The sequence below is a fragment of the Puntigrus tetrazona genome, chromosome 5, assembly GCF_018831695.1.
Source record: "Puntigrus tetrazona isolate hp1 chromosome 5, ASM1883169v1, whole genome shotgun sequence".
Classification (NCBI taxonomy): domain Eukaryota; kingdom Metazoa; phylum Chordata; class Actinopteri; order Cypriniformes; family Cyprinidae; genus Puntigrus; species Puntigrus tetrazona.
In genome coordinates, this window is record NC_056703.1 from 29,750,675 (window position 1) to 29,822,763 (window position 72,089).

The 72,089-nt window shown below is 38.7% G+C and overlaps 3 protein-coding genes across 5 annotated transcripts in view; all 3 read left to right on the forward strand.

The window, feature by feature from the left end:
- The first annotated feature begins 10,502 nt into the window (after positions 1 to 10,502).
- Positions 10,503 to 13,259, forward strand: LOC122344798 (transmembrane protein 250). Its single transcript, XM_043238371.1, has 2 exons — positions 10,503 to 10,572; positions 11,737 to 13,259. The coding sequence occupies exon 2, from the start codon at positions 11,925 to 11,927 to the stop codon at positions 12,342 to 12,344; it is 420 nt and encodes a 139-aa protein (XP_043094306.1). The 5' UTR covers positions 10,503 to 10,572; positions 11,737 to 11,924; the 3' UTR covers positions 12,345 to 13,259.
- Positions 13,260 to 17,857: 4,598 nt separating this feature from the next.
- Positions 17,858 to 51,573, forward strand: LOC122345053 (nucleus accumbens-associated protein 2). 2 transcript variants are annotated; one of them, XM_043238809.1, is made up of 6 exons: positions 17,858 to 18,092; positions 43,807 to 44,608; positions 46,970 to 47,146; positions 48,052 to 48,157; positions 49,163 to 49,260; positions 50,517 to 51,572. In XM_043238809.1, the coding sequence occupies exons 2-6, from the start codon at positions 43,852 to 43,854 to the stop codon at positions 51,029 to 51,031; spliced, it is 1,653 nt and encodes a 550-aa protein (XP_043094744.1). In that variant the 5' UTR covers positions 17,858 to 18,092; positions 43,807 to 43,851; the 3' UTR covers positions 51,032 to 51,572. The 2 variants fall into 2 exon arrangements, with proteins under 2 accessions (XP_043094744.1, XP_043094746.1); XM_043238811.1 differs by lacking the exon at positions 17,858 to 18,092 and adding an exon at positions 42,555 to 42,703 and having other exon boundaries at positions 50,517 to 51,573.
- Positions 51,574 to 56,699: 5,126 nt separating this feature from the next.
- nup214 (nucleoporin 214) overlaps positions 56,700 to 72,089 on the forward strand; it is a 27,911-nt gene continuing 12,521 nt past the window's right edge. The window contains exons 1-24 of one of the 2 annotated variants that reach the window (XM_043239514.1): positions 56,700 to 56,900; positions 57,748 to 57,943; positions 58,027 to 58,178; positions 58,997 to 59,195; positions 59,288 to 59,358; positions 59,568 to 59,631; positions 59,847 to 59,950; positions 60,027 to 60,133; positions 60,218 to 60,284; positions 60,937 to 61,063; positions 61,473 to 61,631; positions 62,430 to 62,859; positions 62,939 to 63,072; positions 63,810 to 63,901; positions 63,993 to 64,076; positions 64,166 to 64,315; positions 65,253 to 65,411; positions 65,489 to 65,592; positions 65,670 to 65,852; positions 66,314 to 66,399; positions 66,565 to 66,648; positions 67,305 to 67,577; positions 67,649 to 67,810; positions 68,797 to 68,899. In XM_043239514.1, the coding sequence (XP_043095449.1) occupies positions 56,859 to 56,900; positions 57,748 to 57,943; positions 58,027 to 58,178; positions 58,997 to 59,195; positions 59,288 to 59,358; positions 59,568 to 59,631; positions 59,847 to 59,950; positions 60,027 to 60,133; positions 60,218 to 60,284; positions 60,937 to 61,063; positions 61,473 to 61,631; positions 62,430 to 62,859; positions 62,939 to 63,072; positions 63,810 to 63,901; positions 63,993 to 64,076; positions 64,166 to 64,315; positions 65,253 to 65,411; positions 65,489 to 65,592; positions 65,670 to 65,852; positions 66,314 to 66,399; positions 66,565 to 66,648; positions 67,305 to 67,577; positions 67,649 to 67,810; positions 68,797 to 68,899 (3,332 nt within the window). In that variant the 5' untranslated portion in view covers positions 56,700 to 56,858. The remainder of the gene's footprint in view (positions 56,901 to 57,747; positions 57,944 to 58,026; positions 58,179 to 58,996; positions 59,196 to 59,287; positions 59,359 to 59,567; positions 59,632 to 59,846; positions 59,951 to 60,026; positions 60,134 to 60,217; positions 60,285 to 60,936; positions 61,064 to 61,472; positions 61,632 to 62,429; positions 62,860 to 62,938; positions 63,073 to 63,809; positions 63,902 to 63,992; positions 64,077 to 64,165; positions 64,316 to 65,252; positions 65,412 to 65,488; positions 65,593 to 65,669; positions 65,853 to 66,313; positions 66,400 to 66,564; positions 66,649 to 67,304; positions 67,578 to 67,648; positions 67,811 to 68,796; positions 68,900 to 72,089) is intronic. The other variant, XM_043239515.1, reaches the window with a different exon arrangement.

A 72,089-nucleotide genomic window follows, 5' to 3' on the forward strand; every position in this document is an offset into this window, starting at 1 on the left:
TGGAAGCAATGCCATAAGCAGGAAAGTAACACATTGAATTGAGTGTTACATTTTGCTTTAATATGCTTTAATAAATAATGCTTCAAATAATCTTACATTTATAATAATGAATTTTTAATTATAATCCAGCAGGTAAGAATGGTGCATCTGATCACTTAGTAAAGTAACAACACATGATTTGAGCAATGATGAAAGATGATACTCGGAGGTCTGATGGCTTAACAAGCAACACTAAAAAGATTTCTTCAAAGCCAGATACTCTTTTTAGTAGATCGGGTAGTTCTGTGTCAAGGCTGGATTTCATTAGTTTGTTGTTTTTTAACAGGAACAAGAAATGAGGGATGACGTTGGGATGCCTCTACCTCCTCCCTGCTTGACCTTTTAATAGGAGGGCAGTTGTTAAGTGAATTTCGGGAATCCCATAAACACAAATTGCCGTCCGTAATCTCCTGCCAGGGAAGGGAGAAATATTTCAGCGGAAGGTAATCAATCAGATGCTTAGAGCCCCTCACAGCCGCAGTTCAGGAGAGAGAGAATCTGCTGTAATGCACTGCAGTCATCCAAACACAGCATGACGCCACCTATTTCTAACACGGCAGAAAATAGAAGAAAAGAAACAATGAAAGCAATTAAAAAATTGTAAAAGGAGGTGTACAGAAGTACAGTGTTAATATAATAGGAGTTGTTTTTTGTTTTGTGTTTTTACAAATGTCTGAATGCAGTCTAAAACTACAATTATTACTGTATATTACTTTCTGGACAGGAACAATTAACAAACATCATAAAAATGAGTTGAATGTTGGTTAGTGGGAGAACAAAATTGTATTTGCCATAAATCAAGAGATCAAGTTCTCCTCAGAGCTCATATTTTGGTTAATTATATATTTTTTCGTAATTATGGTGCATTGAGTCATTTGTTATGCCCCTTTTCTACACAAAATTTAAGAAGATGTTTGACAAAACATTGCCATTTTTATTGCGGCTACCGGTTGGGGGTTCGAAGCCTTGCTCAAGGGTCTCACTTTAGTCATGGTATTGATGGTGGAGAGAGCACTGGTCATTAACCCACCCCACCTACAATCCCTGGAGGTACAAAGACTTTAACCCATGACCATTGGGTTACCCCAGTTATCCCGATATTAGTAGCCTTCATTATCCCACTTTATAATAAAGGTTTTTTATTGGCTTTAACAGTTCTACCTAAGGTTATTTATGGAATGGGATTTTTCAGATTATTAAAAATGTTTACACTACTTGAGGTGCCATAGCACCGATACCTTGTAAAGAACCTGTAGGCCCAGAGTGGTTCTTCAGCAGTTCTTTGGGGCGATTATGATGCTATATAGCACCAATGTCAAAGAACCGTTAAGCCCCTATATATAGTTTTTTAAGGATTCTCTCTTAGTCTATTAGTTTATATGGAGGAATTCTTTAAAAACGACATTATACTGCAGTGTATTTCCTGAAGAAAATGTGGTTCTAAGCCTTTTTGCCGCCAAAAGACTCCCTATATATTCCAAGGCCCCCACACAAGACTTTTTTTTACCTCAAAAGTGATTCAGAAGTAAGCTTTTTCCAAGGTAAAAAAAATGAGAGTGGAGCAACATACATGTGTATATATATACTGTATATATAGCAGATTAATGCACTTGTAAGTTGTATTGGAGAAAAGCAACTGCTGAATGCCTAAAATAATAATAATAATGAAGCACATTCGCACCTTATTTATTTGTGTGTAACTTCACTCATGCAAATCTGTCTTGCGGTTGTTGGCCAAGCTGTGTTTGGAGATTTTGCTGTTGTAGGATCATAGGAGCTCACGCTAAACCTCTGGCGTCGGGTAACCAAAGCTCCGCTGTGTCTTAACCAATGGCAGACCAGAGCGCTTGATGTAATGGGGGAGGTCACCAGCTCGAACTCCTTAACCCTCTGACCTCCGAGCTCATGAGCCACGCGGGTATTTCTTTCAAGCGGACACCGGAGATGTGTTTTGGACAGGTTAAAGGAAGAGTGGTAAGCAAGCTGGGATCCGTTTGTACCCGCTGTAACTTTAATGGGCTCTGATAAAGATGGATCCCATGCCTCCGTGATGGATTAAGTCACTGAGCACCAGCGTGGAAACTGATGCTTTTATCTTACTTTATTTAGGCCAAGTTGTGGTTCACCACACATTTAGGTTCTGGACATTAACATTAATGAATGACCAGAGCACTTTCTATGAGCGCAATGCTGCTGATCATACGATACGTCGACGATGGTTTAGTTTTGCACCGAGTGCAATTATTCTTCGATGTTTATTCGAAGCATTTTGCACGCGTTAGTCTGAATGCAACTGAGCTAAAAGATCGTGAAGTGTTTCACAGTGGCCGCGTGAATGATGGCCGCAGCTTTCAGAAAGACGGTAAATAGGTGATGAATATATTCATTGTTCCGATAAAGGTATTGATATTCGCTATATCCAAATACTGTGAATTAATACGCACATAAATCTGCATGCATTTCAGATGTATCCAGTGTTCACTCAGAAGCCGCGGGGCTCGATGTCTGTAAATCAGCGTGAGGAAAGCGAATGATTTTCTGGCAGTAATGCGGCCACGCTGGCACGCACATAACTCAGCTGAAGGAGTCGCGGGAGTAGCCGATAGGTTGGGTCAACCAATCGACACGCCACTTGACCCCTGTTGACCTCTGCGGCCAATAAGGCTAATGGTGGCGTAAGGCTAGAGCCGTAGCCATGGCATGGGGGTCTAACTTGACTGAAGTGCCTCATGCGGGGCTGGTTAGCACTGACCCCTCAAACACTCTCTCTCTCTCTCTCTCGCTCTCTGAGCTGAGCTGAACTATTACTGTGAAATACAACAGAATCAGGCTAGCTGGTGCATTAATGAGTAGTCATGAAACCATATATGTTGACATATACTCTATCTAGCCCACTGTATGTTTATGAACATAAAATTAATTTTCTTTCGACATACTGTATGTATATCTTTGTTTAAATATACACGTCTTTGTGTAAATGCGTACAAGGCAAATTACAAATACATACAAATAGAAATGTGAAATGTCTTATTAATTGCTTATATATTTATGTATAAATATTGTTTTGATTGTACATGATTTCATATATAGGATGAGTCTTTTAAAAACTACATGACACACAGAGGTCAGGGCAACAGGCCCATGCAGTATATAGTTTATTGTATATAGTTTATTGCCTATGTAGATTACATATAGAAAGGTTTGTGCAAAACACATATGGGGCAACAACTATATCCCATTTCTGTATATTTGTGTGTGTGTGTGTAACACATGATCAAATCATATAGCACACACCTGTTGAACCACAGATGAAATCTCTAATATGTACTGTTTTATTTATTTTATATGTTTTTATTAACAAAATATTGAATGCCTATGTACTATATATTGTAATCATATGTTATCTATGTATATATATATATATACATTATAAAGAACATCATGTTGTTGCTATATGTAAATATAAAACAAAGTGGTGTCTTATTACATATACTACATGTATTTTCTATTGTAATAACAGTTAATTACTTATTATTACATGCAAGCAACAAGGACACCTTAAAATAAAGTGTAACCGTATCACTGAGTGTTATGTGTCTGTCATCCAGCAGTGTTCGTACCTCATGTGTGGATTAATAATTGTAAGCTCTTCAGTTTCTCCTGATCTCTTTTTCTGCGTTCACACTGGATTCTGGGATTCAGCTCTCTCCCGCTTGACATTATGCGTAATTATGCATATGTTTGGAGCGTGCAAACGCACACCAATGCTACGTCTCATTTTCATGCAGCTCTAGACAAAGTAGACACAGTGTCAGTGTGAATGAACCGCACATCTTCTCCAAACACTGTGTTCTGTGCCATCTGTTCACCAATGTAAATCACGTTGTGTTGATGTGAGCCTCTTCCGTGCTGGTGCCAAATGTGTGTCCTCCACCACTAAATCACGCAGGGAAATTCATGGCTTTATGTATATTAATGCAGAAATATGCTTATATGCAGAATCCAGTGAACCTACGGCCACTGACTCACAAAGAGTTCGTTCATTGACTAAAGTAAAAAAAAACAAAAAACTAAATAATAATTAAAAAAAAACATTACGGTTACGACAAAAATTTGGCCAGCACAACACTTTTCTACATTGATAATAATCAGAAATATTATTCACATAATAACTTATTTTTAAGTGTCCCTATTATGGGTTTTTGAAAATGATCTTTTATGCAGTGGAAAAATCATGTTTTAACTCTGAAAGTGCACAATGTATGCACTTATTATAAGTTATTTCTATAAGTTATCTCTCGGGAAGAAAGAGTTGACTCTGAATCATTTTTTAAACTAACCTGTTCCATATTGCCTGCCCACTTGTTGCCACTAGGTGCAGCTTTTGGAGTGTTAAAGGAATAGTTCACACACAAAAAAAATTTAACTACCCCATATTTTACTCACCCTGAAGCTATCCTATAGGTGTATATATCTTTCTCCTTTCAGAAGATTGCAGTCTGCTTTTAAAAATTCCTAAATTCCTGGCTCTTCCAGGCTTGTTAATGCTTGTGGATGCTATTGTTTTGAAGAACTAAAACGAACCTATATGCCATTGGGGGGTTATAACATGTCCCCTGGAGCAGATTGATGGAGTTTTGGTACAATAATATTTGTAGTTTTAGAATTATAATGTGAGAATGTACAGTTCCGGCTTCATGGCTGCCCTATGACGCAACGTACATCATCCATCATACATTGAGTCAGAAGTCAGCCAAGAAGCTGGAACTCGGCTATACTCAGACTGTGTGAAGAAAGTCATATACAATGCGTGCGATAGTGTGTCCTCGTGTCATGTTGTGGCTCAGCTGGTGCTCCAGCGACTCTCAGTGATTTCTTGTGAGATCTGGGGAACATGCAGCTCAGACTGACGGAGTGAGCTGATCTGCTGATCCCCGCTGCAGATGTTTAATCTGATCCAAACCCTTCAAAGCCTTACAGATTAACACTCTCCACAATCTCGCTGCGCCACAAACAGACGGTTTCCTTCGACTTCCTGAACTGGAATATGACAACAGGATTATATCGTAATTTCATTTGCATTTATGATAGTGATGTTTTTAATAACTGTGCGTGTATTGATATGCATCCTGCACCTTCATATTGTCCGTATTTGGTAAACAGTTTTATTTACATTTATGCAGTGGCGTTTTCTTTTGCGGTTGCTGTTTTCCACAGAGGAAATGCAACTCATACTCTGCACAAACTGTGTGTGTGTGTGTGTTCATGCTAATGTATTCAAATATATGCAGAGTTGATAACAAAGTAACCAAAATGACAGCAATAAATAATTGCTCTGGCAATAGGCTACTAGCAAGACACGATTAATGATAATAGCAGAACAGTGGGACTGTGTCAGTGCTATATTCTGTTTAATTAGAATTTTAACCCTATAAGGCCTATTGAATCATATCTGAACATGAATTTCTATGGCATCCGAATGATCAACATGATCGAAACTTTGCCGTTAAACCTGTCAGGCACACTACTAAGCACTAAGCAAGTTTCTTATAATCATACAAATGTCATTTTTTGCTGTTAAATCTACACTGAACCAGCTTGGCTTTACCTGATTACCCAGACATCGTTTTTTAGAATCATTATCTGATCAAATGCCTTTTGAGAAACATTTGTTCCGTAATGTTAATGTCAGGCTTTACTGGGTTAAAAGATCAAGAAATCACGTTAGAACTCAGCAGATGATTTAGAAGAAAAGAGGAGAAGAATCCCAAACCCACTTTTTTCCATTTTAGTTTGTTTTTGTAAGTTTGGGTTCTCGAAGTGAAACTCAGCAGCTCTGTGTGGACGTTTATCTTTGAGGTAAGAGTGGAGCATACTGCTCCCGTTTTTAATTTCCTGTGAATGTGTGGCTTTTCCTCCAGAATGTATAAAGCACTTCATATTACACCGGTAAGCATTTTAATTAAACTTCTTGTAATTAAAGTTCTCTTTGTTCTGATTAGCCTTTGGTAATTGATTCAATTTGTCTCTTGTCATGTATTGGACCTCTACTTAGTTAATGAATTAATTGATCAACCTTCAGCGTATTTTGGGTTGGTAAGAGGATTTTGACACAGACCGTTTTAATCTTCTCCTGGCTGGAAATAGAAGGATTTTACATCCAGTCAAACTCTGTATACGTGTCAAAATATTCTAAATTCGTGCACAAAAAATCACCACAAACTTCTAGGATTCATTATTGTTGAAACTAAAAATGCTTGGCTAAAAAAAAATACTTTGTTAAAGGCGTAGTCCAATTCTGTCATTAATTACTCACGCTTATATTGTTCTAAACCTCGTTCATCTTCGTTTTGGAGAGTATCCATTGAGCGTAAACAGCATGCTGCTGTTCTGTGTCATCTGTACGGATGTTGTTTTTGAACTTATGAACAGTTCATCTTTTTTGAACGAGTCTGTGTATTATTCTCCACATATAGCAAATCCGAAACCTAAACACGTTTTGTCACAAAAGCTGGTATTGTCCACTTTCAAGACAGCACAAGTTGCACTTGCACCTTGCTGTTTGTGAACGCAGGTCCATTTTAGTGATTCAGAGCACTGTACTCAGCGACAAGACTATTTCTTTGAAAAGTAGTGCTAGTTGACAGTAGTTTCGTGCTCGAGCATGGATAATTCGACGAACAGCTATTATTGACACTTAACGAGAATCGCAGTGCCAGACAGACGCCGAATGGCGCCGGCCGTGCACACAAAACATGCTACCTATCAGATTGTGCTACCTGAAACATAATTGCATTTTTCAAGAGTAGGTTTAGGGTAAGGGTGTGTGTTGATGGGTAGGTTTAGTGTAGGAGGAAGATGTGGACATTAAAAAAAGCCTTAAATAGGGAGGTAGCACAATCTAAGCGGATGGCACAAATTGTAAGAACATTGTCAGTATCTAAAGGGTCAGTACCTAAAGGTTAACTTTTTTTAGATTTTAGTACATAATGTGCATATTTTAAACTATTAGATACAAACACGTACCATCCCTGTAACAACTTTTGTACCTTTATTTCTGAAAGTGTATGTTTTTACGTTCAAAGGATACTTTCCGAAATGGCGCTAGGGTGGCGAAGAGGAGACAAATGGTTTAATAAAGTTGTTATTTTGGTTTTCTTTGCTTTGCTAAATTACGGTTGAACACCTGATGTCACGTGGATTATTTTACCCATCTCCTTATACATTTCTGGGCGCTGATTACATTGCTGTATTAATTAGTCTTCTTAAAATGAGTGAAGCTCATACGAATTTAGAACAACGTGAGGGTGAGTAATTACTGAATTGTAACTTTTTGGGTGAACTATCACTTTAATAAAGATTATGCATGCAATAAACACACAGTGGCTTTGAATGGAAGAGTTTAAAACAATACAATCTCATATAATGGAGAAACAGATGAGCTGATCTCATTAAAAACTCTGTGTTTAATGTGAAGCTACACTGTGATGGGAATTGAGCTCCCTCTAGCGGGCATTAGATACACTCAACACAAGAAGTAAGGCCTGCTGTTAATCTAATATATAGACTACTATACATAATATACAGTGGTTGGAAAAAATATAGCGGTTGATATCATATTTGTGCAGGTAAAAAAAAAATGCAATCATCTTTTAGTTTTCTATATTCTTTAGTAGCTATTGTAGTACAGCGGTTTTTATTACCCGCCATGGGGCAAATGGGTGAATGTCAGATGACCATAAAGGACAAATCATGGAAGCCTGTTTACCAGGAGTGTCTGTAACATCAACAGCCCAATTGTTTGGTATTTCAACAACAAAAACAGTCTTTGCAGCTATGCAGAAAAAAAATATGGTAAAACTTCATCAGTGGGGTAGATGGACGAAATCTGAAAGCAGGCAACAGCCATCAAAGACTAAGAAGGATTGAGGCTGAACAGCAAAGAACTACTGCAGCAAACTGAGAGCAATAATCGCCACAAAAACAGATAAACCTTTAATCACTGCTAAATGTGAAATAATAAAATATAGACATTTCCGTTGATTTATGGTTTGTTAGGATATGAGAACAGATACAACCTTTATAATATATACAACCTGTAATCTGAGGGTGCAAAAAATCGAAATATTGATAAAATGGCTTTTAAAGTTGTCCAAATTACGTTCTTAGCAATGCATATATATACATATATATATATATATATATGTACACAGTAGGAAATTTACAAAATATATTCATGGAACATGATCGTTACTTTGATATCCACAAGATTTTTGTGTTAAAAGATCCCATCTGTGTATTGTTTGTCATTGCTACAAATATATCTGTGCTACTTATGACTGGTTTAGTGTCCAGGGTCACATATGTAAAAACTATATCAGGTGCTTTGGTGAAGATATATTTAGTCCAACCTAAATATATTTGGGTTGCCTCATTCTGGTTACCGTCGCAAAAACCCAAGATTTTACACTGGCTCTAGGATTATTGCTATTAGCTGTGTGACCAACAAAAGTTTATGATACCTTGGATTACTTTTTTATTATTATTATTATTATTATTATTATTATTGCCGTTTTTGAAGTAAAAAGCTAAACATGGTTATAAATGAACTGCACCATGGTCACGTGATTTCAACATAACCATCAAGCACCATTAAGCAGCCAACAACAAAACTTTTCCTGAAAGTTAGAATAATGTGATTATAACCACAACAAGGTGAGTAGATGAGATCAGTGTAATGATGTTGAATGTCTTTAAAGCATGAGTTTTAAAAAATATCAAGGGAATACTACTGATGTATCGTAATGAAACAGAGCTAGCGTTAACCGAAGACGCAGGTGAAGCCACTTACATTGAAATATCAGCTTCAAAATCACTCTGATGGTACAGTGACTTCTAATAAAGTTAAAGCTTTATGTTTCTTCCCCATAATGTCTGTTCTGAGAGTTTAAGTGGTACAAAATATCACAAAAAGGGCTTTATGGCAGCAACAAATACATGGCAGCAGTAATTACCTCTCTAAAACAAAAAGAGTATATTCTAGTATGAATTATGAATGCAATGTTGTCATAGTCAGCTGCATCACATCACTATTCATAAAACCAAACTCACAAAACTACTAATAAAGCCATTTCTTTAATCCAAATAATAGTAATAATATCAAAATACCATAAGACTTAAGGATGATGGAATGAGATGCTAATGATGCTTAAATGTGAAGTTAATTTTGGTTTGCAAAAATATGTCATCCCTGAAGCATGCTGTTGGCAACACTTTGGCATGAGTCTGAATACAGTCTTTGAACTCATATTCATAATATCGTGCCATAAGAAGCAAAAGCGAAACATGAACACTTCCACTGACTCTCAAAATGGTCCTGTGTTGTTAAAGATGGCGTCTCGTCTCAAATTCCCCCCCGTATCTACAGAAAGCTCATCATCAACCCTGACTGCCGCTGAAATTATTACACTGTTGATTAAATTAGTAAAAGCAATCACAATCTCTTAAAGCAAGTTAATTGGGAGAATTTATTTAGCCCTGCTGATGGCTTTATGCATGTTTGATTAAGTATTATAAGGTTTGTTTTTCAGATTTTGCATAATATGTCTTTAAATCTTGCACAAAGTGATCGGGCGCCCCATTAACGATCATAATAAACTCTTTTTAAAAGCGCCTCCCGTTATGATTTATCTGCGGCGAGATGTGCTGCTCCGCTCACTATCTGGCCGTCTGACAAATAGGCAGGATGCAATCGTACAGTCATGCCATAAATCTGCAGACGTGCAGAGCTGTGCAGTGCACTGGAAAAGTTAGGCAGAGGTCAAATCAACTTTATGAGCGATCGATCTCTCTCTCACACACACACATACACAGGTTTATTTTTCAGTCTTAGTGAGGGCATTACATAGACTTCCACTGATTCTCTGTCAGGTTAATGATGTCTTCTATCAGTTAACTCAACCACCCATTAACTTAACCGTCACAGAAATATGTGCAGAACACTAGATTTACATCGAAACATCTTTTGACCGATTCATAAGTCTGGTGAGACCAGCTTATTGTAGATTGTCAAAGTATTTCACAATATAAGAGAGGAGTACATTTGGTCCTCTCAAGTAAGCCTATATGGTCAAAACAAGCACACACACGTACTCACATAAACAGTTAAACAGAACAACTAGAAATTGAAATGATATATGCAGATATTCAACATTATGGCATTTTAATTACTATCTTTGAGATCTCTTCAATTCAGAGAAAAGTGCATGGAGACCATTTTAAAGCTGTTGTCTTATAAATCTTAAATTACCAGATGGCATTGTACTGATTAAGTCTGACAAACTATAAAAATGTAATTTAATTGTTCATATAAGACTTAAGCGTGTTAGTTCACTCCAGGCTATTAAAAAAACGAGCCTGCGCCTTTAAATTGTCCGGCTGTTGTCATAGTAACCAGCGGGCCAGTGTGTTTTGCGACAGACCGTGTTCCGCGCCGCAACACATCACCAGCAGATGAATGCAGCATAAACGCATGTGAGTTTCATTCACTTGTTCTATATATAAATACGTTTGATGTATATATAATATGTAATATGTTAAGCGTATGACGAGAGGTGAATGATAATGCGATCTGCCCGTTGAACAGCTTCATACGAGGCCTTGCATTTATAGAATAACCATATAAGCAGATTTCGCTATGTTTACATAAAAACGGCACTTTCCTTACGTTTTTTTAAACACTTAAACCTTCACAAAACCCATTACCATGGATTTTGAACACAGTACAAGTAAATTATTTTGGGTACTGCGTGGATATATTGTTATATTTACATGATATAATAACCATAAGGTTTTTATTGTAATACAGTGGTAATCTTGAAATACTATAGAAATATAATGGTTTATGAGTGTGGTATTCTGTATACTATGTGATACAATCAGTGTATCATAGTAACCCCCTTTTGTCAAGTAAAAGCATTATGTCAGTGCTTTGAATATAATCTTAATTAAACACACGCACATTTCAGCACTATTTTCATTTAATACAAGTACAAGTATCTGGAGAGCAGGGCGTCTATAGCCTGTATGATAATACAGTTTATTGGCAGCATGTGAGATGTGTGCAGTCATGTTGTGGAATTGACATGAAACAAAGAATGTTTTAAAGTAGCAGGATAAAGAGAAACTGATTCAATCTGAATGCAAAGTAAGTTGCTTTGCATAAAAGCATCTGCCAAATGCGTTAACATAAATACTAATTATCTATTAATTCTAAATTTTAATTATTTACACATTGTCATCTGTCCGCCTGCTTAAAATAATGTACTGCCCAATAAGCGAGGCCATACAGATTTCGTTAGAATATGTGTTCTCAGCTTAACCAATAAGCCAATAAGAAACATGGGAAATAGTATGAAAAAAGTAAGTATGTTTGTATTTTAAACCACTTTTTGAAGAATTGATTGTGAAAATGTAAGTATTCTTATATAATCAGAGATCACCTGTGGAGGTAAGCAGGTTTTAATAAGACGTTTAGTGTCCTCAAAATCTTCTAGCGAAGCATTTATCATCTTTTATCATCTACATGTTTTGTATACTTGTATGCAACCATAATTACGCATATTAGCCAAATATCATCCGATCGATCTGCCTGGATGTTGGCATATCACTAATTATTTTTATTTATTTTTTCTCCAGAGTTTCAGTGCTATGGAGATGCCCGCTGGGTGAGCGCCAGTGCACTTAGTCTTGGAAACATCGCGTTTACATCCGTCTACGTTTTTGTTAGCTGCCAGTGGTCCTGTTATGCAACATGCAGCCCTGGAGTTACTGGAAGAGTCCTGTGAGTGGGCCTTCCTGAATCCAGGGGGTTTCCAAGCCCACCCATGCCTGTCATTCCCATTCCACGGAGGGTTCGCTCCTTCCATGGCCCTCACACTACCTGCATGCACTCGGCCTGTGGCCCGGCACGCACTGCCCAGCTCGTACGCACCAAATACAACAACTTTGACCTGTACCTGAAGTCTCGATGGATGTATAGTTTCATTCGGTTCCTTCTCTATTTTGGCTGCAGCCTTTTTACCTCCCTCCTCTGGGTGGCACTGTCTGCACTCTTCTGCCTGCAGTACGTCAGCGTGCGAATTTTCCTTCGCCTTCAATACAAGCTGTCCGTCATTCTACTGCTCCTGGGTCATCGCCGGCTGGACTTTGGCATCCTCAATGATCTGTTTATATACAGCATGCATGTTACCATGTTTCTGATCGGAGGCCTGGGATGGTGTTTCATGGTCTTTGTAGATATGTGAAGTTCGGATTGGTTGGATGATCACTGTGTTGAAAGACGCTCCATTTGATTTTGCTTCTTGAGCATGCAACTTTTACACATCTTGACAGAACTGAGAACATGTGTGCGACACTTTTAAAAAGAGCTGAAATCCTTTTCCACAGCTTGCTTCTCATTCCAGTGTAAAAGAAATGTTATGAGTGTGCATGGTTTTTCTCTTTTTTTAGGTTTTATATTAATTAAATGTGTTGTATTCTAACACTGTGCGTAGAGGAATTTGATTTATGTTTTGTTTTTAATGTCAGTAAGCCAATGTTTCATATGTTTTTAGATTTGCATGTGTCCCTTATGTTTGCTTTTGAGAAGGTGCTATTTCATCTCGGTTTTCCTTCCATTCTCATGCAGAAATATCCATCGCTAATGGCCTCTTTCAGCTTATTCGCGGCGTTCAGACCATATTATTTGTATGGTGCCAATCAGAGCATGAGTCTGATTCCCCATGTTGCATTAGTGTGGTGTTATTGGCGCCAGCCTGGCATGAAAGTAAACTGAGGGAGTACAATCTCCTATTGTTTGAGGATCAAACATCATATGCCTCATACTTGGCCAAGCATGCTCTTTTGTTCTGAAACTGAACGGACACCAGTGACATTTCAGACAAGCCATTGTACAGCTCAACCCAGAAGGGTCAATGCCCTGATGAACCGACAAATGTACAGCTCGCGAATGACTGGAGTATCACCTGTGTCAAATGGCAAACTCTCTTGGAGGGACACATATCTACTACTGCAGACCTGCTCAAATAGTTGTGGTGTAGCACAGTTCAATAACATCTCAGGAACAGCATCGAAACACTATGAATAAAAATTGTGTACATTTTACCGCTGTGTGTGTGTGCAATTATGATTTCTGGGTATAATAAAAGTGTCCTAGACAATTGTGTCCTAATTTTAATTCAAAATGATGGACGTTCTGTGTTTTTGTCTTTGACCAATGTGGGTTTTTAATTGCAGATACTGATAACCAAAGAACAATAAAACACTGATGGATTTATAAATAACAAGAGCAAGGAACACAATCTCGAACCTGGATCCTGGAGTTTAGCTCCAACCCTAATCAGACACAACTGAAACCGCTAATCAAGGTCTTGCTAGGTATGCTTGAAACTTCCAAGCAGGTGTTTTGAGGCAAGCTGGATCAACTCTGCAGGACACCGGCCCTCCAGGATCAAGACTGATTTACATAAATACTTATTTTACATAATAATGGTGTGAAAAACTGAATATATGACCACAACACACTCTCAGAATTTTATTTGTACAGTGTTTCCTACAGACCCTTATGTTTGTGGAACTACTTTCTTTTGCTAAAGATTTCTGATTAGTGATTACTCAGCACAACTGAAATTTACCATACGTTCATTTATTACCATATTACCATATATTTACCACATAGTTCATTCCTCATTAAGTTTACATGGTAGACAAGCCTGTTTCTTTTTACCGTTCAATCTGAGGGAACACCTCAAAGGTGCCAGGCGCCATCTTGGTGTGATTGTGTAATTGTGATTGGTGGGTTTACCATTTAGCAACAAGGCTTGAAGTGAAGGTAATAACACTCACTTCTTTCAGTCATATTTACTGGTTATACATAGATCAGCATAAACAAGAATAAGCCTGAGGTGCAAAGAGCAGGGAAAATAACCACTTTGCTACATTCTTTACAAACCTTCATTAGCATATGTTTAGAATGGGATTGTCACAGGTTTAATCAGCTGACTGGTTAAGTATCTCCTTGAGATACTTGCACACTCTTAAGTACAATTGTACCAATGATTTTCTGTGTAGTGTTGAACCAAAGTGTTTAGGTTAATATATACTGGTCCCAATTATACCTTTTGAGGAGGCTCTGCAATGTCCAAAACTATGCACTGAAAGGGGTTGGCAGAAGAGACGGGGTACTCAATTCTGCTCCTGGAGAGCCAGCATCCTGTAGATTGCTGGATGTTTCTAGTGATCCTAAAGACCTCATTGAGCTGGTTCTGGTGTGTCTGATTAGGGTTACAGCTAAACTCTGAAGGACAGTGGCCCTCTGGGATCAGTATTATTTACTCCTGTAGCAAGGTAAGGAAATAACCTTTGAAAATCATTATAAATTGCCAGAGCAAGTGAGAACTGATTCTCGTGTACCAGAAAGTGGATTCAGGTCAGTAAATCTTAATTACCAATAACAAAGCAAAAGATAAATAAACAAACTGACAGGGCACTGAGGCCCAGTCAAGGGCAGACATGTAAGCAGGGATATCTCAGGAGGAAGGTTGGGGTCAGGTGAGATCAGGGAATCAATCCAATGTAGAGGGGGAGTAGACGCTGGGCAGGGCAGTTAGAGTACTATCTGGCAAGAAGACTAAACAAAGGCTAAATGAAGGGGCATAGTAAAAGGAGACAGAACAAGATGATCACTGACTAGAACAATTACTTGAATATAAGGGAAAAATAAAGGGGCATGGCAGAAGGTAAGAAAGAAACAGGATGAGAGAACAATATGGAGATTCTCATTGAGCTCTTGGTGTTGATGTAGGAGTCTTTGAGGCCTATGCACATTTCTTGGCTTAGCCTGTTGGCTATCAATCCATTCTTAAGGTTGTATTTCTTAAGCTTTTAGAGATCTGTCCAGTATTACACTATGAGCTTTAGGGAGACCTATAACACCATAAGGGCTTTCCCACCACACAGTTCTGGGAACTTAGTTCTAGCCAGCAGGGTAGTTCCTAGCAAACCTATTTGGTTGTATTCGCATCAGCAGCAGGAACTCTAAAGTGAACAACAGTGACTTCTTTTTGCACAGCACTAACAAACTGCAATAAAACAGTAAATGAGTTTTTGTTGTGTGTCATGGGTTTCATGATAATGGAGATGGAATCTAAATGCACAATTTACACGATTGCAAGAGCAAAAAATTTGGCTAACAAACCTACATCAAAACTGAGAAAAGAACACAACACTGTGGACAATTTTCCATGTTTGTGGAGTAAATATGTTTACACTGCTTTCTTTTAAAATGGCGGGTGTTTCACGTGTTTGACCAATCAGTGTACGCTTACATTGCTGATAGTTCCTAGAACTGTTTTAGACCCTACTTTGAAGTAGGAGCTAATTTAGTTCCACTAAACGTAATGCCTAAAACTAAAACCTTTCTTAGTTCCTTAGGGCAGTTTCACAATTAGTTTGGGTACTATTACGAAAAGGTCCCCATGGTGCGAAAAGCCCTCAACACAACAGATGATCACTTCTCATTTAACTGCTTTCTTGGCAGTAAGGGGCATTAAAATTTCACACATCTTTGAAACAGTGGAAGTCCCACTTTATATTGTTCATAATTTAAAGGAATAGTTCACCCACAAATGAAAATTACGGCATATTTTACTCACCCCCAAGCCATCCTAGGTGTACATGACTTTCTTCTTTTCAGATGAAGACAGTCAGAGTTTAAAAGTTTATTTTGAAGCTCAGTTAATCAGATATATACATCATGAAACTAACCTATACGCCTTAGGGGGTTATCGCATGTCTTTTGAAGCAGATCGATGGGTGACTAGACGTACAAAGTAAGTTGCGTCATATGTTGAGACACCCATCGATCTGCTTCAGAAGTCAGAGAAGAATCCGGAACCAAAAATCCGCTTTTTTTACTTTATAATTTTGTTACAAAAAACCATTGATCTGCTTCAGAAGACATGTAAGGTGTATAGGTTGGTTTCACGCCAGATATATCTAATTTACAGAGATTCAAATTAATAACCGCTATCCACAAACATAAACTCTGACTGTGTTCGTCTGAAAGAAGAAAGTCAGATACACCTAGCATGGCTTGGTGTATATGCCATAATTTAAATTTTTGAGTGAACTATTCCTTTAACATACATCATGATATGGTACATTGGTATGTTATAACCAATGTTTTTCAATCTTCAGTGGTCCTCAGGACCCACAATTCTGCATATTGACTGCAAAAGCAATAAAGAGTTCAGAGAGCCAGAAAGGACTTTTGGATGAATTTTTACCATCTTCTGTTTCATGCAATTGACTGTTTTGCCACTCATTGTTGCTCGTGAACTAAGAGCAAACTCAAAACTAAAAAAAATAAGTACAGTGGTACCATTTAAAATGGCTTGAATATTTTTTGTGTGTGTTTTCATAAATTCAAAAGTGATACAAATATGCTGTGACAAATACTGAAAGACACAGCACCCCTTGCTGCACCGTGAAGCTGGCCGTAACTAGAGCATGGTGGCTTCTGTTACTAGTTCTGTTATTCTAGTGCAAAGTACAAATGTGGAGTTTTGCATAACAATACGGGGTGCTTATTTAGACAACGAGAAGTTGCACCTTCACTTTTGCTGCATCCATTTTGAAAGTCTTGTCACATATGTTGGTACACTTGCATCATTACCAAAGCATACAAATCAGATTTGATCATTTGTAATTAATATTGCGGACAACATGCCTAAAAAGGCATGATTTGCTTACAGCTTGAACACATCATTGTCCACAATGAGATGTATTCTCGACTATTCTAAGCAAGTCATACAAGATGGCTAGTATTGGATAATCTGAGATTAAATGTATTTTTTTAATTTCAAATAAGTTATATACTTTAGTATACTTTTTGCAGTAACTGGCAACCGAATGCCATAAATTTTATTATTCTTATTATTCTTATTATTTATTATTCTAGAATGTGTGGAAATATCAAAATCACATGTGTTACAACTTACCTATGATAGTCTGTGCCCTACACTATCCTGCTTAATGCACTTTGCAAAAAAAAAAAGATCTTGATTTGCGAGTAAAATATTACATAATGTGAGAAAGAAGAGGATTTTAGTGTGATATACAAAACATTAAGCTAGCAACGCTAAATGTCCAGGGCTGTTGCTGATGAAGTGAATGGTTGGACAAATTCGCAGGGCCAAAATGTGTCAAAGGTAGTGTTCAGTTCTCAAATATGTGTGATTAATAACTCATCTAGTGCTAAACTGTATAACTGACCACGCGACATAGAAACCTGTTTTTGTACATGAAGTAGCTGTGTTCTGTCTCATACATTTATGCTTGTATTTGATAAGTTCCCAATATATATACTGTATGTGTGTGTGTGTGTGTGTGTGTGTGTGTGTGTGTGTGTGTGTATATATATATATATATATATATATATATATATATATATATATATATATATATATATATATATATATATATACACACACACTTTTTTTGTAAGATACAGCAGACCAGCCTACAGTCACACTATCACTTTCGCTATAGATAAGTTCCTTGAAGGTGATCTGCTTTGGTGAATAACCACAAAGCCAGAGTTCTTTTGAAATTATACCACACTGCCTGCACATTATCGTTAATTAAGTACTTAAACATAGTCATGTTTGAGGAGTAAATGTTAAAACGGCTTGCCATAATTGTTCATTAGATATGAACCGTACGGGACGGTCCGACTGTGTCTTTAAAAACTCCTGAAAGCGTTCGAGAATGATGTCAGACTGAACGCGAAATCACTTCCTGAACTGAGAGAGAGGGAGAGAAAGAGAGAGAGACTCAGACAGAGGCAAATGGGGAGAGCGCTGGCGTTGTAGGGAGAGATCAGTGGAGGTGAGGAGGGTCTGGCTGATCGCGGACCCCGCTGGAAACTTCACATCCACGCAAATACGCCGCTACGGAGCGTCGCGCTCTTATATGGAGGAGAGACTCGCCGGGTAAATATGTGACACGCATCACGTTTGGGTCTTGATGGCAGGACTGCATGACGCATATGGGGCCATATTTTATTTCCTACTTCATATATTTCTTTGATTCGGAGTCACTGATGGAGATCGGATTTCAGTGCGGCGGGTAATGTCATGTACTCAGAACCGAAACTTAGGGTTTGCTCCCAACCTCGTGAACGTCAGCCTTAAATTCAAGTCATTTGTTTTCGGCTTATGAAAGTTGTTTAAAAAAAAAAAACAAAGCCAAAAAAAAAAAACAATGGCAGTGAAGGAATGCAGGTGGATTCGGTGGAATGTGTTTTTGCGAGCAGAACGTGAGAACGTTTGCGCGCGTGTTCGAGTTTAATAGTGCTTTAATGTAGATTGATGATGATGATGATGATGATGATGGTGGTTACTGCAGATCATCACAAGACTGTTACAACTCATTTTACTTTTGCAAAACTGCCTAAGGCCCGTCAAGTACTGTTTTTGGACATGCCACCATGGTGGGTTGGTGCCAGGCTATAACATTGTTTGTCTGATAATGGCAGCGTGGTATTACAAGTTTTGTGATTATATTCTTTTAAAAAAAAACCTTGCAGTACAATCTTACGCGTTTTGAAGTCAAGCAAATTACATTGGACTGTATCTTCTTCATGCTACGACAGCATGTGCTGATGATCTCCAGTTGCAACTTTTTGTTTGTAGAAGTTCATTGTAGCATGATTCCTCAGCAGTTCATTGAAACCGGATGTCATTTCTAACTCTGAATCCACACTCAATGAGATAAACTAACCGTTTGAGATGGTCGAGTTTGATCTCCAGTTCAGTGTGTTCAGACAGGTCTTGGGGCTGATCGTTAGTTTCGCTTGAGTGAGTGTTTGTTGCTTTAAGATTATTCAGACGATGACTAAATTGGAGAAAGGAAGTTTGGTCAGAGGAGAGAGTGTATAGCCACATGGAGTGTGTGTGTGTGTGTGCGTGTGTGTGACTGTTGCGTGCTGCTGTCTGGTTTCCAAGACATGTGACTGTGCACAATGCCTCCTTTCCTATGCAACTAACATGTGCTCCATGGCATTTCCTGCATAAGATCTCACTGTCTCCATCTAGATGATATCTAAGAAATATTTTATGTGTGCACAATAAGTCATTCTAACAGAACAATGTGCACTTAGTGTCATATTCCTTACTGAAAGAAAGCCTCGCTGCCTTACCAGATATCTGCTTTTCTGGATTCCTCCTCAGGAAGAGCATGTGAAGAGATTTTGAGGTAGTTTTTGGACTACGGTGGCGTATTTCCAGGCCCGTAGAGCTTCTTTTCACAGCTACACACTGCTGTAAAATCCACACCAGCTGTTACTGCAAATGTGCTGAATATGAATACATCACCGTTTCGATGCACATATGGGTTTTTCGGTGGCTGAATCTTAAATGCGATCACAGCCTTGCAGGCAGTATAATTTATCATTATAAACTCAAAATGTCGAAATGTTTATTGTTAGTTGCAGGCCTACACTAAACGGCGTTGACGGTTTCAGTTTGTAAATGTTTCTTGAATATCAGTATCAGTGGTTTTTCTTCTACTCGCAAAACAGACTGTGGTCACACGTTCTTGCCTGTGTTTAATATTGCGTTGTCTTTGACCTTTGACCGTTTTGAGGAAGAGGGCATAACACACGGTCTGTCCATACTGAATTTATTTTAATTGATTTTTAATTAACATTTTAGTATTTTTGCTGCTTGCACATTTCTGTTTAAAATATCTCTGTGCAGTTTCGCATCAATAGCCAAACGTAGAGAATAGGGAAGTGTTTTCTTCTGACTTTTACATGTCTATTTATTTTGTTATGCAAGGCTGAATGTTTAGTTGCATTTTATGAATAGCAGTTAGCATTGTTTTTCCTGGCTTGTCTGTCTTTTGTGTCACGACCCACCAGGCACCGAGCCGATGTATTTTCTAAATGGTGTTATACGATTATGAATGTAATAAACCCTATTGTGGTTCTGAAAGTCGCTGCCAGTAAACCAACTCATCAACGAGTTTGACCGTGTTCTGAAACTCTCGTCATCCGTGCGTCGTGTGTTCTCACACAATATACAAGGCCGTGTTTCTTGGGCTCAATGCATGCCTGTAGGCACGCTGTCTTTGGTTTGGCCAGCTGCCACGTCCCTGATGACGCGCAGCAGCTGTATTTTTGCACTGTGTCCTGAGTTGCCTTCTCGAGGCCTCGCTCTACCAAACATTCCACATGGGGCTGAAGGGCCAGCCGGGGTTTGTTGGGTTTGTCTGACGCGCTCTCTGGGCCAAACCCTGATGGGCCCCTTTACTGAGAGCCCTATCTGAATACAATGAGCTTGCTCTCTTCATCTGTAATTAGATCTCGGGCTTGGAGACTCTTGAGACGTGCTGTGACGAATCTGTCGTTCTGTATGATGTGTGCGCTACGCCATCTTTCACAGGCTCTTCGCAGACCTTTTGTTTGTTGACAACAGGGTTGAAATCTCAAGAGTATTTTGCACTGATGCACCGCAGACTGATAAAGACATTGTAGTAATACCTTGTGCCATTGGAAAATGTCAAGACTTTTGTATTGATTTATCGTTAACTTACCACTTAACGGGAGAAAAATGCTCCACAATAAGTGCTTTTTAGTGGGCAGTTCTTTAAGAGATAGTTCTCCCAAAAATGAAAATTCCCCATGATTTGCTCAAGCTATTGTAGTAGGTGTATATGACTTTCTTCTTACAGACGAATACAATCAGAATTTTTTATATGTCATACGTCATGAATGCCTATAAAAAGGTAACAAAATAAATGTTAAATAATGTAAAATATTTAAAAATAATAATTTTAAGATTTTTGCCACAACAACTTTTATTATTGTCATTTAGTTTCTTGACTGTAGACGGTAGACAATTTGTTAACAGTAACAAATAAATAAAAAAATTATGAAAGTTTTAACCAAAATTACAATAATAGCAAAAAATAACAAATTCAAAATACTATTCCTTCATTTATTTCATTTATTTATTCTTTCATTTATTTAAATATTTCCTGGCATGTGGGGCTGTTTGACGATATACATCAGATGGACAAAATAAAGCGAATTAGAGCATAATATTAAACAATTTTTTATCATTTATTTTGTGGTGGCGCAAAATACATTGACCACAGTAATACTTTGTCATCATTTGGATGACTGCGATCTTCGCGGGGTGCAAAACGGAGACAGAACCAGGTGGAGAACGACCAGCCAGGACGAAACTAGGAGCTCATTCCTAAACAACGGACAACATCTGTAGCATGGACGAACAAAGAGCTATACGCATACTCCCTCTCTGTTTCTGTGTGAGAAGGGCACACATTTTTTGCCGTTTTATTGGCTTTGAACGATTAGCTTACATAAACACGCTTATATGCGTCAGAATCCCTGTCTTCGCAAGTATCCTCATAACCAGTCAATAATTTAGGTCTTAAGAGAGAGTAAACAGCTGAAAGAGAAAACAATATATTGGATCCAGATTTACGGTCTTAAAGGGGAAGCTAGCCAATAATCATCTGTCTGTAGTTCATATTAAACAACAGTGAGAGAAAATCTCTTTTTCTGTGTTAATTATATCAATTAATTTAAATGATTTACACAATGTAGTATTTATTTATTGTAATTTTTTTATCCTACTGTTAGTTTTGTAATTAGTTTCTTTATTCTAGTTTCTTTATCTTCCGTGAGCTTGAGGTGTTTTCTTTTTGCCTTTTTTTTTAGGCTTGTATTGGACGAGGATTATGAAAATTCTATGGTATCAAAGATACCATAAAACACTTTCTGGTATATATTGTTATATAAGATTTAGGTCACATTGCCCACCATGACATGTCAATGTGGCATGACAAAAAATGTTTTCTAGCAACCAAGTACATTTCAGAATGTTACAAAGTTTAAGATCGATGCAAAAGCGAACCTCAGCTCTCAAATATCATTGCACCACACTGCATTATTTACAGTCAGTATTCCTGCGCTTTGTGCCAAGAACAATATTTTTCCTTTTTAAAAGCGAAAAGTGTTTTTCCCGTAAGAGTTGAACTGTTCAGTTTGATGAAGCCAGTGCAAGTGAAATCCTGATAAATGCCTCCCCATAAAAATTCTCTTTCAAAACATGTTTTGTTCCAGTCCTGTTACAGTGTTTCGGGGTAGAATGTTACAGGGTTGAAGATCTGTGCAAGAAAAGTTTATAAAGGACGTCTCGCAACAAGTTCTCTGAATCCAGGGTTAGGGTTCATCTCTCGTGTAGCCCATGTTGTTTACAGTGACCAAACTCCCACTTGGCATGTATTAATAGTAACTGTGCACCTGTCACAGTTTCTGTGATGCCAGTGAGATTCTGGTGAATATGCTGGACTTCAGATCCCATCCGCATTCAGGTTTCCAGTCGAATCGAATGCAGTTGCTTCATATAGTCTACGTATGAACCTGTTCAGTGAGATATTGGAATAAAATGTGGGTGGAATGACCTTTTTTGTCGTTGTGTTGTGTAAACAGTGTCGTATCAGTGTCTTCATGGAAAACTGTTCACGTTTAATTGTATTTCTGTGTACTTTCGTAAGGGGGAAAATATGGGATGAAAGAGATGTAGTGCCGCTGCCGTGATAAGAACTGTGCTTTTATGGACACATTAAACCAACAAGATGCAATGCACATTTTACACAGATTTACTGTCAAACTTGAGCTGGAGGTTTGACAGTTTGTTAAATTAAACCACTTTTTCTTTCTTTCCCTCCCCCTCTGTGTCTTTGTGATTTGTTATGACTGGCTCAGGGCCATAACAAGGAGGGGAGACGAGAACAGGTAAAGGTGCTCAAATAAAGATTTATTAACAACAATGAATATTAAGTTAAACACAAAAGAAGCTTGTGGAGTGTGAGTGTCTGTAAGTCAGTGGTGTAGGTAGTGTTGTGTGGGTGTAGGACAGGTGAATGGTGCGTCATGAGTGTGGTGCGTAAAACAAAAGACAAACTCAAATGTGCATGATGAATGGGGAAAGAGGTAGGCGAGGACGGGCGCGGTGAAGGAGCCGAGCCAGGCCGATGCAGCGCAGCGCAAACCAAAGCGCGGAGAGAGGGAGAGAGCGAGAGAAGGTTTTCCACTCCCATATACAGAGTGATGTAGGTGGAGCAGTAGATTGGTGCAGGCCAGCAGGTGCAGGACAATTAGCCTGATGAGCCTGCACAAACAAACAGAGGGCGGCAGGGGGCGGCAAACAAATAATCCCCACTCCCCCAAGGCCCAGGGCCGTAACACCCCTACAAAGAAGGGACCCCTATGGGGACCTGAAAATAACTACCCCTATAAAGCAGGTAGACCAATCAATTGATTAAATATAACACATAATCCTCAATCCAATTTAACTTTTTTCTTTCTCTGATTTTTAAATTAAAACAAAAACTACCTTTAACAGGTGGATGGTCCCGGGACAGGGAAACCACCGTGCCGCCCCAGTTCAGCTCAACACGGTGGGGTGAAGCGAAGCGCTTCCCAGTAGGCTAGAGAGCCGAGAGAGCATCAGCCACAATGTTGTCACGGCCTCTGATGTGTCTTATGTCCAGTGTATAACCCTGGAGGTGGAGAGCCCAGCGCATGAGCCGCTTGTTTGGAGACTGCAGATTTGAAAGAAAGCGTTAATGGGTTGTGATCAGACACGGGTCCAGAACCCAAATAAGCGCTGAAGTACTGCAGCGCCCACAACAAAGCTAAAGTCTCTTTTTCAATAACAGAGTAGTTAACTTGGTGTTTATTAAATTTCCTAGAAAAGAAGCACACGGTTTTCTTATTCCCAAGTCATTGGTTTGCATTAGTACAGCCCCTGCGCGCCCACTAGACTGGCATCCACCTCCACTTGAAAGGCCTATCCCATTTGGAGCCATCAGACAGGGAAATTAGACATTAAAGCTTTGACCCTCTCAAGCGACTTCTGGCAAGCATCTGACCAGACAAATTTTCGTTTTCCTTTTAGCAAGTCAGTTAATGGTGCCACTACAGAGGAAAAGTTTGGGCAGAAACACCTGTAATAGCCAACCATCCCTAAAAATCGCATAAGCTCCTTTTTGTCATGGGTAATGGATATTGATCGATGGCTTGCACTTTATACGAACGGTTTAACTGCCCCTTGACCAACTACTCGGCCTAAATAAACCACCGTTGCCTTGGCGAATTCACATTTGGCCAAATTCACAGTCAGTCGTGCATCTGCCAACCGTGCCAAAACCGCTTCCAGACGGAAAGATGTTCCTCCACGAATCTGAATAAACCACTACGTCATCCAGATATACAGCACACCCATCAAGCCCACGCACCACAATATTCATTAGGCGCTGGAAGGTCGCTGGCGCATTTTCAGTAATCCAAAGCGGCATAACATTATATGAATAAAGTCCACTAGGTGTAATGAATGATGAAATTTGCTTAGCCCTATCTGTTAACGGAACTTGCCAATAACCCTTCAACAAATCTAACTTTGTAACAAAGCTCGCCCCCCCCACTTGGTCCACACAGTCCTCCATACGAGGCAGAGGAAAGGAGTCAGGCCTCGTGACAGAGTTGACTTTGCGAAAGTCATTACAGAACCTAGGCGTGGCGTCAGATTTAGGAACCAACAAACATGGTGAAGCCCAGCTGGAATCAGAAGGAAAGGCAATGTTGTTATCAAGCATGTACTGAACTTCCTTGTCAAGTAACTTCTTTTTGTCTGGATGCATACGATAGAAGCGCTGTCTGATTGGCTTAGCATCACCAACATCAATGTCATGTTGCAGGACATTAGTACACGAAGGGGTGTCTCCAAAAGAACAATGTACTTTCTAATCAATCTAATTAACTTAGACCTTTTGACGTGTCTAAATATGACAAAGACTTCTCCAAATTCTGCAGTGACTCCCCATTTCTTAGACGACCAGTCGTTACACGCCTCCTCAGGATCTGGCGGTTCACCCCTAGCTCTGCCACAACTGAGGAAGAGACAGACAGACACTGAGGCTGAACACTAGGCACCTGAATTTTCTCTTTCTCTCCAGAGTCACGACAAAAATAAGGTTTTAGCAAATTTACATGGCATAATTGAGTTTTAGATCTCACGTTCTGGAGTGGAAATTAAATAATTTAGGTCTGAAAGCTTTTTACCACGAATATGGACCTGAAAATTTAGCTTGAAATGGTAGCGTTACTAGTGGCAACAGGGCTAACACCTGATCACCAGGAAAAAACTCTCTGCAAACAGTGCGTTTATCATAAAGCTTTTTCATTTTCCCTGTACATTTCCAACTTCTCTTTAGCTAATTCCTGAGCAGCATACAACTTGTACTTAAAACCATTTACAAAGTCAATAAGGTTACTTGGCGGATCTGACTCTATCCAGCCGTCCTTCAACAGTGCTAGGAGGCCCGAACCTTATGACCGAAAACAAGGTCATTTGGGCTAAAGCCTGTACTCTCCTGGACCACCTCACGAGCAGACAACAACATCCAGGGTAGTGCTTCCTCCCAGTCCCCTTGCATCTGGACACAAAAAGATCGCAACATTGATTTAAGAGTCTGATGGAACCTTTCCAAAGCACCCTGACTCTGTGCATGATAAGCAGATGAAAGATTATGTTTTATCTTAAGCTGTTTCAAAACTTGTGCAAACAGCTTTGAACAAAAATTTGAGCCCTGATCAGTCTGAATTATACGTGGAAGACCAAAAATTGAAATGAATTGACTCAAGGCACGAACTACGTTTTTAGTTGTAATACTTCAGTGGAAATGCCGCCGGATACCGAGTGTTCTGACACATTACTGTTAACAAGTACATAACACCAGATTTAGCTGGTGGCAATGGCCCACACAATCTACAATTAAATGTTCAAAAGGCTGTCCAATAGCAGGTATGGGACTCAATTGCACAGGGTGTAGTACTTGATTAGGTTTACTAGTTAACTGACATGTGTGGCAAGACTTACAGTACACCGACACATCCTTTTTCAAACGAGGCCAAAAGAAATACCTCATCACTCGATCATAGGTTTTCCGTATACCAAGATGCCCGCACTGGTCGTGGAGAAATCTGTAACACAGTGTCACGAAACTTTAAAGGCACAACAACCTGATAAATAGGATCACCAATGAAATTTTCCAACTGAGGAGACCATTTCCTGGTCAACACATTATTCTGAACAAAATAACATTGAGGACGATCTCTAACCTCAGTATTAGGACAAACCATATCAAAAAGCTCCTTTAATGTGTTGTCAGCTCTCTGTTCCTGAACCAGCTCACTATGTAAAACAGACCAAGGAAGAACAGGCGCTGAAAAATCCATCCTAGTGGGAGAAATAATTTCCTCACTTTTAGCTTTCACTTTAGTAGACCTTGTCACTACACAAGCACTAAATACATCAGGAAAATCTGCTTTACTCTTATCTGGAACACTGACAGGCTCTAATGTCACCTGGGCAGGAGGAGGAACATCAGCCCAAACTCTGCTACCTGCAATGTCATTTCCCAGGATCATAGAGACACCATCCACTGGCAAAGCAGGGCACACCTACCCAAACTTCACCCTGAAAAAAATTACAATGGAGCATCATCTTATGTTGTGGAACATTTACTACATTAAGGCCCATTCCACAATAGGAATGGTAGAGCCAGTAAAGGATTTTTCTGAAAAATTAAGTACTGAGGCAACTATGAATGAATTAACTGCCCCGGTATCACGCAAAATCTTAATACGCTGCACGCTCCTTATCCCCGGACAGAGAGACATTTCCCTCTGTAATGAACGGCAAAAAAGATTTTAGATCGGACTCTACCTCGGGCACCATAGAAGCTACCACAGATGCAGTACACATTGCTGGTTTACGACTAGGGAAGTTTGTTTAGGACGATACTTCATTCGATAACAATCATTTTTCCAGTGTCCACGCTTATGACAATAATTACAAATTTTCTCTGACTCACGCATCAGCCTTCCACCTTTAACCTCTGAATCAGCCCACTCTCTGTTCATTTGAACGGACTATTAGCACGCGCTGCAAAATTTGAACCATAACTCATGGAATGCGTTAGATAAAAATCATCCGCAAGCGCAGCAGCCTCCGCCACAGTCTTAACTCCACGCTCTCCAATGTACACTGAAATATTCTCAGAAATTGAATTTTTAAACTGCTCCAACAAAATGAGCTCTTTCAAATCCTCCAGTGTCCTAACACCTGCTGAAGAACACCAGCTTTCAAAGTGCGTTACTAAATCACGCATAAATTCCAAATGTGAGCGATCCCCACGTCTCCAACTCCGGAAACGCTGCCTATACGCCTCAGGAACAAGCTCAAAAGCTTTAAGAACAGCAGATTTAACTTCCGAATACTTAGCACTGTCGACACTACTCAAAGAAGAAAACGCCTGTTGCGCCTTCCAGTCAACACGCACTGAAGCATTAACACGCGCGTCTGTTCAGACCAACTACGCGTTTCCGCCAAACGCTCAAACAACGAAAAAAAGTCTCTGGATCTCTCTCGTTAAACCTAGGAACCAGTTTTAAATCACTAAGTTCATCTCTAGCTCCATGGGAAACACGCTCATCAAAGTTAATTCCCCCTTGTCTCATTAACTCAAGTTTTTGTCTCTCCACATCTAATTTTGCAAACTCCAAATCTTGCTCCGCCTTTAACCTTAACAAAGCAACTCCTTCTGTTGCTCAAAAGACAAACCTATACTACTCTGCTGAAAAAACCACTTCACCTGGCTGTCCAACAGATTCCAAAACTCCCTTTTCCACCAACTTTTCCCCTTAAAGTAAGTCTAACAACATCTTTAACTTTTTTTGTATCTCCAATATCAAGTTTATAAAACTCAGCAAGCGCAATCAACTGCTTCTTAGTACATAGATTTAAACCACTTTCACATGGCGACTCAATGAAATCTTGTACAACCTCATCCATGGTTAAACAAATCCTACAAACAGGACGGACGCTTAAGTGATACCTTGAGTAATGTACACCACACAAAGAACGAGATATCCCGCTAACTACCTACCCCAAAAAAAAAAAACTTACAAACTCACCCCTAGTCTTCGGAAGCGTGGCGGTGGGTTCTTATGCGCCAGATACCGCTGGCACGTAAGAACACCCAGCAAGCTGATTGTTATAACCACGGCGCGCTCCCGAGCGATTTCGACCCGCTCTTAACTTCCACACTAAATAGTTACGCAGCACAACCCCTGTTAGCGCCGCTAAACCTACAAGGGATTCTCAATCTTTAAACTCTCAGTGAACATTACAAGTTATACACTTACCTTTCCCTCCTGAACACAGCTACCACTGACAAACACCATGACTAAATCTCCGCTCCGCATTAAACACCACTTTAGACAAGTCTCCCCTTGAGCGCAACCAAATCCATATAAGGACTATGACAACACGGAATCTTTCCCGAATTATATGCCAATCAGGCGCACGGACAGCTCATTCAAAAGCAAACAAACAGGAGCTGAAAACGACGCGACCCAAGCGCTCAATCAAAACTAGTTAAACAAAAAAAAACCCGCAAATTTAACTCATTTACTCAACTAAAGCAACGCGGATTCATTTGAATCGGACGAGCCCCCAATTTGTTATGACTGGCTCAGGGCCATAACAAGGAGGGGAGACGAGAACAGGTAAAGGTGCTCAAATAAAGATTTATTAACAACAATGAATATTAAGTTAAACACAAAAGAAGCTTGTGGAGTGTGAGTGTCTGTAAGTCAGTGGTGTAGGTAGTGTTGTGTGGGTGTAGGACAGGTGAATGGTGCGTCATGAGTGTGGTGCGTAAAACAAAAGACAAACTCAAATGTGCATGATGAATGGGGAAAGAGGTAGGCGAGGACGGGCGCGGTGAAGGAGCCGAGCCATGCAGCGCAGCGCAAACCAAAGCGCGGAGAGAGGGAGAGAGCGAGAGAAGGTTTTCCACTCCCATATACAGAGTGATGTAGGTGGAGCAGTAGATTGGTGCAGGCCAGCAGGTGCAGGACAATTAGCCTGATGAGCCTGCACAAACAAACAGAGGGCGGCAGGGGGCGGCAAACAAATAATCCCCACTCCCCCAAGGCCCAGGGCCGTAACAGATTTCTGGTAAGTGACATGGCTGGCCTTTGGCATAACGCCTGGCATGATCACATGGTATGGATGTCACGCCAGTGTGTGTGTGAGAGAGAGAGAGAGAGAGAGTCTGTGAATAATTCCACATGAATGACTGTGTGTATATTGTATAATTCCAGCAGGGCAGAACTCACTGGGACTGTAAACACTTCAAAGCTTGGATGATTTTCCACTTTAGCCGTCCTGTGTCGTGTTGTATAGGACTATTTAAGCTGCTTTTATCAGTTCTAATAGCTGCCTGGGTCTTGCTCAAAGTTACCTTGCCAAGTATGCATTTCTGTGCTTGACACGCATGTAAAAACATGCACATGTTTTGCAGGTAGGCTTGCCAGTCACCTCAACAAGCATGCAAATTGCTCTCCTTGTTAATTAGTTTACATATGATTTCTTTCATCATAGCTGATGTGAATGAGACTAAAAAGTGACCTTTTTATTAGTCTTTGCTAAGTAACTAAAGCTGTTAAATTTAATTTGGTGCAATTAATTACACAAACCACGGAGACTACGGAAAGTTACGGTCCCAGTTATATAGCGCTCCGTTTGTGATTGGTACTTGCGTTACACATCGCTAATACATATCACCCACTTTTACCATTTCTAATTCAGCAAATATGTCACACTTTTCAGCAACCCAACAACGCTATTCAGACTGCCGTCAATCAAATTCATTCCACGTGGCTAAAGCTAATAAATGAAACTCAATTTAGCTTCTTCCTCAAATCTATTCCACTTGGCTCAATCCATATAAACACTGCCTGGAGAAATGGGTATCCTTTTAATTTATGGACACTTGGAATGCAAAGTTTAAGAAATTTCTGCTTCTTTTCATTTTAAGGTGTTGCTTTCGTTTTGATGTACAGATTAAAATTGGCAATAATAATTATTATTTTAGCACTCTTGTGTATGAACCGGCAGCATCTCTGTCACCGCAGAGCAGGCGGGCGGGCACATCTTCTAATGTATTTCAAAGGAAGCCAGCATCACTGTCTTTACTGGATGTGTTTAGGGAATATTTGCATGCAAATTTGATTAGCTACTCGTGAGGTGGACCATTATGATTTTGGCTCATACGCAACTTGGTAATCTTAATAAGAGTCTCTTTTTTTTTAAATACCTTAATGCCCCTTTTAAACCATTCATCGCAAAGTATTAATTGCGCGACTCGGATTCCAGAGTAAACGCATTCACATTGTAAGCCTGAAATATTGTGTGTAGCACAATCAAAGTATTTCTTTTTGAAAATATTTTTTATTTTAAGGGCTAATTTCTCAGCCCAAACCGGCATGCCATTTATTTAAATAATTATTCTTCCCATCGTGTAATTCATTAATTTAATCAATCTTATCACTTAACAGCCCTGAAATTAACATATTAGTGCTGGAAGTGATGTGATCAAACACTAATAATACGTTTCAACACTTCGGAGGATTCCTCAGAACGTGCGTGTGTGTCGTTAAGGAGACTCTGCTGCTACTTTTGTGATAAGGCGCACCATTTGCACCATCAAACAGGTGGAAAAATCCCACAGATGCACGCAGAAAGACACACTCTCTATATCTCTCTTTTTGTGCCAGGCAGCATGAAAGTAGTATTTTCCGCAGGCAAACGCCACAGAAAATTCGAGTTCTACATCTCTTCACAAGAATCAAAAGTGCTTGCCTTCTGTTTTTTACATTTTCTACATTAGTGTTCTTCGTCTTTGATGCCACATTCCTGTTTTCTTGTGCATACCTGTGGCATATGAGCTCTCATGTGCTGTGATCCGGATCTTTGGTTGAGCTCCAGCAGAATGTCTGGAAAAATCTCGGTGAACAGCCCGTTTTATTTTCATCCGCACTGCTCAAAGCAAAGCCACCATGTCATTCCTTAACTCGGCTCTTGTTAATATTTTCTATGAACCGATAATGAGCAATAACAAGGGTTACACGATGGGGATTTCTAAGAACCTGTTTACATCTCGGTTCACTGTCACGATCTGCGAGAGCTGGATTTGTTTAATTATTACGTATGGTCGACTGCGACGCTTCGGACTCACCCCTCGGTCCAGATAAAAACGCAGTGGGTCGTGCTCGACCGATTTCGCGGATAGTTAACCCATATTCCACTTGCTCAACTTGCGGTTTTAAGCGTCTTTAGTGTTTCTGTGTGAGGTTTGGCTGCAGTGCTGTCTGCTTGCTTGTTTTTAATCAAAGCAGATCGTATTCTCTTCCCTTGAAGGCATGTTGCTTTATAATTTAATTTTCAGTACGGTGCAATTGATGAGAAATTGAAGGCTGCTTCAGATGCAGATCGTTAACTGGGAAGACCGTATTAAAGAAGGTTTAAAGTGGTTGCTGACCCTTCGGTCACAGAAAAATAAGTATAAAAATGCATTACGTTTCTCCAGGCATTGTTCTGTATTTTTCGCACTTATTTTTCTGCTATTTTCGGGTGCTACTGGGACAGTGATCAAGAAAAATCCATCACGCTTGAGCCTGTAAACAGGAATCTAACAGAGGCCAGAGACGCTGAAGACAGGCGCAAATAGGAAAAAATACTATAGCAGGCACGTCGAGCAAGTCTACTGTTCACAATGAATGAAATATCAGAGGATAATATAAATATTGAATTGGGGGTTATATAAGGCATTTTCTTTTCCTCTTACCTCCATATAAACCCTTAAGCAGCAGTGCTGCATTGTAAACAGCAGTAAACAAAGAAGCTCTATTTTGCCGCTGTTCCATAAGCGCCACCTCTTTTTGCACTTTATGTGGCTAAGACTCTGTTTTAGCTCAGCATGTGAGTTTTTTTTTGTATTGTGCGCGACTTTATGTAGCACCAGGTCCAGGAGAAACGTCGTCTCATTTCACTATGTAGTGCACAGCTATATGTAGTTGAAATGACAATAAAAAGCCACTTGACTTGACCTCTAATTCAAATTTTAAAAAAAATAACTGTAGCATATATAGCGTGTTATGTTGGATTGGGGTTTTAAAATGGTTGCCTTTTAATTTCAAATGGTTACAGATATTTTTAAAGCCAGTTTGCTTGTTATAGAGCGAATAAATAAATTAGCTTAAAATATTTGTAACCAGTACCTGAATCAAAAATGGAACCAGAAGCTGAATTGGCAATTAAAAAAAATCATGATTGGTGCATCACTAATAAACTAATATATATTTTACAAAACACCAAGGATAATTGTTAAAAAAATCTTAACTGTTCTACTGAAGAAAAAGAGTCATCCACTTCCTAGACATTTAAATTGACTGCAAAAGCACATTTTGGTGAACTATCCCTTTAATGAAGATGTTAGTGGAAAAAAATGTTCCATTATATTAAAGCCCCTTGCACTAATAAGCATGCAACTCAAGTGGACCTTCAGATAGTTTCACCAAAACTACTACTTCGTTATTTGCTTGTTTGTTGCTTGTCAGTCAGTCTGTGTCTGTGGCAGGGTCAGAAAATAAGTTTTCCATTCAAAATATATATCGAGCAGATTCCCCAATCACCGAAGCAGTCGTCTGCATTCTCACAAAAACTGCTGCTATTACCACTGAAGAGGCAAAATAAATCTTTGAATCAGTTTGGTGTTGTTTTTTATGATGAGAGAGAGTTTGAAAGACTGCAGAACCAAACTCTAACTCAAATGCCCTTGATTGGCCATTTAAAAAAAAAAAAAGCATAGATGCAGGCACAATTAGCAAATGTCGGTGTAATGCAGCAGTCAACACTTTTTAAATTCACTTTCATATTAATCACCACAGTCATCTCTGCTCGCAGTAATAGATTTTAGTTTAATTATGCAGGGTCATTTTTGGGATTTTGCTCATTTTTGTGGCTTTTTTTTTTTTTTTTTTTTTGCACGAAGCTCCTGTGAATTTATGATTCTGTTTTTCCGTACAGCTCTGACTATATTAACTCATTAAGCTGGTGTTTGCATGATGCTTCACGCATCACACTGGCACTGTGAAACATACTTACAGCGGCTGTTGCTCAATGACTCATATAGAGAGTTTTACCCCAGTATTCACATCACGCTTTCACTAAACACACTGGTATCTGCTCTCATTTGTGCACTCATCGTCGCAGTGCATATATGAACGGTGTGTGTAGAATAAAGCGTTGGTGGGGCATCATGAATGGCGATTGTCTTGTTTTGCGTGGTTTGGAATGCACAGAGTGTTCAGGATAACAAGATCAAGCATCACTTAATGGTCAGATGTCTCTGTGTTCACTGCAGCAGGATCATCACCGACTAACATTTCTAGAACGCTTCAGTCCACGCTCATCTCAGTTCTACTGTTTATTGTTTTACAGTCATACATGACTAACATGAAATAGTATTATTTCTATGGCATTAACAGTTTTATCATGCAGCTCCGCTGAGGAAATGGGTGTATTGTTAACAATTAATCCTGTCATGTGATTTGAATTGCTGCCCCAAAATTTCTCAGGATTGACCTTTGACTTACTGTATTTGAAAGCGCCGTGGAGTTTATGGAAACATTTGCTGTAATGAACATATTCATCTGAGATCATATGATTGCTGAGTCTAGAGCAGGAAATGGGCATAAAACTCACATTGCGGCAGACCCGCTCTTTGTTTATCATCTGGACCGTTTCTGTACTGTAATCTAAAACCCTACCGTTTCAGCACATGCATACACAGTATTGATGGGTCTTTACCTTGAATGACAGCAGCAGATATGAAGGCGTTGTGAATAATGCATATGACTGAACATTTGCTAGTTGCTGCTTGATATCACTTGTTGGCTGGCCTTAGACAAACAGTCATCTTGGAAATAACCTATATTTACACAGTTGAGTTTGCGGAAGAACCAGGCACCGACTTTGACAAATCTTTGAGCGTTAGCTTTGGTTTTTGTTTTTTTGTAGTTTTCATACATTTAAGTTCAACGAGCAGAACTGCTTCGTGATCTGAAGCAGTCAGCAGTGCTTCTTACTTTTACATGGACAGACATTCAATTACGAAGTCTACACTCACTTCTTTGGTATTTTCTGTACTGCTCTATTTTTATGAAATAGCTACTGATTTTAGATTTCATCTAAACAACAAGTGGGCTTTTTTTTTTTTTTTTTTTTTTTTTTCAGTCATTGTTGTGATTTGCTCCCTGTGCTGAACCTTATAACTTCTACTTCTCCTCTCTGTCTGGGCAATAAACACAAAACAAATGTTAGAAACCAAAACCTGATATATGAAAATAGTGCCTTCCAATATGTGTGTTTACCAAATGGCTAAATAAAGCTGCCACAATATTACATTTTCAAATTAGATTATCTTGGATTATGTCAGATTATCGCGCTCAAATGAATTTGTGATGACAATATTATCCAGCATATTTAACTTTATTTATTTAACTCACACTCAGAATATGACTGTAGGGAGAGGAGATAAGGGATAGTATAATAAAATAATGTTGCTGATTATAGTTATTGTTATAGTTCTATGTTTTAACTTGCTATACAGCCTATGGATTGCAGTCTGGTAGGTTAGTGTTAGAACGGCATGCCATCCGGACTGGGGAACTAAAGTGAAACTAAAGCTCACAGTCATGCCTGGAGTCCTGGACTCACTTTGATAATGCAAAGTGCATTTGATAATGAAAGTACAAGATGTGCGGTGGCAAAATGCCATACAGTACATGACATTAAAATAAGACACCGTTGTAATAGCATGTTGTGAATTTGTTGTTTAGTTGCATTTTTCCAGCGTGTTGTTACAAGAACAAAGCATTCATTACCGTTATTAAGCAAGTTCACTCAAGTTGAATTTGCATAAATATAAGTTGCAGTCTAATTATCCTCTTATAGTCTTTTCCTGTCCATTAACTCTTACATTTCAGACTGCAAGAATTATACAGTGCAAACTCGTACTGTACGATAACACCTCAGTATGAAGCCTACAATACAATTTATTGTAATATTTAAATAAATATTGAAGGGAAAAAATCAACCCATGTTTTTAACTAATAAAAAAAGCGTCTTGGAGACTTGGACCTTAACTTTAAAGGAAACCCAACCCTCCTGTCTTAGTCTAAACTACATTCACACTGGTGTTTTAGGAAGCCAAACAAACTAGAATATAGTAATATTAACAACAATTTTATATTATTGTCTCTTTAGACCTGTTGTTTTATACTGTAATGTGACCGTGATGATATTGAGACCGTTTTGCTATTGCAATACCATGATATTAATAATACCATCACATCCCTGTTCAGTGCACAACATTGACTATTATTATAATTATTTAATTATAAAATGATAATATTAAGATGCTTGATTTTCAAAAATACTGATGCATTGTTAATAATCCAGCAGTGATATGTTTCTCGTCCTATTTTTGTCCTATTTCTCCACCTGTACAAATGTCTGATTCTTGAGAATAAGCTGCAAAGTAGACCAGGTTTAATGGCTATAGTCAAACATCCGGTAATGCAGAAGATTTTAAGAGCCTGCCTCTACTAATCTAGAGTATCAATCTCATTCAAGATATAACGGCTAGCAGTTGAATTGTAGAATATCTTGCTAGCATTAAACATGTCTGTTACAATCTTCTAAAATTTAACCATGAATTGCCTACAGTTTGCAAAGACACACACTAAAACTGATACAGAACATCTGTATTATGCCTAATTTTACACTGAAAATGAGGCACAGAAGCACTTCTGAAGTGGTATTTCAGGTGTCTTGACACAGACCGTTTAGTGCTGCTTTGAGGTGGCATAACTGAGGTGGGTCAGAGCAGCTATAATTTAGCTTCTGTACACAGAATTTTGAGAAGGCACAGAAGTGGCTGTGTAAAGATGCCTGTAGTCTACAGTAAAGTAATAAAATGACCCAGTGTTGTGATTGATACTGTGTGCTTTGAAAAATCTTCACTGGTCTTGGACTGATACCTTGACCCAACTGAGGAATCCCTTGCTTTAAAGTTAAAGGTTTGTTCTACATGTGAGCAACAGTAATAGGGTTACTCGACTTGGTGAACTCGACAAACTAAATCCAACAAGATGGAAAGACAGGTGAAGATTTTTTGGAGGCAATGTGAATGTGGTTTGTGTGCTGAGTCATAGTCAGGGCAAAGAGTTGTAGAGCAGCGGCTTTTCGTCTTGTGGATTGATTTGATATCTTGAAACCGAGCCGGAAATGGCCCCACACACACTTTTAAAACACACGCACACACATTTTAGTGTAATTTCATCCCTCATTTCAAGGACTTCTGAATATTTTCCCCAAAAGAGTATTTACAAACGTTACCTATGTTCTTTAGCTCAGTTTCAGAATACGTTTTCGCTATCTGCTGACAAAGTGTCTTTTTTGACCTCTGCTACTGTTGCATTGTTCATTAGTAGGTGGCTCTTCTTTGCGCTATTTCCGGTATATAGTGGTTTTACTTGTTGCCAGTAATATAACACACATCTGTCATTGTTTTTAACTTTTTTTTTTTTTCTGGATTATCTTCCCAGAAACACAAAATGATTTTCTGGTGTATTGAAAGTAAAAATATTGCTCATAGCGTACCATATTGTATTCCAAAAACCTTAGAATAGTCTAACTCACAGAGGTTGAAATTGAGTGTTTGGTTTACGTGATCCTGTTACTGAGATTACACTCTTAAAATTAAATGTGCTTCTTAATGCAATAGAATTACCTTCTTTTTTTGTGTGTGTATAAACGGTTCCATAAAGAACCTTTTGACGTCTGAAGAACCATTTCACAAAAAGTTCTTTGTGGCAAAAGAGACGGTTCTTTAAAGAATCTTTTGACCAAATGGTTCTGTGGCATCGCTGTTAAGAACCTTATAAGCACCTTTATTTTTAAGACTTTTTAGTCTCACAAGGATGGCCATATGCAAGGTTTTAGATAAAGTGAGGTTCAAAAACTGAGCTTGCTGTGGGGTTTGGGGCTATGATAAATGACAACAGAGTGATAATTGAATTTTTAGGTGAACTGCCTTTTTAAAATGAGCACAGAGTACCCACGGACATGTATACAAAGAGGTAGACACTTGGGTGTTTCCTCAAAAATAGAAACCTAAAGGAATAAGTGAAGAATATTAGCAAAATAGTTTAAAAACTAGAAGTTAATAGTTTATGAACTAGATCTGTTTGAAGATATTATTTTAATATGTTAACTGACTATCCTAACCACAACCTATAAACACGTCAAAGCCATGTTTTGCTATGTTCTAGTCTGAAGTTAAGTGAATTTACAGAAAAGCTCAATATCCACTCCATCTTTCCTAATATGCTGTGCTGTTTGCATTCTCAGATATTTCTGTATAGGTTGTTATAACTGTAGGTCATTTGTATCATAAAACACCCGTCAAATATTTAGCTGATTACATCTCACTTTTTGGGCATAAAAACTGTGTTTGAGCAAAATTCATGCGTGGCTTCTGTAACGCCCAATCAAATCAAAGACAGCAGGAATTACCATCTCAGTCATTTTTATCTTGATGAGTGCAGTTATTATTTGGCAAATGTTTCACAACTTTTATTATAGCTACTCTGGGAAACATGAAGAGGTCTGGATCACAACGTACCAGACATGCTCGTTGCTCAAAGTTGTAAAAAACGGCCATTAGATCTGCGGCACATTGTGGGGTAATCTGGCCATGAACTGTCAGTTTTGATATGTCGCATTCAATGCACAGTCACGGTTATTTTGACAGCCAGTGACTCGAATGCAGCTTGAATGTCTTTAAGAGCGTCTGTGTCGTGACCAGACCTGCGTATCAATGCACTACTCACGGATATAGCCTACTTTTTTTGTGCTGTTTTGTCATTGTTGGAGCTGTAGTTATGTGGAGGTCTGGCGGAGGCTGCTGGAGTCACTGTTTGTTTGTTGATCTTCTCTGCCAGCTTGAGTCCATTAGTGTGTTGACTGACTCACCCGCAGGCTTCGCTGAGATTCTGCTGTGGCTGAACGAGCCTTTACCTTCACACAAACCACAGATGCTGTTCCTCAAACAGTATTGAGATTCAGTGGAGACATTCCTGTTAGGAAAAGGAGTTGCACTGGGTCGGACAATTTGGGAGAAAGATCAAATTAAGATGATTTTGATTTTAAAAATTGATTGATTTTTAATAAATAATACAGATATAATAATTTATATAGTAAAAATATAATTTTTTATATGTAAATAAAATAAAGATATTTGATTTAATTTTTAATTTTGATTAAATATAAATGTATAAAATATAAATAATATAAAAAAATATATATATATATTTATTTTTTTTTTTTATTTTGATTTTATATATATATATATATATATATATATATATATATATATATATATATATATATATATATAAAAATAATCAAATACATGTATGTGTGTGTATAATGTAATATTTAACTGTTAATTAAAAACAATAAAAATTTGATTTTAATACAGAGTTAACATAAGTAATAATAATTTATACAAAATAGTAAAATTGTAATATTTCATTGTAAAATAAAAAATGTAAGGGATATAATTAACATTTCTCTTGTTGGCAAGCGCTATATAAATTTGTGAAGATGGTTGGTGTGTGCATTCAAATTTGCATTAAAGCAGCTCGGAGCAGATGTTCATGTGGATCAAAATGTGTGAATCAAGACACTAAAATCACCGGATCATGAGCCGCTCATGTGTGAATGAACACAGTGCTGCGCTTCACTCTGTCCATTCAGTTGAAATAATTAAATCAAAGCCTTTGCGAATTGAGAAGCACGCTAAGCCCTTTCGTTAGTTCAGTTTTGTTTTGATGAATCGTGCCCTAGTTTCACACGTGTGTCTCCTCTAAATCTAAACTGTTGGTTGACCATTCAACGAAACATAACCGAGAACTGCAGCTCTGAGCTATAGCATCTCATAATGTTTAATTCGGAAACCGTATCGCAGCTCAAAATAAGGGCCTTTTAATACAGTTGCCTCCATCCATGAAATTTAACAGGACGAGGGATCATATGACATACGCCGGTGGCATTAGAGGACATGCCGTCATGATATTTCTGTGTCCATCACCCCATCTCACCCCAGCGCCGGTCTCTCTATATTAAGAAACGCTGGACTCTAAACACGACCGCAGATCACCAATCGCTGTGAGATTATGTTCCTAGCATCACCAAGGTCGTGGGTTGGATTCCCAGGTGATGCGTGAACTGAGCAAAAGTTCGCTTCCAGGTACAATCAAATGCGGAGTTCGAAGGACTGCTGAGATTGTGTTTTTGCTCTAGATTTGAGTTCTGTACGTTGCTCAAATGCGCGGCTCCGATTGGCAGGCCTGTTGCCAGGGAGCTCTGCGTCTCTCAACGTGGACTGAATGTGTTGTGTCTGTGCACTTAGACATGCTCGACTTTAGAACGACTGCAGTGCTTGAATATTTATAAAGCAGATCGTTCATATGAAGAGAGTCGACGAGTGCAAGCAGATATACTACATATATACGTGCGTTTTTTTTTTCCTGCTGGATCGACTCGTGCTCTGCAGGTCTTCAGCGCTTAACCGAGGACGGAATGTCCCGGACTGCTCTTTTTATTCTGACAGAACTCCTTTTCCTCCGAGTCGGAGGAGTTTTATGTCTGCAGCAGTGCATCGTGGCCCAGTTCTGACACGCAGACGGATGCGTGCTGATAAATCAGTGGTTCGGCTGAGGATCGCCGCAGGTTTATGGGGTTCACGTCTGTAGGTTCCTTATCAAAGATGTGCAAAGTCTATATTTAGTGTGTGCGTGTGTGCGGGCCTGACTCGACAGTACTCCTGCACGTACATGCGTGTGTGGCACTGCATTGCAGCGCTGTGCATTAGCTGGCAGCGTGATGTGAACGCCCATCCTCGCATGCTGCAGTGTGACAGCGGTGCTTCATGGCTCACGTGGGCATGTGACGGCTGTCATATCACACAGCCTAACTTCATCACAATCACAGGAGACAGGGAAATCAGGCGCTAGAGCTTCATTTTTAGCGTAGAGACAAGCTGCTTAGAAATTAGTGGTAGGTATATTTGGTAATGTAGATATCGTTTCTGTGTTTTGAATGCATGCGTTGCGTAAAATAAGAGCTTGTTTAAATTCAAAACAATATGTAATGGGCAAATGTTGGGAATAATTATCGTTTAATGTTTTTTTTAGTTTAATTTTTTTAAACGGCTTTTATTCGATTTTAAGTAAACTAAAAGCAGTAATATTCTGAAATATTATTACAATTAAAAACAGCTGTCTTTGTGAATATCTTGTAAAACTGTAATTTATTGTTGTGTTCAAAGCTGAATTTTTAGCATCTTGACTAAATCGTAACTTCAATGCCACGTGATTTGTCAGAATTCATTTTAATATGCTTACTTACTGAAGAAGCATTTCTGATTATTAGCAATGTTAAAAATGTGCTACACTACCTCTCAAACTAAAGGAATTAGTTTTTTCAGTGTCAGTGAAGATATTTGTAATGTTACAAAAACATATTTTAAGTAAATGCTGTTGTTTTTTTTACTATGTACATCAAATAATCCTAAAATAAAATGTATCATGGTTTTCAACACTTTATTAATCATTATTAGAACCATTATTAATAATCCAGCAATAACAATATTTGGTCATCTGCATATTAGTATAATTTCTGAAGGATCATGTGACACTGATTCGTGTAAGATGCTGAAAATTCACAAATTTTATAATATGTTCATATAGAAAAATGCTATTTTAGTTTAATATTTCACTGTTTTTACTGTATTTTGGATCAAAAAATTGTTTTGGTGAGCAGAAGGAATTATTAAAAAAAAAAAAAAGTTTTACAAATAAAATTCTTAATTATTCAACATTTTCAAATAGTGAGAGTTACCCAGTCGAGGACTGATAGAAAATCTCAGCTGTCTGCGTTCTTGAGTTCACTTTGGATAAACAGCATCTGCTATATGGTCTTTCTGGATTTTTTCCGTTTGCTTTTGTAGTGCAGCTCCCATCTGTGGAAACCAATGCAAATGTTTAAAGCAAGACTGACTGTGTTTTCTATGTCGTCCTCTGTCGAGAAGCGCCTGTATTTTTTTCAATTTGCATTCTCTGGCATGAAATGCCATCTTTGGCTGCATCTGGTCACTTAGCATCAATCCAACACTGAATGGATGTTTAGGGAGCAATCTCACGAAAGCACGTGCGGCTCGTATTTCAATTCAAAATCGAAAGGGTGAAATGAAGAAAAAATATTAAAGTTTTCCTTAAATTGTAATATTAGCTTTTATGTATCGTAAAGCGCTTGCCATGAAAACATTGTTGCAATGCAGTGAAGGCTTTTAATGCTTAAAAAAAAAACTAAAACTGGGTGAAAAAACTGACATCGCCTCAAACTCCGAGCAGAAATATTAAACCCCTTCAGACTGCAGACACGCAGTTTGTCAGTGTTGGATGTCCATGTGTTTTTGTGTTTGTCTTGAGTTCATGTGTCTGTCAGACTGGATTGATAACTTCACCTGCGGCTCAGACTGAGAGATTTTTCTGCCTTCACTAAAGCAGACGGCAGTGTTCAGTGTCTGTGCCAAAGACAAATACTTGCAGAACAAAACCACCGCTGACTTCAACAGTGAAAAAAGATAAATGGACCACGCACAGTATGAAGAATGAATGCGTTTAGAATCTGCCAATGACGTTTAGATATCCACAGTTAAATGAGAAAGAAACTGGCTATGACTATGACCAGTGAGGTCGTTATTAAGTTTAGGTATGGGACAAAGTTCTAGAATATGGTCATGCAAAATAAGGCACTGATATGTGCTCTATAAGTGCTAATAATTAGCCAATATGCTCGTAATGTGCATGCTTATAAGCATGAGTGAGAATCGGTGCCTAAACTAAAGCGTTATAAGTGTAACTGAATATCGTTGCTTTAGAACCTAGCTTTTAATAAAGTGAGCTTTTTTTTAGATATGCATTTAAAATAACACAAAATGTTTTAGTTGTTTAACTATAGTTGATAGAACTAAAATGCTATTCATTGTATCAGTTGGCTATCACATTCATACTGTGATGCTTTTATAATGATAATGTAAGCTTATAAATCACCCATCAAACAGCATGAAAATCATCCGTGTGGACTTTCCAGGACACCGTGATTTGCCTACAGTGAAATCAGTGCTGTGTGTGTTAGTGTAATGGTGTCGTGCTGCAGTTGATTTTCTTTGCTGCTTCTGTCCTCAAATGACTTTGCTGTGTCTCTCGCCCCTCCCTCACTCGTCTCTCTCTCTCACTCTCTGTGTAACTGTAGCTGGTCTCTGTGTGTGACGTTACAGAAGCAGCATTGATTGCTTTTATCACATATACACTGATGCCGCTGCACTTGTTGAGTCCCGACGAAAGACGGACGGACTCATGAAAGCTTTGTCTCCTAAAACTCAGGGAGCGACTACTGGACGGACAGACGGACAGACAGACAGACAGATGCTGCATTTCATTTGTTACTGGAAATGAGTTACGGTATTTCCCAAGAGTGGAAGTTTTGTGTGTGTCACGCCGGTTTATCTTTGGGGCTTCAAGGTGTGTGTGTGTGTGTGTGTGTGTGTGTGTGTGTGTGTAAAGGTTTATATGGTTTGAGGACACAAATGAGCATAATGACATGGGTTCTACAGCTTAAACATTATTTATGAGGTTTACATTGTATACTATAAAACAAGCAGCTTAAAAAACATAGTGAACAGTGTTTTGTTTCTTTTTTTTTTCTTGTATGGTTAGTGAAGAGAAGGAAAAGGGGATAAAAAAATGTAGTTTGTACGGCAGCAAAACCCTGTAAAACACATAGATAAGTATAATTGTGTGTGTGTGTGTGTGTGTGTGTGATCAACAGTCTGAGATATGTTGGTCAGCTGTTGTTAAGTGTGATTTGGAGCTTCTTTACTGCTGTTGCATCGGTTAGGTTTTTCATTCTAATGCTGATATCTCATGATCAAAGCAAAGCCTGTATTTCACCCAATATTTGGCTAATTGCACGAGTTGGTGGTTATGTTTTTCTGTTGGCTGATCAGAGTTAGATAAGGACTTTTATTTTGACTTTGCTGCGAATGTTAGTGTGCAGGAGCGCCCTTTCTCTGCCTTTTATACTTTTCTGTCTGATTAATGAAAAAGCTTTAATGTATTCAGGATAGATAGACTTAACTGACTTAATATTTAACATTTTTAACTGGTGAAAATCCTAGTGTACCACTGTGTTCTCACACACACACACACACACACACACACACACTGTGGTCATAATAGATTCATATCAGATCTGTTAACGTTTTAGTAATGTTGTTTTTATGATTTTTGTTATTAATTTTTTTACATAGCTTTTGTCAATCTTTAAATTAGTTTTTTTTCTGTTAAATGAAATTAAAATGAGAATCAGACTAGTTGAAATTAGTTTTTTTTATTTCACCTATTGTTTATTTTATTCCAACTCATGAGTAAGTAGGCCCTGTGTTGTGTTTTTTTGTTTTTCTGTGGTTTAGTTAACCCTGTTCATAATGGCCATACTACTGTTCATATCATCTTCTGTCTGCATATGTCATTTCCTCTGAATGTGTTTCTCACTCTCTGTCCAGGTGACCCTCCCACTGGCTCTGTCGACGGTGTGAAAGCGGGCCGCCATGTCCCAGATGCTCCACATGGAGATCCCAAACTTTGGCAGCATGGTGCTGGGCTCCCTGAACGAGCAGCGGCTGCAGGGCCAGTACTGCGACGTCTCCATCCTGGTGAAGGGTCAGGCGTTTAAAGCCCACCGCGCCGTGCTGGCCGCCAGCAGCCTGTACTTTCGCGACCTGTTCAGCGGCAGCAGCAAAGCGCAGTTCGAGCTGCCGTCCTCCGTCACGCCGGCCTGTTTCCAGCAGATCCTCAGCTTCTGCTACACGGGGAAGCTGACCATGGCCGCCAGCGAGCAGCTGGTCGTGATGTACACGGCCGGTTACCTGCAGATCCAGCACATCGTGGAGCGCGGAATGGACCTGATGTTCAAAGCCAGCTCGCCCCACTGCGACTCGGCCACGGCCGCCATGGACGAACCCAACTCGGGCCCGCAGAGTCCCAGCACACACCCGCTGGTGCCAGCCGGCTGGTCGCCTTCGGTGCCGTCGCAGGCCCGCAGGATCAAGCTGGAGGAGCCGCTGGCCAAGCGAGCTAGCGACGGGACGCGCTCTGCACGGGCCGCACCGCTGTTCTCCACGGGGGCGTTTCCGCCCGGGGCTCCGGCGTATCTGGGAGAGCGATCCAGTCCGGGAGCATCCAGCCTCCCGACCACTGACAGCCCCACGTCTTACCAGAACGAGGACGAGGAGTTTGAGGAAGAGCCGTTCGATGCGGACGAGACTTACAGCCAGCTGTGCGGCCGCTCAGCCAACCCTTACGGAAGTACGGCAGCTTCTTCTTCAATCCGTGTCTTGTTGATTTGAGTGTCATTTCTGATGATTTGAATGACAGGCAAATGTTACATGAGGTTAGAGATGGATTGCTTAGCATGTGGCAGATGGTTTGAAAAGTGATGATGTGGCAAGTAAAAATTGGAAGTTTTAATGTTTTATCAGTTCAATTCAAGTTTATTTGTATGGCACTTTTCACAAAGCTTTACAGACAATAAAGTACATTTATATTTAGTGGTAGCTTATCAGTGGTGACACAAGGTCATGTCCTTATGGCAGAAATGTACAATAAAAAGCATGCAGTTAGTCAATAACTTGTATTTAAACAAACGTTATTAACAACAGTGTTGATGAGATATTAAAAAAACATAATAGGCAGCAAAGACACGCTCGTGAGAAGAAGTGTGAATCTTGGGCGGTGCATGATGTCTGTTTAACTGTGATATGAGAGACGTGTGCTAAAGATAACCTGATGTATTATTACAGTGTGGCTTTCTCAAAAAAAAACAGTCAAAAATGTGTAGTGAAATATAGTCTTGCTCACTGCACATAGTGCTAGTAAATCACACACCATAAATAAAAAATGTACAGCCCATTTTATGTTAAATATTTACCAACACTATTTAAAACTATACATGATTAAAGATCAGGGCAAAAATAATGGCTCTGATTAGCAAACGTTACCCCGAGGACTGTTTTCACGTACTCTGTATGAAAGTGTGTTTTCGCCATGAGATAAAAACAAACATATTTCTCACAATTCAGGCTTTTTTTGCCTTGTGATTTTAAGTTTATATCTCACTTCTTTTTTTTTTTATCAGAAATGCATGATATAAACAATTCTAATTAAAAAAAAAGTAAGCCAATTAAAAACAGATTTGTGAAATAAGGTCATTTTGAGATTCTAATTCTCGAAAGGGCCTATTTAAATTTATCTTTAATGCATTGCAATGTGACTTGAGGAAAAAAAGACGAAATTGCTTCCACGACTTTGTTCCAAGATCTGTCATTTGCAGTAAAAATGTTTTCCCATATGTTGAAATATTAAGCTCTGAGGCCAACATAAATTTGTTAAAAAAAACTCACTCAATGTGGAAATATGAAATACCACAGCATTAAGTCAGGACTTTTTTTCTATTAAGTGCAGGGCGTTTTAGAGGAACGAGGACTTTTTAATATCAGTAAAAGTTTAATTTAGGTATAATTCTTTGTGTAACACATGCACATCTTTTTAATGCTACTCCATTGAAAAAACTGTTTTTTAGCTTTCTGTTGTACACTAATGCGTATTTCATCAGTACTAAGTCACGCTTGAGTGTTTCATGAGAAAGTGCCTGAGGTTATTGAGTCAGAGTTTGAAGAAAGTGCAGCTGAAAGGTCAAATTCAGATTGAACTGAAATGCTGTTTGATATGAGCATTCCTCCACGTTGAGTAACATGCTGATCTTTTGTCTTCTGTGTGTTATTGGAGTTCCTGTCTTGATTTGTCCCGTATGTTTGGTATATATTCTGACTGTAGAAATGGCCGTGTCTCTCTGCGGTGACAGTCTCGTCCGGCGCTCGGGTGTCAAAGATCGTGAAAAGCATTCAATCTGTAATCAGTCACCGCTCTAGAGGGTCACATTGTAGGTTATTTGAGAGCTAGCACATCTTTTGTGTGTGTGTGTGTGTGTGTCTGTGTGTGTGACTGAAGGACAAATGGGAAGCAGAACTTTTCTATTAGTCGTGCCAGTGCAGAGCTTTATTGAGTTGAGGCAATTTGATGCTGAAAAGCAGGCGCTTCCCCTGAATAGTCACTGTAAAAATCTCAACTTTCATTTTAAGTTGTAAATTAGCTGTGAAAGTCATTCAACTCCTTTTTTTAATTTATTTTATTTTATATCATAAATATCACATACATCATATATGTAACACATCATATACATTATATGTAATATTCCAAAAAAGGCATGGCACTTGCATTGGATAAACTTATAATATATATTAACATATTAAAGGGGATTTCTTTTATCACCACATTAAATCAGAAACTACTGACTATAATACAAAGTAATACAAGCAATTGAATGGTATATTAACAAATCCATCCCTCTTCAGAACAGATATGAATAAAATACGTACGTGCTGCTGAAGAAAGAAAGAAACTTTTAAATTGATATGGATGTGAAATCTACAGACACGTGTAGATAAAATAAAATACTCACTTACAGAAGTATGAAACGGCACTTTCAGTCTCAAAATTGACAGATGCGTGAAAACACGTTTGCCTGTCTCACCTTGAAAGGTGAAGAATGGTTTTGATGAATTTCTGAGCATGAATTGTTGAATGTTGTCGTGACTCTGTCTCTTCCAGTGGCAGAGAAGCCGGAGATGGCGGTCATGCCGGTGTCGCTGGAGAACCGCTCGTGTGTGCTGATTCGCAGGGATCTGGTGGCTCTTCCCGCTAGTCTCATCAGTCAGATCGGCTACCGATGCCATCCCAAACTCTACACGGAGGGAGACCCCGGAGAGAAACTGGAACTTGTGGCAGGTGGGTGAAATCACTCTGATAATTACATCTTTTAACCTGGGTGATACCAAACAAATTGGTTTATAGGATTTACTTTGAAATAGTTTTACTTAGAAAACGTTTCAAAGTAAATTATATTCAATTTAACAAATAATCATCAAGTAATATTGAATTAAATGTGAATTTTTGAACTAGAAAGACTAGAGTGTTTTATTTTAAAACCTACTTGTATAATATTTGTTTTTACTGATATCTTCAAAATATGTTTTTTTACACTATATCAACCCCGAAGCAGAAGATAAATCCCCCAAGAAAAACTAAACTTGGCACACCTTACCGCTTCAAAAGAATGTATTCAATCTATGTAATGTATTTACAAAAAAAATCACATTTTCTTGTGGTTATAACATTTTACAAACAAAATAAACCTTGCTGTTTCATGAAAGCAAAATTCATATTTAATATTTTATGAGTTCAATCCAAAATGCTTTCTTACAAAAAAAAAGTTTAATTCCTATGCATCTATTGAGCGTAATTTGTTCATAAATCATTCACACGGATTTATACATTTTACTCCTAAAAACAAGGAGAAAATGTTTTTGTTATCTGTCTGTTGACAGTATTTATGGATTTATGGAGTATTAAAAAGATGACAATGACAACAAAATCAAACAGGAACTATTAATATGGCTTCATCTCCTGGTCAGATCTATGTGCTGGAAATGTGTGCTACTTCATTCATATTTCATTTGTGCCTCATTTGCTCATACAAACAAAACATTTCAGAAAACCTGTAATACTAAACGGTTATATTAATGTACTTTGATTAACCAAGATTTTTAGCTTATTCACCTGCACTGTCTTGTGTCACAGATGTTGTCCATGCACTGGAGCTGATTACTGTCACATTTCTCTGTGTTGTTCAGGCACAGGTGTGTTCATGACCAGAGGTCAGCTGATGAACTGTCATCTGTGTGCCGGTGTCAAACACAAGGTGCTTCTGCGCAGGCTCCTCGCCACCTTCTTTGACAGGTGTGTGTGACGTCAGATCGGTTCACCGCTGTCTGCAGGGGTGTTACAGTACATGTATTCATAAATCTGGTTTGTACCGAACTAATCCAGCCTTTAACCTCTCCGTGTGGATAGCATGGTACATTCTATATCGATGTTGTGAATGCATCTGAAAAATAATGAAGGACTCACAGCTGCTGTTAGGAAACCATGTGATCCGAGTGGTAATCATAAGCTTACAGTTTAAAGCGGTTTGACGCATGTGCTCTGACAGTAAAGGAGTCTCTGTTAAACCAAAGGCTCTTTAAGGCAAGCCTCAAAGGTTAGTAAAAAAAAAAGTATAAGGGAAGGAGCCCAGAGGTTTGTGTTTGAATGGATGTGAATGGAGGAGAGACTTCTCTGCTCTCAAATTGCTTTTGTGGAAAAACGCTTATCATTTAATGATTCAACAGACTAATGTTTGAACTTTCTGAAAAAATAAAAGCTTTTATGATAGATGCACAATTTTGGGGCAAGTAGGATTCAGTTTACAGCAGTTCTCGTTCATTTTTATGCTGCCCATAAACAGTTATTGATTGTCACACAAATCGGACAGAAATTCAATCACGTATCTCCCGATAATAAGACAGTATCTGTTTGAATTTTACAAATTTTAATGGCGCAGTTTCTCATGCGTGGGCTTCAAACAGATGGAGCACAATAGAACGGAAGCTGACTAAAATATGCATTTTGCTCAAATATATTCCATCCAAAACCGTTGGAAATTCAAACCTTTTCCCTCATTTACAGCAGCGCCACAAACTGCAGTATGAACAGTGTGTTGCGGGCTTTTAGCAGTAACAACAGACTTTTTATACAAAGATAAAGAGATTGTTTGTTCTGTAAAACAGTTTAAACTGTCACATTGTGTATCGTTACACCCCTCCAGTTATGTGAAATGCAGTTATTAAGATATTAAGATAGCGCTTGGGTCTCATGGCTTTGCTTTCCAACGCACCCTCTGCTGGCTGCTTGTTGAACCTGCAGGAACACGTTAGCAAACAGCTGTGGGACGGGGATCCGATCGTCAACCAGCGACCCCAGCCGAAAACCACTGGACAGTCGAGTCCTGAACGCCGTCAAACGTACGTTACGCTCTGTATACCGTCAGCGATGTTCAAATCAATATGCATTACTCCGCCTTGCATCACATCCGCTTATTAATGAAAATAGTGTCAGTTTTGGTGAAGCATGTCACACTTTTTACTAAATAAAATGCATTTCGTAGCACTTTGGAAAGCCATTAGTAAGGTGAAGAAGTCTGTTATCTGTAATCAGCAGAAAACACCTTGAACACATGATCTCCCTCAAAGCTAGATTACAACCATTAGTTTCTTTGACATTCAGTAGAGTATTTTAACATATTTTCCACATATTTTGTTATTTACATGAATACTTTTTCTGTCATGTCAAAACTTTTGACATTTGTCATTTGAAGTCATTAAAGCTGTTACATACACTAGCGCTGAAAGGTTTTTGTTTTTTTTAATAATTATCTTCTGCTCACCAAGCCTGCAATTATTTTATCCACCGTACTGCAAAAACAGTACCATTTTGACATTTTATTTTTCTAATTTTATATCTTTTTCTATTTTAATCAAAATTTTTATAATGTTCCTGTTATTCCTGTGATTTCAAAGCTGATTAGCTCAAAAAAACGATTATTATTATAATTTTGTGGAAAAACGCTTAGTAGATTTTTTTTTCAGGATATTTCTCTCTCTTAAAGCCGTTTATTTCGCATAAATGCTGATTGTTGGATCTTTCGATTCATCAAAGAAAAATTTACTCTACAGTTTAAAAAAAAAAAAAAAAAAAAATGTTTCTTGAACAACAAATGAGCATGTTAGATCGATTTCTAAAGGATCATATAACACTTACATTTTAAAATATAGTAGTTATTTTTAATAGCAAAAATATGTCACAAGATTATTGCTTTTGCTGTATTTTAGATCAAATAAATGCAGCCTTTGTGAGCAGAAGATGCTCTAAAAATCTTACTGTTAAAAAACTTCTGTCTGGCAGTCTATATATATAATTAAAAAAAAATATATATATATATATATATATATATATATATATATATATATATATATATATATATATATATATATAATTCTGCATTATTTTATGAAAAAAAGGTTTTATTTATATTTTTGAATTCAGCGTCAAAAAAATAGGATAATACATGCCATGTCTGAAACTCGATGAAAAACTCAGGATGCAGGGCTGTGTAATCATGTAGTATATGAATTCATCATTAACTGTTAAATGCACACCAGTTGTGCAGCTTTATATTCCATCTTATTCAAGCTCGTAATAACTTCCTTTGTTTTTCTAGTTTACTGTCAGAACTTCGCGCCCAACTTTAAGGAAAGTGAGATGAACGTCATCGCTGCTGACATGTGCACCAATGCACGGCGTGTGCGAAAGCGCTGGCTTCCCAAGATCCAGTCCATGTTGCCGGATGGGATGGAGGTTTACCAGGGATCATCAGTGGCGGCGGGTGTCAGTCTGGGCATCGGTGGCCTCCCGGTTGGCGTTCAGCTGCCCTTTGAGACGGACTTTAAAAACCTGCTTCCCTCGGGTCTGAGCCTCTACGCCGAGCGCAAGGAAGCCGCGAGAACTCATTTACCACTGGACGGCGACGGCCCAGATCTCCCAAGGGATGGAGGCGAGGAGGAGACGCAGGCTGAGGAGGACGAAGAGGAAGAGGCCCAGACTGACGGCGCAGATGGGACATTAGGGGCGGGGCCTGTCAAACCTGGAGCTGAGGGTGGGGCTGCCGTGGCCACACCTCCCGAGAGGCAGCAGGAGGAGGAGTTTGTTGACGGCCTGAGAATAAATGGGCAATGAGACTGGAGAAAACAGCCTACAGTTCATATCCACCATGTGAATAAACACTGGCGGGGGCAATCAAACACACACAGGCATCACTCGTGAAGAACACACAACCTTATTCATGTGCATTTTGATTCAAACACTGGATTTGGCAGGATGTTCATCATGTGCTTCAGAGAGCAGAAGTCATGGATCATGAGAGGAAATCATGCCAGTGGCACGGCGGCTGACCTTCGTTGTGAAACATTATATTATGTTCTGAGATCACTTTGCAATGAATATAGCAGCGAATCTCACTAAAACATGACCGGATCACTTTACACCCCAAAAGAAGAGGGAAAAAAATAAGGATGAACCATCACCGTTCATACCAAAAGCTTTGCTTATGTGCATCCAGAAATCAGTTTATAATCAGATTTATAGCTAAATTGGATTGCTGTCAACCCTAAAGTGGCATATATTTCGGAAGATAAAATTTAAGTATGAAAAACAATATCACAGTTTATGTATGTTTTACGACATATATATATATATATATATATATATATATATATATATATATATATATATATATATATATATATATATATATATATATATAGTATCATCCACTGACTGGGTGTTTATTTGTGTGACAGTTAATTCCAGTTTAATCTAAAATAATAATATACAAATATATGGATAAATGCACAAATAAATATTTTGATTGTATATTAGTAGGTTAATCTATTACAATCATTGATTATTGCTTAGATTTTTTATTTATTTAACTTTTTTTGAGAATTTGAGATCGGTTATTTTCATTTGTGACCATAATGGTCCCAAGCGTGATTTTGTGCAATCTGGGCATGTTTTTAGGAGATTCTTTTACCATTTCAAGAAATGTTGCTTTTAATAGAGTGCCTGAAGCTAAAATGATGCATTTCATGAGCGTTGCGTGACATTTCATGTTCGGTTTGAACACTTCGGTCATCTTCGCGTGTTTGACGGCCGCGTGAGTGATCGTCCCTTCAGAAGAGCGATGCCTGCGTGTGTTTGACTTCATCTGAACGCTGACGTGCGGACAGATCCTCACGCTCACTTGAACAGCCGACACATGGATGAAATCAGACATTTTGCCGATCCTTTCGAAACAAACGCACGCTGATGCTGCTGGAATGAGCGCTCACTTCAACTGCTTGCATGCCAAATCGGATACAACTTTACAGGCTTGATTATAATTCGCATCCCCGAAAAACAAACAAACAAAACTTCTACTGCTTATGTAAGGACTGTTTGTCGGACAGTGATGATTTTTTTCCTGAAAGAAATAGTCGACAGGTCGGGTTTTCACGGTGTGTGTTGCTGTCTGGAGTCGAAGCGGTGGGGTTTTTCTGTACTGTAAACTGTTTGATGAATCTAGCTGGCTTCGTTATATTTGCACTTGACGAGTTTAAGGAGGTGATGTAGAGCGGCTGCGAGGTTTCGACTGCAGCTGCTGAAGACTTTTTGTGAGCGGCACTAAGAGCGATGTCCGTGTCTCTGAGTGATTCTGTTCACTCCTCATGTAGGTTTTGCTTTATGCGCGTAGCGTTTTTGTTCCTTATACATTTCTGTCTCATGCACTATAACAAATGAACCCTATCCATGCTTCAGCGTCTTAAAAATGACACAAATTGGATTTGTTTTTAAAAAAAACGAGTGTTTTGCCCAACATGTCGCACTATGGGTGACGAGAAACACCCACATAGACCCAAAATCAAATAGAAATGACCTCTGGCCATATGAAGTTCAAGTGGGGTTGGAATACACTTGATATTTTTCTTTTCTTCACGAGAAATATCATTTCTTTGATTTTTGGGGAGCAATATGAATGTTCTTTTTGAGATTAATGACCAACATGTCATATTTTCTCTGAAGCTTTAAAAGCGTTGTGTATTTGTCATGCTTTTAATATTGTAGTTATCAGAATCTCCAGGTATGGTTTTTTTTTTTTTTTTCAGAAATTCATCTTCGGTTGTAATGTTAAGATCTACTGATTTGGGTTTATTTTGCACTGTCGGTTGTTGTGTGTTAAAGTGCCTCAGTGCCGTTGATTGACAGCTGTCACGATTCTGATCAACACTAGATGACAAAGACTAAACTAAGGACATATTTGTGCTTTTGATTTGGTGTCCCTTTCTTGTGGAGAGTACAAAACCTTCATCTTCACCCATTTCTCCTGTTTTATTATTAGCCTGAGCGTTTTATTCAAGCTTGAGTCAGTCAGATGCCTGTCTCATATCTTATTGGGGAGGAATAATGGTCTTGATTTTGTTGAGGTTGAAGAACTTGTGCCTTATTGTGACTACTGATACCATCATGACTCTTCAGAATGTTTTCGATGAGATGGAAAAAAAATGATCATTTTTGAAGACAGTGTGGGAAATTATGCAAAAATGTTATGCAATTGCTGGATGCTCATCACAGATGTTGGTTTTTCGTGCTAAAAACGGCTCAACGCACCTGAAGATTTTGAACAGAACTGACAGATGGCTCGTACGGTCTGATTAATGCTGTTCGATTTCATATTTATGTAGTCTGTGACTATTTAGAGCGATAGCAATACATTTCTAAAGGTAGAAATAGTCGGCTGGCTGCAATTAAAATGTGCTGGAACTAACATATGATCACCAAGGCCAGTCTTACACTAGTATTTTTACGCTCCTCTTTTCCTATACTTATTTACCCAGAAGCCCCCCAAGTATCTCGTCTCAATCTTCCAGCTTTGTTTTTCAGGCACTAGATAACATGGAAACTTTATTAACTTGTAAAGCTTGAAGCTGTTTGTTGCAGCTGTTCAAACAGTCCGGTCTACCTAAAAACTTTTTATAAATAGTACACCAAATAAAAACGGCAGCTAGTGGTATTGATACGCAAAAAATAACTTTGGCACATTTGTGATAAACGTGTTTGGCGTGAAGTATTTTTAAGTTATTCTATAGTCTTGTATATTAAAACCAGATTATATAGTCTTATACATAATGCGCAATTTTCACGTGCATGTGAGTATCTACCACGAGTTTTCGTTTTCGTTTGGCGTACTATTTATACACTGATTCGTGAGATCGGGTAGGTTCAAATATACGTAATGTACTAATTTATAGATTTCTGTTGGAACAGTAGCGTAGGAGCTCCTTCAGTAAGGCCGAGCATTTACCGAATATCAGCACTAACGTTCAGCTCTGAGGTTTTGCTCGTGTGTGTGTGTGTGTGAGAACGAGACGAGCGTTTGTGAGGGAACATCTGTGATGTTCAACGCTGCGCATGATGAATCCGAGAGAAGCAGATTCATGATACGCAAACTCCGTCAAGGCGAACGAATGAATAACATGAGCAACATATTCATTGCAGTGGTCCAGAATTTCATCATTTGGCTCTTGCCAAATTACAAATAACCTAATAATGGCCAATGAATGTAACAAAAACGTCTGTTTTCAGATGTTTATCCTATCAGAAGAATGCATATGCTAAAGAAATTGTAATGCTAATGTCTTGGCCCTTCCTCTTCTTTATGCAAATGATCGTTTCTTGTTTTATTATTTTGATTTTGGAGTGAAAACACCCTTAGGATTCGGCACAGTGTTTTAGCATAAATGTGTATTCCTCCGTCGGGGTGCTGTGCAGCCGAAAGACTTGTTGAATCATTCAAATTAATATGCGCATTAAAGATCTGCCTATAACTGCATGCTGTTTCTCCACAGATCGATCCGATGAGCAGTTCTCGCGTCCCGTCTGCACTACTTACACGTGTGTTTCTCCTTGTAGTAAATAACGGCAGCACTTTAACGTTTGCGTGAAGGTTGGTGGAGTTCACTGGGAGCCGGTAAATGTTCGAGCTCCGAGCGCCGACAATCAGAGGGAGAAGAAGGTGTTTGAGGAGATCTTGGTCTCAAACATTGAAGTAGCCTACTAACAATAGCTGAGCTTTGCCTGTAGCGTAGCATCGCCACGACGCGCTTTCATTCAAGTTCCTTACGAAAGTTTATAATGAACCATTAAACTGCTTTTTTTATTCAAATAAGAAACAATTATGTCTACTGCAACGTGTCACTGTTATTGTCAAAAATAAAATCTCTTTCATTCCCAGTGTCTTTGGTGTGCAAGTGTGATGCTTATTTCATATATAACCACAGTCTATTATAATATTTAAATTGATAATAATATTGACAACTGAATATGCTGGAGTTTATTTTTGGAAGAGTGAAGAGGATTTTTCTTGAAACCCTCCTGAACAACATTAATAAGGGCTGCTATATATTTTTGTCTTTCTAACTCCAATACTTTTAATATTTACAATAATTTTCCAACTGATTTCCACAAATTAGTCTGATATAGACACACCTCTTCCAGGCAGATTTATATCATCTTTAGTTGATTGGAACTTCTTAATAATTGCTCAGATGTTTTAACTATATTGTTACAGCCTTCTTTCTTCTTTTGTGAAGCTCAGTACTGTTCATATCAGAACTATATTCTTTGGTTTTGCTCATTGACGATTAAGAGAATTATATTATCTATATCTTTAAATTAGCGTTTGTTGATGTTTGAGAATCTCTCTATTTTTTTCTGGAAACGTAATAAGTTATACTCAAAACTCTGGTGTAGGCGCCGGTGACTGCGGATGTCATTTTCTTTTCATTCAAATGCACTTAAATAAGTGCATTTAAGATAAGGCTCCTAAATTGGATAAGGATATAGAATTCTTAGCAGGGAAGTCAGGGCAATTGTAGCATAAACTATTTTTCAAGATAACAGATGTCAGATTAAACGTTGCAGTGAATGATCCACGCTACCAACTGGAAATGGGCAATATAGTTTGTTTATGTTTATGAATTCAATAAACTCCTTATGTTATCCTGGTAGCAAAAATGCAACTGCCATTTTTGGGGGATATCTTCTTTGGTTCAAAATGACAAACACGGGCTTAATGTCCTTCTGAATAGCTACTTTGTTTTCAAAATACATGTTTCACAAAACAATCCTTTTATTCTGATCGTTATTATTAGTAATAGCATGTACAGTAGATGCTCTTTCAGTAAAATGTCAAACTGGCAAACCTAAAATTTCTAATTATTATTTATATTTTAATCATTTTATTTTTAATGATTTAATTATTTATTTTTTAATAATTAACCAAGCTTTATTTGCTTGGTTATATTCATGTTGTGGAATGCATTAAAAAATGTTCAATGTAATCGTTCTGCAAATTATGAATGTTTTCTGGACCATCTGTAATAATATAAGTAGGCTAAGTAAAAGCATTAGTTTTTGCGCTAAAGTTTTGAGAATGCTATTAACTAAAAAGAAATTAAGAGAATATTGCCACAACCGTAGCCAGTGATTTAAGAGCTTGAGTATTGATTATGTGTATTTAGCCTAATTAGTGAGAAGTAGCCAACATTAAAGTCATTAGGCTATTAAATAACAACTTGTTCTTTATAAGAGGACAGTAGTTTAATGCTTAATGTGTCTCACGTATCACTTCTAAGAGCCGCTTACACTCTTTTATTATGCCTTTTGCATTACATTGAAAGGTGTCTCAATCGTGTGGGCTAGTCGGCGTTGCGTTCTTGAGCGCTGCTGCCGTACTGAGTTTGACCGGAAGAGGTCGCCGGACCAAAGGCTTTGCGTGCGACAAGACGATGACGCTTCCGGTTCAAAACACGCGTCATTTCCTGCTAAAAGTTCAACGCGGGTTCTTGCTAACGCGCAGAGAGTTTGAGATGACCAGAATAAATTCATTAGTTCGCCGTTAATAATTTTATTAGACACACATTGTTTGTTATTGTACTTGACGGCGCTCAACGGAAGCATTGCAAAGATGGGAGACGATCCGGACTCTATTCCAGAGAGAGAGATGAAGGTGAGATACCGGCTAGTATGACATTATTATTAATATTATTAGTAGTAGTATTAATATTATTATTATTATTATATTTTAAGCTAACAACGTCCTGTGACATGTATGTTTATGGCGTTGTGAGTTCATGCGAGTGGCCCCTCTGTTTAGTTTGTTATTCTTTTGAATTGGTGTAACATTAGTTTCATTTTAGTAAAATAGCTTTAACGTTAGTTCTGGTTCGCATTAAATGATTAAATATGGAGGTTTATCAGAACTGTCTGTATATAGCACGTGAGCAAAATAAGTGTCGTATGTGTTTGTTCGTTAGTTTATACGATTCTCAGCTTGTCAACATAATGGAGTCGATTGTAGTTTCCATCGGATTCTCTGCGTCGTTTATTCAAATTCAAATTCAAATTTTATTCACTTCGTTTTGAGGTGTTTAAGATTTTAGTCAGGTAAACACGGGATTCGTTTCGATTCAGTGTCGCTCTTGCTGTAAAACGAAAGCTTTTTTATCCGTACAGTTGTATTCCACAAATTAACTTAAACTCACTAAATTAAATGTTACACACACATATATATATATATATATATATATATATATATATATATATATATATATATATATATATATATATATATATCTTCCTTTTGTATTTTTGGTATTTTCTAAATAAGATATGTTTATTCTTTTGCAGGTAAGACATTTACGTCATATTAACATATTGTGCTCCATTCAATTTGTTTCTTTCGTTTTCTTTATTTAAAAAGGCCTTAAATTTGCCTTCGTACACTTGCAGAAATCCTGTTGTTTCACAGCAGTAATAGGCACTGACATATAGTTGTGCACTTCTGTGCTACTCAGGACTTTCAGTTCCGTCAGATGAAGAAGATTCGTGTGTTCGAGTCGTCTGCGGATCTTCCTAAGGAGCGCTCCAGTCTCCTCGCCATCTCCAACAAATACGGTCTGACGTTCGCTGGCAAAGACGAGACGCTGAAAGTGTTCTGGACGAGAGAGGTGATTGCAGCCGGACGTCTGGAGGGAAACCCCAATGACACGGGTATAAACGTTCACATAAAAGTACTGCTCATCTCCACTATGCCTGAGCTTAGACTGACGTGTGTCTCGTGTGTGTCTCATCAGTGGAGTGCCCCTGCGCTGTCACGGTGACGGTCGGTATGGCGATGCATCACATGGCTCTGAGCAGCGATGAGCTCACGCTGTCTGTGTGTGGGACGGGGGACACTGCCGAGCTCACGCTGGACTTCTATGACGTCCGCACTTTCCTCAACAAGGTCATTCGACTCCTTAAAACTACTACAATTCTGTTTTTATTAGTTTCCTATTTAAGCAGGAAGCATATATTTATGTAAAAAAGGAAACAACATGCTTATTCTTATTTGAACTTATTAAAATGTATGAAAGAATTAGTGATCATGCATACTAAATGTGATTCGTTTAAATTATTAAACTTTTTTTTTTTTTTTTTTTTTTGCTGAAAAATTGGTAGGACCATAGTTGTCCTACCATAGTTGAACATAGTTGTTTGATGTATAGTGGCAAAGATTGGTAAAGGATCAAAAAAGGCCTTTATGCTTTTAATATTTTACACTTGTTACAATGAATGCCATTTTAATGGGTGACTTCAGTAAATGAGATTTTAGTGGATTGTGCTGTAGCAAGCCAATTGAAATGCTTGATGAGACGTTTTCCTGAAAGGACTTTCGATAGTCTTTCAATCTGAAACATTTATACAGCAAAAAAAGAAAAAGGTCAGTCATCTACATTAATTTTAAATTTATGTACACTTATTAGTTAAACCACACCATAACATATGACTGCCTTTTATTTTTTTTCCCACACGATGGCATTAGTTAGCTTTCTGTAAACTGGATTTCAAAAACCTTTAGCATTTTTGGTAAATTATTTTGAAATGACGTTTTCTTATATTAATTTATATAGAAATTCTGCTTAATGTAGAGATGATTTTTGTTTAGTGCAGTGAAATGCACAATATTTTAAGAAAAAATATTATTGAAAAAACGTGTAGTGCATTCGTGGATCAAGAATGTGAAGAATACCAAAGTTTTAATGTGTGTGTTTGCTCCAGCAGGGCAGACAGGAGAAGCGTCCCTTTACCTCTTTTAAACCCGCAGCTGCCGCAGACACGCTGGTCCAGGATCTGAAATGGAGTCCGGTGGACGCGTCCCGTCTGGCCGTGTGTCTGTCTGACGGCAGTATGATGGTGCTGGATGTTCAGGACTCTGTCAGCGTGGTCGCTCAGCTTCCTGCCTCTGAAGGAATCACCTGTGGTCAGTGTGTTGTTTCCATTCTTCAGACTTCACAGATGTCTCCACCACTTTAAAATAAAGCGTGTTGATTTAATACCTCTTTCTCATTGTAGTTTGCTGGAGTCCCAAAGGGAAGCAGGTGTCTGCTGGGAAAGAGGACGCCACAGTGGTTCAGTTCACTCCTGTACGTCTGTGCATGCTGCAGTTTTGTTATCTGTTGCCACTTTGAATACACAAGCTCTTTAAAGCAGGATGGATTGATGTTGTTTCTTTCATTCCACTGATATTTGTTACATTTGTGGTGTGAACTTGCTACTCCCATAGAGTTAGTCACAATTAAAACTTGATAGTTTAGTCCAGTGCGTAATGTCATGCCGTGTGTTCATATCTCAGACCTTACAGGCCAAGAAAGTGATCCCCTGTCCCAACTTCTACAGTCAGGATCACCCTGTCAAAGGTACAACTGCTCAGATTGTTCTTATCGTGACTGTTTTCATGTATATATGTGATGCCAGCACTAATTAACCTCACTGTTGCTTTCATGTCATGCTGTATGATTTGTATTTATGGCAGTTCATGACCTATTTAATAATGCATTCCACTCTTATAATATGGAAGGATTTAAGCACCAGAGTGCTGATGTGTGTGTGTGTGTGTGTGTGTTATCCGCAGTGCTGGATGTGTTGTGGTTAAGCACATATAACTTCGCGGTTGCGTATGCAGCGGCTGATGGCTCTCTGGAGACTCCACCGGAGCTGGTGGTCGTGTCTTTGCCCGTGAGTTACTCTGACTAAAGATGCATTGTAAAACCTTTAGTACACGACTACTGACATTGTTTCAACTGTGTGTCAGAAAAAAGACGAAAAGAGAGACGAGCGTTATCTGAATTTCAACGACCTTGTGTATGGCACTTGCACCGAGAGGCAGCATCACTACTACCTGTGCCATATCGAGGACTGGTGAGATGCGTCTGCGTGAGCCTTGTTAGTCCAGTGAGGACGTCAGTTGTCATGCATTAACTGAATCTGATTTCTCTTATGTAGGGATTTGGTTTTGGCTTCATCAGCTGCTGCCATTGAAGTCAGCATCATTGCAAAACAAGAGGACAAGGTAAACGCGTCAAAAACATGAACAATAATTAAATGAATCATTAAAAAAAAAAGGATAATTGTAATAGTGTTTTCAAACCTGTATGAGGAATATGATACAGGAATATGATATGATATTGAAGAATGTTGTGTTTCGGTAGTCATCGAAAAAAGGGATTTTAATGGGGACCAGAGACTATCTGATTTCCAGCATTCTTCAGAATATTATCTTCTGTGTTCAGCATCTGAAAGAAACAGGTTTGAAACAACAAATGTGAGAACAAATTGGCAATTTTCATTTTTGGCTGAACTAACATATTTATAGTATATATATATATATATATATATATATATATATATATATATAAATGATATATATATATAATATATATAAAACTGGAACTTAATGTAACAGTTTATACAATTAAAAGCTGTTTATAGCTTTTATAGCTGAACTATACTAGTATCTCCTTAATAGTAAAGTAAATCTTAGTGTCAGCACTGATAACCTTGTGCTGTTGCGCTACAGGCATCATGAGTCTCTCTCTCTCACTTCACTTCCTGTCAGTTTTGACATCCTATCATAATAAAGTTGAAAATGGCAGAAAAATTATATTTCTTAATTAATAAATATAAGTGATAGTCACAGAGGTCTAATGTGATATTGTGTGCAGGTGAACTGGGAGCTGTGGCTGCTGGAAGACGCCAGTCGAGCAGAGCTTCCTGTTACAGAGAACAGCGACGACACACTTCCTGTCGGCATGGCCATTGATTACACCAGCCAAGAGGATATACACCTGTGTAAGAGCTATAAAGAGCTTCTGATGTCTTTTTAAATTGTGATACATGCCATTTTTCCGGGACGCGTCCTCGATTTCAGTATCACATTATTTCCAATACTAAGAGCGCTTTGAAAACATAAAGAACCAATGTCATAACCAATCATTTTGCACACGCAAACAAAGCCAAAGCATAGATTTTTTTAGCAAAACGGTAAACAACAAAGAAAAATTTTAATGCTAATGGAAATATTTACTTTTATGGTTGTTTGCTCTTGTTTAAGACAGGTCCTGGGTCACATTTATAAAAAATAAAGTTGCACTAATATATAATTATTAACTTTTTTTTTTGGTTCACTCATTAACTCTGATTTGTAAACATTGTGTTGTCATGGATGATGTAAACTTTTTTTTTTTTTTTGCATCCTCAGCTGATGAGAAGAGGTTGCCTCCAGCACCAACGCTGATGCTGCTCTCTACGGATGGAGTCCTGTGTCCTTTCTCTCTACTGAACCTAAACCCCGGGGTCAAACAGCTGACGGTGGATGCTGTCCCGCTGCCTGAGGACGGAGAGAGAGCGCCTGCCACCAGTAAGACGGCTGTCATTTTTTTAGACCCCATAGCATGTTTTGTTCTATAAAGAAATTGTACATACCTTTGCAACACCGCATTAGAAAATGGTGCTCACATCTTGCACATGAAACAATTGGATTATGTTGAATTAAGAGAACAGTTATGTCAAAATGTCTAATTCCAGCATCTGGTATTATTTCTGTTCGCAATTCCTTAATTTATGAAAAATAAAATTGGGGCAAAGCATTACATTCTAATAAAACTGGAATAATTGCCCTGGCCTACTTTTAAAAAGCAAGCTGCTTTATATTATAGAACATGAAAAACAGTGTCAGAATTAATTCCAATTAGAATTATGCTTTCATTTCTACTGTAAAAGCAGCTCTAACTTTTTACTTGTTTAATAATTTTTTTTTTTTTACTTGTCTGAGCAACAAAAAAAAATGAACCAGAGACTTCAACATCATCTGTTTTCTACCATTGCATAATTGCCGCAGATGAAGTAGTTTGAAGGTTTTAACCAGTCAGAGTGACTTCTCTTGAAAGTTTTACTCAACATTTTTTTTGGCCTAGTTTTGTTCAAAGTAACGTCATACTAGATTGTTTAATTCCGCTTGAAGTGTTTTCAGGCCTTTACTGTGCCAGGCAAACACATGCGCTTTGAAGTCAGTTTGATTTATTTAATTCACTAGCACTTTAGATCTATTATTGATTAGTGCAGACAAATCATGATGTAGAAATGATTTAAGATGCAGCGTTTGCTGTCTTAGCACCAGTCCAGTGACTTTGTTGTGTTCTAACACGCTTCGTTTCAGAGTCGGCATCCTTATCTGTTGCTCCCGCCTCTGCAGCGTCCTCCATCTTCTCATCTTTCCCAACATCTTCTGGCACAGCCCCACCTCCAGCCACCTTATCCTTCACAGTCCCGCCTCCAGCAGCCCCTGCTGCTACTGCCTCCTTGGCTCCGCCCACTGGTTTCTCCTTCTCTCTTCCTGCTCTGGCTTCAACCACCTCCTCGGGCTTCTCACTGGGCTCTGCCACAGGAGGTTTCTCCTTCAGCGCCCCAAAACCCTCCTCCGATGCTTCTGGTTTCTCCTTTGCTTCCTCATTGGCGCCAAAGGAGGTCAGCAGTGCTCCAGTGGCCACTCCTCCTCAGCGTCCACCCACCATGTCCCCTATCATCAGCGTCCCCAAAACGACAGCAGAGCCTGCAACGCCTGCTGTCAGGATGAACCTCACTGACAGGTAAGAGTGTGATCTCTGATACTACGTTAGATGGATAATCTTGAAGGATCATCTGAGAGTTTGCCATGTTTTGCTTCAGGTTTCTGGGTGTGGACTCTCTGGGGTCAGTCACATCTGCTGCCCAGCCGTTTTCTTTGACCTCCACACCCAAACCGGCAGCAGTAGAGGTCAGCGTTCCAACAACAGCAGTAATCAAACCAGCTGCCCCTGCAGGTACAAGCTTACCTCATCTCACCTTTTGTCCTACATCAAAAAAAAACAACGAATTGGCATTTATAAAGCCAAACACTGATATGAATACGTATGCATATGCCAGCCAAAGGGAAAAACCTTTTTGCACTCATATAGTTAGAATAGTTCACGCCATATAGAATAGTTCACCCTCAAGTAAACCTGTTTTAATTTTTAGGTGAACTATTTCTTTTAAGCCTCAAACATTTGTTAAAGTACAAAGATTTTAAAATGTCAAACCGACATGGTGTTAATACAATTATTTTGCTGCTTAATATTTTTTGTAAACCATTGTACACCACCATTAAACATTAATACTTTTTAATTGATCAGAAATGAATGTTGGGGCATTGATAATGCTACAAATGATTTCTATTTCAAATAAATGCTTTATTTTTTAACTTTCTATTCATCTGTTAAGTTTAGGTATTTGGTGGGAGTATGGATGTAGAGTAAAGCATTAATGTGTTCTTAATTAGTACTGGTAAATGGCTATTATTCTAGTAATATGCACGCTAATAAGCAATAGTAGTCACCATAAAATAAAGTGTTACAGATATTTCTTCTGAACCTTAAAAGGATATTTGTAAACATTCTGTAGGTTATGCACTTGTTCACGTTACTCATGTTTAGAAGATTAACTTTTCGTATGTTGATGTTTAGGCCCGTACTGTCATCAGAGATGCATTATTAAGGTGTGAAATGTTTTTGTGTTTTAGTGTTGTCTCGCACCGCACAGAGCAGTGTTCCTTCAGCTCTGCCGAAACCAGCAGCCATTGCTCCTCCTGCATCCAGTGCTCCATCTGCACAGGTACATCACTGAACACATGACCAACGTCAGACTCATTTGTCTTGCACACTTGCACAGACTGATCTGGAGTGTGTTTGCCTGTGTTTTTCAGCAGGTCATCTCTGTGAAAGCATTGGAGAAACACCTGCAGCAGAAGAAAGACTCGGACCCAGTCATGACTGGAATACTGGAGGAGGTAGAGTCTGATAATCGCATGTTCACACAGTCATTTCTGAGGACCTTTTAATACAGATGCTGACTGGGAAGGCCACTGTGTTCTCTTAGATCGGACACTTTGAGAAGGAGCTGGACGATCTGAAGACTCGCTGCAGAAATGCTGATTTCAGGGTGGGCAGCACAGATGACATGAGAGGCCTGAGGAAAGACTCGGAGAACTTGCACGCCTTCACACTGGAGATTAAAGACACCACAGAGGTGTGATATGCAGATTTTAACCACACTGACTGCAGAAAGCAATATGTGCTACCTAGGGCTGATTTTTTTCTTTAAGGAATTTCAAAAAGAAAATGTAATTTAATGTCATTATAATCTATCATGTGTAATTGCCTCATGAAGTAAACAAAATTAGATGAGCACAAATCAAACAATGAGAAAGCTTATAAAAGTTATAAAACACCTGAATTACAAACAGCACAGATTTAGAGCAGGTAAAGCAGTTTTTCCCATTGACTTCATAGATTGTCGTGGCCCACCATAGTCTAATCTGTTCCGCCACCATTTTATAAGGTGTAAGAACGATTTGCTTTCAGCAGACCCCAACTAAAAGCAAAATCTTTATTTCTTAGTCTGTTCAACAAATTGAATAAAAGTGAGGTGTTTTGCCAGTTTTAGCTGGTTTAGGCATGTTATGTCAGCTAAACCACAAGTAATAACCACAAGTGGCAATAAGTTTTAATGAGGGTGTTATCTTTATGAATGAGCCGGTGTGTAATTCATTTAACTAAGTAAAAAAAAAAAAAACATTATTTAAGAGAAAACAGCTCTGTGAGAGTTCTGCTGTGGTTTTGTTTAAAGCTATTTTCATTAGGGGATTTGAGCAAAAGCAGTATTATTTCTAAAATCTCTCACAATATGAACTAAATGTTTATTAAACTCACACTTGCAATTGTGCTGCTATTCAGTAAAAACACTCTGGCTTGTTCTGGGCAACATCACATAGTTAAAGCCTGCTCTCAAAACAAGTTTTGTTTTGTTTTGTGGATTAATGTACTCTCATATTAGCTCCAAGTTTCACCGAGTTGTTTTATTTGCAGAATTTCATACCAGTTTTGGTTGATCATGAACCATAAATGTTATCACAGTTTTGAGTTGTATAAATGCATGACTGACTGTCTCGAATCGTTGAACCCAGTCTCTTCACGGAGACATCAGCGTGCTGAAGACCAGTCTGCTGGAGGGCTTTGCTGGAGCAGAGGAGGCACGAGCACAGAGCGAACTCAACCGAGACAAAGACTACCTCCAGCTGCTCTACAAGAAACCACTGGACCCTCGGCGAGAGGAACAGCTCAAGGTCTCGTCACCACTTATGATAACTAGATCATTTTTTTTTAAAAATGATAATGTGTGCTGAAAGTGTTTTTGCCACAGGAAATCCGCCGCTTGTACCAGTATGTGAAGTTTGCCATGGAAGATGTGAATGATGTTTTGGACGTAGAGTGGGAGAAGCACTTAGAGAAGAAGAAAAAGCAGAGGTGAGCAGCTGTGATACCGTTTTATAAGCTCGCGTCTGTTTGTCTGTCCGTCTGAGCTTCAGCGCTTGCTCCTGTAGGCACATGATCATCCCGGAGAGAGAGGCTCTGTTTGCAGCACTAGCCAATAACCTGGACATCATCAACCAGCAGAAGCAGCGTCTGGACCGGCTAGAGAGTGACCTGCACAAGCTGAGGCTATACAGAGGGACGTCAGTATGGAGCTTCACCAGCCAGACACCCTCTACACCCTCAGGACAGAGGTGAGAGTGCGTTTTTAAGCTGGCCTCCCTCAGCAGTCTAACAGCACATGGCATATTAAATCGAAGTAAGTGTTCATGGAAGCAGAGCGTGAGATGGAGACAGAAGGCAGTGGAGGCAAGTGTTTAATGACAGAAATGTTAAAGTCTGCATGAAATCAAAACTGACTAAATTTGTTAGCTCACATTGCTGTTTTTGTGGTAAAAATGTATCCAGGAAAAAATATTGTTTGCCGCCTTAAACTTTAATTCAGATCTAAAAAAATGCTCCTCCTCTCTAAAACGACAGGCCTTATGACATTCATGTAACAAGAATGGTATGTGTAAGTACAAATGTGTAACAGGAAATTGGTCACACAGGTATTAGGGACAATTAATATAAAGTGAGAGCGTTGTGTCTCAAATGCACTGAATATCAGGAAACTGGAAGCATCCATATTCCCATGTTCTGTGTTTTTTGACAGTCTGGACAGTGAGCTGGAGAGCTTGAAGGACGCTCTTCTGAAGGCCAGCCTGGAAACGACACCTAAAGCTCCTGCCAAATCACCATGTAAGATCTGCTTGTGTTCACCACAGTTCAGTCATCATCTCATGTTCAGCAGTGCAGTCTGAATTGCTCATGCAATTAGACTCAAGATGATTCTTCTCACATGTGAGCTGCAGTTAGATGTTGTTCTTTTAGTTTGACTTTCCTAATGTTACTGTGTGTATGCAGCTAAAATGACCCCAGCCAAACAGTCTCAGCTGAGGAACTTCCTGTCAAAGCGACAGACCCCACCAGTCCGCTCCACAGCTCCAGGTACATCAACTGTTTGTGCTTGTGACATGACTGTGCATCTAGGGGTGTTACATTGATGGAAAAAAATTGCTTTCTTAATTTTTGTGGGGGTTTTTTGTTATGTTTTATGGAAATAGGTGTAAGGCGGTATTTTGCTGGGTATTTTTGGTGCTTGTTCTTGCCTGCTTTAGCCATGTCGTGGACAAGCTTTTCATATTCTGTGCATGACTTGTGTACTTTTTCATTAAAGGGTGACATTCACTATCGTACATTGATTTCAGTTACAGGAAATTATTTTTTTTTCTTGTTTTTTTTAAAGGCATTTTTCTAGCTTTATTAGACGTGTGCATCATTGGTAAATTAGACAAATAAGATCTGATACAATGTTACCAGTCAGATTAAATTGCCCTGCAGAAGTAACCTCTATAAGTCACATTTGCAGTCATACTGATACTTGCTCATGCTTTCTCATCTGACATAAGACAAACATTAGGCATATACTATACCATACTATATCCCAAATACAAATTTTTTTGGTCATTCTATCTGCATTGTGCTAGTCTGCATCAGTGTGTAAGCATTTTTTTGTTGTTCTGCAAAACAACCCGTGTGAGATTGTACATGATAAATTCTGGACATTCCTGTGTTTGTCTGGCACACTTCTCTCCATTTCTCAGCCAACCTGTCGCGGTCAGCCTTCCTGTCTCCTCAGTTCTATGAGGATCTGGATGAAGTGAGCTCCAGCTCGTCTCTGTCTCAACCTCTGGAGCCTGAGGACTCTTTGGCATTGGCAGAGGAAGAGGAAGAGCCGGCGCCCATTCCAGTGCTGACACCCTCTGTCCCGAGACACCCCGCGGTGGTCCGTACACCCTCCATTCAGCCAGGTTTCAGTATGCAGTCCAGTCCGTTCAGCAGAGTCCAAACCGGCCCCGTTCCTGTCATCAGCCCTGGTGAGTCACACCTCAACTTGTGACTCTGGTCTTGTTAATGGTCTTTACAACAACTCTTGCATGTCTTGCAGCACCAAAGATAAACATGGACAGTGCTGATAGCACGGCGTTAGCTACAAAAACGGTCAAGCATGGAGCTCCTCCCACAGAAAAGATCACGCCTACTACAATCCCCGCCCCCCAGGCTGCAGGAAGAGCTGCCCTCAGCAGACACATGACTAGCCAGAAACCAGGTACAAACATACCGTCCTGCACAGATCTGGGTTATTATCCACATTTCAGCCATTCCGTGATTTTGTTTTTCGTTTGTTATTTTTTGTTCTATGGAGCTGATCTTTACTATTATATAGTCTCTAAAATTGTGCATTTGGATCAGATGTCTCGTTAGTTTTCAGTCTCATCTGAACACTAGGGGGCAACACTGTATGTCAGACCTATGGCATTATTTGGAATGTTAGACAGATTTTATTATTATTATTATTATTATTGTTATGTGTATTCAAATGGAAAACCATTATTTTAAACTCTAAAAATTTGTCAGTTTTTACAGATGTCCAAATAAATGCAGCATTGGTGAGCAGAAGAGACTCATTTCCAAAACTAAATTTTTTTAATAAACATGCACATGAGCTTGTTTTAGTTTTTTTTAGTTTTCATACAAGATCATGATTTTGAGTTGAATAGATGAATATGCGGTCCTACCGTATGAGTGAAAGTTTGCATGGTTCTGTCTCTATTTACCATTTATTTTCAGAATTGAACTATCAGGTTTTTCATACATCATTTAGTGCAGGGTTGTGACGTGAAGTGTAAGCATTCCGTGTACCTCTAAGTAAACCAGCTCATAAAAGCCCTATTTAATAAGTGACAGACATGAGAATTAGACAAAATGTGTCCCATTTATCACTTTTCTTTGCGGTGTAGTTCCATTGTTCACTTCCAATGGAAAATGGGTAATGTTTTATTGTAGTGTCAATCACCCGAAAGCATTATATAATGTAATTAAGTAATTATTGACTTTTTTTTTTTTTTTTTTTTTTCCCCCGGTGCACATGTTGAACGCTGTGAAACACGGGGATGTGCAGATGTCACAGTAATCCGAAATGTGACATCTGACGTGTACTAAATTAATTTAATGTTAAAATATCCCTTCTGTCGCTGTGGGCTATACGTGTTCATCTGTGTGTTTATTGCAATCTGTTTCTGTCATTTTCTTCAGGAGCATCTCTGACAGAGTCCACACTCAAAACAGTTCCTCAAGTGGTGAACGTACAGGAACTGAAGGATAAAGGTCCGCCGATACCTGTGTCCACTGTCATCAGGTGAGATAACCACGGCATGGGGGTTTATTGGACATTTTTATGATTATCACCCTGAATACAGCATTGCTGGTTGCATTAGTACAGATGCACGCAGAAAGCTTCAAACTAGGTTGTTTTGCGTTTTTAACAACAGTAATTCATTTGCTGTGACAGAGAGCTCACGGCACAAATAACACGCACTCGTTATGCACAACAGAAGCATGTGCTCAGAACAAATCTGATGTTCATTCGCTGTGCTGCCTGTGTGTATGTGTGTGAAATCCTCTGTGTCTAAAATGAGGTCGTCGTCAGGGTCAGATTGAGTCTGTGTTTATTATGGGCTCTGCGTGTGTACGGCGTCCTGTTTTAACCTTACACATGAGCTCATCTGCCCTAAGGGGTGTGTTTAGACCACATTGTGAGCGTGCTCAGACCCTCTTATCTGATGATGAACAACAGCAGCTGGACGCGTGACACATGTGCTGACCTATGAGATGGGCATAGAGCTCTCTGTTAAATGTAGAAATGCATGTTAAAGGATTAAAGCTTGAAGAGCTTTGAATATTCATAAACCAGCATTTGACATTTGCTAGTCTGGACGGTCACATGACAACACATCTGTCCATCACATGACATTAGTGTTTGGTTTTTCTATCAGGTGACTATTTTACAGTAGGTTGACTGTTTAAAAACTTTCATCACTAGATATTAATCGTTTGCTGCATGGTAATGTTTATGTGGGTAGTACTGGATCATTGTTACATGTACTTAATTATACATGTACTTGGTAATGGCAGTTAACAACAATTATACTTTAACGAGGACAACTTAAAATTAAGTGTAAATTGTTGTCAGTGTTATAGTTATAGTTATAATTATAAATTGTTCAAATAGTTATTATAGTTTTATTGTCATTTTGATAGTTTTATTATAGTACACGTACATAAAGAGCTATTTATTTAAGCATATACAAGTATATATAATTTAATGAATGAATATAAATGATTCAGATAAATTCTGATATGGTGTTAAATCATAAATAAATAAAATAAATAGTTAGCATTAATTGTAGTTCATGTTGTTGCTGATGTGTGTTTTGTCCACACCTCACACATACACAGCAGGATGTAAGCGTTTGTGGTCAGCGCTGTGAGCGACATGATTTGACATAATTTCCTGCACGGCCTGACTCGCACTGTCCGAGCTCAGCGGAGGTGTATCTGATCTCCAAGCATTGTGTTACATGCGAGCAGCGAGACTTCTCATCTGTGTGTGAAAGCACAAGACCATGTGTCCCATGCAACTTTAACCCAGACACATGTATTATTAACGCTCGAGCTACTCTGCCTCAGGCAGCGGCTGCACACAGGTATACACACACACACACACACACACACAAACAAAAGGCTATGACTGTTTTCAGAGCTGCAGACCACTATAGTAGTCCCACTGTTTTTGGCAGTAGATCACTGATCAAATGCATCTGACAGAATCCCATTGTAACACACTCTAAACGTGACCTTTCATCCAGTGTAAACTGAGAAGTAATATGAAACACAATCTCTTCCTTGATTCATATTTGACCATACTGCTAGAAGATACACATTTTTACACTGGGTTTAATTCAGACCTCTTTTTTTTTTTTTTTTTTTTTATAGTGAGGTTTTTTGACGTGTATCAAGGACGTGAATAGCATGTATTGACTCAGTAGTTCATTTATAACAATTTTATTTGAATTTCTGTTCCCGTCAAGATTGATAACTTATATTAACATTCACACCAGCAGACAATAAAGTTCTGATTATTTAAACCATGCTCTGCAGTTTCATCATGTAATGCTTTAAATGCTCAAGCTTTTAAAGTTGTTAAATGTTGTCATAATTTGAATGATTTTTAAAACTTTATAGTTAATCATTGTATTTATTGTCCTTGAAGACTATAGGCTTTTATGCCTTCACTATTAGCGTAATTCCATCCAAAAATCTATTTTGTTCCAATTTGAAAAAATTAGGTTGCAATTTTATTATTGTTGTTGTTTTTTATTTATTTATTTAACTAAGCTACCAAATATCAACAATCAAGAAAAATTAATTACAATCAAATGTTTAAGTCGTAACGTAAATTTGCATTCTTACCAATGGCAACCTCAGCAAAAACTTAATATTTTTGGTCGCAACCGTTTAGATGCAGTTTCTAGCCCTGCATAGATTGGTAGTGTCCCGTGTGTATGTACTGTGCAGTATGCACCAAACTGCTGTTTCAGCCTGTGTGTCTCTCTTCCTGTCTCAATTGATCTCTCATACTGATGCAGAAAGACAGATAGAAAACTTCCTTACAGGCACACTTGTGTGCATTATGTTTGTTCGTGGTTCAGAGGTCAGGTGACCATTGTAATGAGGTCATCGTGCTTGGGCAGTTTATCAGAGCACATCTCTCCTCTTCCTCCGCTCCAGTTACTGCTCTTCATCATCATCGTGGTCACATGAGCGTCAGCTGTTCGGTCTGCTCACTCTGTCTGTCTGACCAGTGCTGCGGTGGCTGATATTTGTCCTGAACAGCCCGCAGGACACTTTCCACGTGAACTTCCTGTGCTGTATGAGCATCACGTTTACAGACTTAGACGGGAAGGAAAAACAAACGTGAACGCAGAGCATCAGACCTCTTTTCTTCAAATACTCAGGATGTTTCTCAGATGAATCCCAGCATCCCTGAACACAAAGGCATTCATCTGTAAATATGAGCTTTCACACACATACTGATGCACAAAGCAAGCATGCAAAATGCACATTAGGATACCAACGAGTAGGTCTGTGAGATTTGGGTGAAAACAAAAATCTAATTTGCCCCAAAACTGTGCTTATATTAGGAAGGCTAATAAAATTATGAATATTATTGCAAAACAAAACAATTACAATATGAAATTACTTGTGATAATACTGTCATTATTATATAAAAACTACAATCTAGTACATGCAGGCAACTATAAATTATTAGAAGGTTTTAATGTAAAATATAACGTTTTGAATGTACAACATTAAGCTCTATTACTTTACATGAAAGGATAACGATGTATAACAGTGTAACAGAAGAGGTGTTATTCTGACCTCATCACATTGTATAATTTAGTGGAAATTGACAAGAGAGATCAATGTGAACAATCATGTATTTTTCTAAATGTACATGCTTTTAGGCCCTTCCATCTCAATGGAGT

Bases quoted from the DNA above. Each gene is read 5' to 3' on its own strand.
- LOC122344798 (XM_043238371.1), top strand. From the start codon at position 11,925: ATGCCTGTCATTCCCATTCCACGGAGGGTTCGCTCCTTCCATGGCCCT.
- LOC122345053 (XM_043238809.1), top strand. From the start codon at position 43,852: ATGTCCCAGATGCTCCACATGGAGATCCCAAACTTTGGCAGCATGGTG. The intron at 44,609-46,969 runs GTACGGCAGCTT...TGTCTCTTCCAG, and splicing joins CTCAGCCAACCCTTACGGAA to TGGCAGAGAAGCCGGAGATG. The intron at 49,261-50,516 runs GTACGTTACGCT...TTGTTTTTCTAG, and splicing joins AGTCCTGAACGCCGTCAAAC to TTTACTGTCAGAACTTCGCG.